Below are 72,089 nucleotides of genomic sequence, written 5' to 3' on the forward strand. Positions count from 1 at the left end.
TAAAGCTGACCTTACATTAGTCATCCATAATGACTGATTTCAACCACTTATTGTTGTCTGTCACCCTTATTATGTGACATAAACTGTGTTAGAATCTGACAGTAAAAAAAAGATCGAATCTGTGTTGTCAGATGCAGTCATTGGTAATACTGTACTTATAAAATAATAGAAGACCATCAAGGCAAAAGCTCACACAATTTTAATGTAAGGCTTTGTCATCCAGAACAACACTCTTCGCAGACATTTATCGCCGATGCTGTGGATAGGAGATAAACATTTTAAAGGGACTAGAACATTTGCGATTACGAAGATATAGCACTATATTCTAGATCTTCACAAATTCTCAAAGTGCCTATATTTGCGATAAAAAATTGTGATTAGAATATTCGCAATCAACACTACAGATGATCAGCACAGTTTGGGTAAAACAAAAACTAGTTGTTCTTTTACTGAATGGATAATGGGTAGTGGAGATGAGCGAAGTTTTGAAAAATTCAATTCGGACGATTCGCTGAACTTCATCAAGGATTCGCTGAACTTCGTCAAATTTGATTAGTTAATTTGTCATGAATCTCAATAAATCTGGTATACCAAGGCCCCTTTGTCTAAACATATACATCCCACTTGGTGGCCCAATGTCAGTGTGAAGGCCTGGAACTTAAACTGCAGAGAGAGTGCAGAGGGAATGTATTGACACGTGCATTACGCTCTAGTACACCAGCATTTATGCTTAATCTTTTCTGTAGGAACTGTGCTATCAGTATTACAAGGCAGTTGTAATTTATTGCCGTCTACATCACTGTGCAGGGCACCAAGATTTGTAGCTAATCGCTTCTGTTAGCTGTCAAATTACTGTGCGTCAGTATTACAGGTCAATAAAAGCGTCAGATGTGATTTATCGCCGTGGACTTAACCGTGCAGCGCACCAAAATTCTAATCATCAGCAGCAGTGGCAGTAACAGTGTGCACCAATATTCATAGCTACTCCCTTCTATTAAACAAAAGAATAAAGCATACAGCACTCATTTTCGCCATTAACTTAACAGTGCAATGCCTCAAGATTCAAGTAGAGGCCCCATGACAGAGTGGGCAGGGTGGCAGTAGTGGCCCCATGACAATGGGAATGGCGGTGGCAGCAGCAAAGGCAGTATTAGCCCCATGACAAAGTGGGGAAGGTGGCAGTGACAGTAGTGGCCCTATGACAAAGTAGAGATGGTGGTAGCAGCAGTAGTGATAATGTCCTCATGACAATGGGGACGGTGGTGGCAGCAGCAGTGGGGTCCCAATGACAGAGTGGGGAAGGTGACAGCAGCAGTAAAGGCCCTATGTCAGAGTGGGAACGGTGGTGGCAGCAATGGCAGTAGTGGCCCCGTGACAGAGTGGGGAAAGTGGCAGAGAAAGTGACAGTAGTGGCTTTATGACAGAGTGGGGAGGGAGGACAGCAGCAGTGGCAGTAATGCTGCATTAACATCACTGTGTATCTTTCCTTTCTTCTGATCCGTCAGAAGAATAGAAAACAAAAAAACAAAACAAAATAATTCATGTATTTTGAGCATCAGTCTATGGTCAGTGTTTTGCATCAGTATTTGATCAGTATGTGTAAGCCAAAAACAGGCATGGGTACAAAACAGAGATAAAATGTAATGAAATTATTTGCATTTCATCTTTGTTTTAGACCCACTCCTGATTTTGGCTTACCAATTCTGATAAAATACAGGGTGGGGTGGAATGGAGTGGGTCCAAAACACAGAAGAAATGAAAATAATTCCATTATATTTTATCTCTGTTTTGGACCAGTGCCCATTTTTGGCTTACACATACTGATCACATACATGTAAAAACTGCATGCAGGATTTTAATGGCCTCTTCTAGACTGTCAGTCGTTGGTCAGTGTTTTGCATCTGTATTTGATCAGCATGCGTAAGCCAAAAACAGGAGTGGGTCCAAAACAAAGATAAAATGTAATGGAATTATTTGTATTGCATCTGTGTTTTGGACTCACTCCTGCTTTTGGCTTACAAATTCTGATCAAATACTGACCGGGTGAAAGAGGCCATATGGATGCTCAAAACACAGGATCCTTTTTTTAGAGAAAAATAAAGGGAAAATTTAACTATGATGTTAACACAGACAAACAGGGACAATAGTAGCCCCATGACAGAGTGGGAAGGGGGAAGGGCAGCAGTAGTGGCATACAGGACAAGATGGTGGCAGATCACAGCAGAACCCAACAATAGCAGTGTGATAGCAAGGGCCATTGATATACATAATATAAAATATAACATGTACATATTAGTATACCAAGAATCCCATTTGTAGGAATGGCAGTAGAGGCCGCAGGTGGGTGGCATCAGGCAGGTTGCAGCATCACAATGGTGGCAGCAACATGTGTCTAGAAGTTACGACCCAGCACAACACAGTATGATCATTAGTGGCAGAATTATCTATTCTGTTGCATCAGGCACTGGTTTCTGGAAATCCTGGGTGATCCAGGAAGCCTGATTCATCTTAAATGAAAGTTAGTCTCAACATTTTGGGAGGAAAGGCAAGTTCACTTAGGGGTAACTATGCCCATGCAGCACTGTACACCCGCTCTGATGCCACACCACTGGCCGGCAGGAAAGCATGCCTATGGCAAACTCAGCCAGTTGCGGCCACAGTTAAATTTTTAAATGCCCAGTAGTCCAGGGGATCTTGGATCATGGGTGACAGGGTACAGTCCAAGTATGCCATCACCTACTGGTTGAGGCTCTGCTGCTGTTGTGTGGTTTCTTCAGAAACTGGCTGAAGAAATCTTCAAATCAGGACAGGCGATGGTGCTCATAGACAACAACGAACCGACTACACAGCAGTAGTGTTGATCGAGCACCATAGTTCTCAGGTGCTCGGGCCGAACACCTCGGGATACTTGGGTGCTTTACCGAGCGCAAGAGCACAATGGAACTCACGGGGAGAACCTGAGCATTAAACCAGGCACCCCCTACTCTGAAGAGAAGAGGGTGTCTGGTTCATACAACAAGTTCCTAAATTGATGGAAACATCACTGAAAAGGCACTCCGATACAACCTGTATATCACATAAAGGAGGGCATCATACAACCTAGAAAAATTATGATTGATGGCCTGCTGGTAAGCTGACCCTCTAAAAAATTGTATGTGAGGGCCTGCAGGTGAGCTGACCCTGTAAAAGTTTTTAGGTGCAGGCCTGATGGTGAGCTTACCCTGTAAAACATTATATGCGAGGGCCTGCAGGTGAGCTGACCCTGTAAAAGATTGTAGGTGAAGGCCTGCTGGTGAGCTGACCCTGTAAAACATTATATGCGAGGGAAAAATTACTATCAGCATTAAAGTTTTCTTAGAAGATACTTTGTCACAACCAGTTTTAGGAGTAAATAGCATATATGAAAAGAGTGACTTTTAAAATTACCTTTATTTAATATTTAAGCGGGTATAGGTATGTATATACCAACAGTGGTGTACTACAGTTACCAAAATTAATCAGTGGGGGAATAGTGGCCCCCAAAAAGAAAAGTATACATGGTGACGGGGTAGACACTCGGATACAGGTAAAGGGAAGTAAGTTCTAGCCCAAAAAGATTACAGGGCTGAAGGAAAAAACTTATCCTAGAGGCCCTAGAAGACTGCTAAGCCCAGGGCGACCCCCTGATGGTGGAGGTTCCCTGTCCCCGAACCTAATGCTACCCGGTCCCTAGCAAACCCTAAACAGGGAAGATATTAACAATAATACGGTAGAGACTGGCTGGTAATCCTAATGGATGGACATCACCATTACTCTCTTGAACCCAAAAACAATGAATTATATACACAAAGCCCCAACGTGTTTCGCCTAACATTTATCAGGCTCATCAGGGGGTGAAAGAATCAGGATAGATAAACACAGTGTGATACTATTGCGATACTTAGCTTTGCAGCCAGATTTTAAACCACAAGGTGTTTTTTTGCAGGTCACCAAAGGAAAGAAGAGAGAAATGAGACTCTTTATCCCGCTAAAGATGCAGGTGGGAAAAATGGTGAATTACCTACAGAAAACATCAGGTTGTCCGGGCCCAAAGCTAGCCCTGGCTGTGGTGAGCCAACTATTTAAAACCACGCTTGTCCAGATCCAATTTCTGGACGCCAGAAGACTCCTTCCGGCGTTTGAACTGCATACCGGAAAGCAAATCATCATAACCATGTCACTTCCGGTATCGTGACACGCATGGTGAAACGCGTAACGAAACCCCGAAGTGCTAGGACGTCAGTTCCTGGCACCAAGTGGAACGCAGGAATGGAACGAATTGTCAGACAAGGTACTCCCTCGATGCTTCCAAACATTTCAAGACCCTAAAAAAGAGCCCCCCAGTAATTGGGATCATCTAATTGGGTCTTTTAAAGAATATTCATAGTATATAGTGGCTCACCACCCTCCAGCCAAGGACACAAAGACAAAGGGGGGACCTCATACACACATAGACAGTTTATCTTAATAATAAAATATCAAAAAATAATAAGGGAAAGGAAAACGATCGCTTAGGTCATCCCCTTCAAGATGAATACAGTAAAAGGGGAATTGACACCAAACTTAGTAAGGATAAGGTGATCTGATCACCTATGCAGGAGGATGCTTTTCGCATCGATTAGTCCAGTTCAGGGGCTACATACCAAAGATAGATACAACGTATTCCTGTCTGAGAGTGCATATTGGACGGACAGGGGATTATTAGATGAAACATGTAAAATGTGGTCTTTCGTTCAGACCCAGTGGGGACTGGGACTGGAAACGATAAATCCAAGAGGCCTCTTTTCTAAGAATACTCTTGTCCCAGTCACCTTTTCTTTCAGGTAAGGAGAGTACCTTGAGTACTGAAAAATGAGCAGAGGCCACATCGCCCCTATGGCAATTATTAAAATGATGGGCCACTGGAGTATCTTTTAGTTTTTTTATGTCGTTTGTATGCTCGCAAATCCTTCTTCTGAATTCTCTCTTAGGTCTTGCCAATGTAGTCCATAGGACAATTACATTGGCAAATGTATACAACGCCTTTTGTCCTGCAATTGACGAAGTCCCGGATGGCATAGGAACGTTGTGTCACAGAACATATCGCTGTTTTAGAGGTATTAATAAAATTTCAAGCCTTGCACGATCCGCATCTAAAAATACCCAGGGGCTTATGATCTAGCCAGGTGCCTTCATTTTTGGGACCCTCATAGTGGCTGTGGACTAAACGGTCCCGCAGACTTCTCCCTTTTCGATAGGTCACTTGGGGATATCCCCTGATCGCCTGCGTTAGGTCTGGGTCCATTGTTAGTACTGGCCAATGTTTTTTCAAAATGGACATTATTTCCTTATTGCCAGAGTCGAAGGTGGATATAAGGCGAATCTGACCCTCATCCGAACTATCTTTATGCTTTGGCAACAGTAGGTCCTCCCTTCTCTTCGACTCTGCATATTGGAAGGACTCTCTCAGAAGGGGCAAAGGGTACCCTCTCTGTAGTAGTCTAGGGACCCCCCTCTTGTCAGCAGCTGGGTGATGGCTATCCCAGTGAAGGATGCTATTGGTTGCCGTCGGTTTACGATAAACCGATGTGCTAAGGGTCCCCTCAGTTTTTTTCACTACTACATCGAGGAACGTAATCTGCTCCATCTGGGTCTCATAGGTAAAGCTCAAACCAATATAGTTTTGATTGAGGGTATTGATGAGCTTGTGGAAAGCGGACGTGCTACCCTCCCAGATCAGGAACACATCGTCGATGTAGCGAGTCCAAAAGGTGATATTCTCGCTCCACCAACTGGTACTGATCTGGGAAGACATATTGGTTCTCCCACCAACCCAGGAGGAGATTGGCATACGTCGGGGCACAGGAATTCCCCATTGCCGTCCCCCTGAGTTGGTGGCAAAAGGAACCATTAGACAGGAAAAAATTATGTGTTAAGGTATATTCCAAGAGCCGTAAAACGAAATCATTGTGTTGGTTAAACTGAGTACCTCTGGTGTTGAGAAAGGAGGAAACAGACCCAATTCCTTGGTCGTGTGGAATGGACGTGTAAAGTGATTCCACGTCTATGCTTGCCAGAATACTATTGGGGTTAACAGATAACGTTTTAATTTTACGGAGAACATCCATAGAATCCCTAGTAAACGATGGTAGGGTCAGTACAAAGTCACAGAGTACCTTATCGAGGTAGATTCCAGTGTGGTGTGTTAGGGAATCAATACCTGATACAATAGGCCGTCCCCTAAGGGGGTGTACCCCCTTATGTATTTTTGGTAGGCAGTAGAACGTAGCCGTTTGGGGGGCTTTAAGAAGTAGGAAGTCAAATTCGGCTTTATTCGCAATACCCTGTTGCAAACCCTGGACCAAGATTCTGGTCAGGTCTGCAAGAAATCTCTCTGAAGGATCAGAAGAGATTTTTTTATAGCTTTTTTTATCATTTAATAGTGTGAGGCACATTTTTTTATACTTATCATAATCGAGCAGTACCAGATTGCCACCCTTATCAGATTGTTTGATATTCAGGTTTTTATTATCCTCCAAATTTCGTAATGCCTTGAATTCTGGCCCAGATAAATTGGAGTGATCAGGATCAATCGTTTGAAACTGTTCAATCTCAGAGGTCACCAGGCGCAAAAAAAATATCGATATGCTCGGTGTTGACCAATGGTGGCAACCTGGTACTCCGAGATCGTAATTCCATAAATGGACCTTTACCAGGTGTTTTTGTGCCCTCCGCCCAGAGTTCCATGAGATTTTGAAAATCAGGGAAGTCCTCTGGGTTGATCCCTAGGTCCAGGCACATTTTATTTAATTACAGTTTTGGAAAAATTTATGCCACTTGAGCTTTCTCCCAAAAAAGATTCAGATCTTTTATCCACGTGAAGGTATCATGTCTTGTCGTGGGCACAAATGATAATCCCTTCTATAGGAGGGTCGTCTTGGCAGGAGTCAAACTGTAGTCAGAAAGGTAAATTACCTGTAGTTTGTCACTCAATTGTTCCTGTTGCGGTCCCTTAACTGATAAGAGGCCGGGCCTTTGGCGTTTCGCAGGAACTGCTCCTCAGGAAGTAATTTTTATTCTGAATCACAAAAATAAAAAAACAGACTACTACAGAGAGGGTACCCTTTGCCCCTTCTGAGAGAGTCCTTCCAATATGCAGAGTCGAAGAGAAGGGAGGACCTACTGTTGCCAAAGCATAAAGATAGTTCGGATGAGGGTCAGATTCGCCTTATATTCCCCTTCGACTCTGGCAATAAGGAAATAATGTCCAGTTTCAAAAAACATTGGCCAGTACTAACAATAGACCCAGACCTAACGCAGGCGATCAGGGAATATCACCAAGTGACCTATCGAAAAGGGAGAAGTCTGCTGGGACCGTTTAGTCCACAGCCACTATGAGGGTTCCAAAAATGAAGGCACCTGGCTAGATCGTAAGCCCCTGGGTATTTTTAGATGTGGATCATGCAAGGCTTGTAATTGTATTAATACCTCTAAAACAGCGATATGTTCCGTGACACAACGTTCCTATGCCATCCGGGACTTCGTAAGTTGCAGGACAAAAGGCATTGTATACATTTGCCAATGTAATTGTCCTATGGACTACATTGGCAAGACCAAGAGAGAATTCAGAAGAAGGATTTGCAAGCATATAAACGACATAAAAAAACTAAAAGATACACCAGTGGCCCATCATTTTAATAATTGCCATAGGGGCGATGTGGCCTCTACTCATTTTTCAGTACTCAAGGTGCTCCCCTTACCTGAAAGAAAAGGTGACTGGGACAAGAGGATTCTTAGAAAAGAGGCCTCTTGGATTTATCGTTTCAGTCCCAGTCCCCACTGGGTCTGAACGAAAGACTAAATTCTACATGTTTCATCTAATAATCCCCTGTCCGTCCAATATGCACTCTCCGTCAGTAATAAGTTGTATCTATCTTTGGTATGTAGCCCCTGAACTGGACTAATCGATGCTGAAAAGCATCCTCCTGCATAGGTGATTTTTGTATCAGATCACCTTATCCTTACTAAGTTTGGTGTCAATTCCCCTTTTACTGTATTCATCTTGTAGGGGATGACCTAAGTGATCATTAATCCTTTCCCTTATTTTTTGATATTTTATTATTAAGAAAAACTGTCTATGTGTGTATGAGGTCCCCCCTTTGTCTTTGTGTCCTTGGCTGGAGGGTGGTGAGCCACTATATACTATGAATATTCTTTAAAAGACCCAATTAGATGATCCCAATTACTGGGGGGCTCTTTTTTAGGGTCTTGAAATGTTTGGAAGCATCGAGGGAGTACCTTGTCTGACAATGCGTTCCGTTGCTCACTCTTTTCATATATGCTATTTATTATATGTGAGGGCCTGCAGGTGAGTTGACCCTGTAAAAGATTGTAGGTGAGGGCCTGTTGGTGAGCTGACACTGTAAAACATTACATGCGAAGGGCATATATGTGACGGCATTATATGCGACAAATAAGCATGTTGATATGATGGAAGAAGAGGAGGATGAGAAAAAAAAGATTCAACCATATACCCTTGTTTGTGGTGGAAGGGGTGCATGGGAATTCAGTACATGATAAACAACACATTTAAAATTCCTTTATGTTCAGCCGCTTTCTTCTGGTGGAGTCGAGAAGTCTGGGGCAATCCAGGCCTTGTTCATTTTTAGAGTCAACCTGTCAACATTTTCAGTTGACAGGCGGATACACTTATCTGTTATAATGCCACCAGCAGCACTAAATACCCACTCAAGCAAAACTCTGACGGCAGGGCAGGCCAGCACCTCTAAGGCATAGAGCACCAGTTCGTGCCATGTGTCCAGCTTGGACAACCAGTAGTTGTATGGCACTGAGGGATCATTGAGGACTCTGACACGGTCTGCTATGTACTCCTTCACCTTCTTCCCAAATTTTTCCCTCCATGTCACAGTAGCCCACGCATCAGGGCGAGGGTGCTGGCTGGGTGTCATGAAACTGTCCCAGGCCTTGGAGAGTGTTGCCCTGCCTCTGTTGGAACTGCTGTGTGTTCCCCTTGTCTCCCCTCCTTGGTTGCCCAAGAAACTACGGACTCTGCCGCCAGCTTTGGAAATTTTTGGAACAATTGTTCACCAAGGACCTTCTGGTATTGCACCGTTTTACTCATTCTCTCCACCTGAGGAATGAGAGATGAGAAGTACTCTTTGTAGCGGGGGTCGAGAAAGATGAACAACCAGTAATCCGTGTTGTCTAAAATGCGTATAACGCTGACATGAAGTCAGCCATGTGTGCAAGAGTACCAACAGGCAAGACTTCAATGTTGTCATCAGGAGGATAACTCTCAATCTCCTCATCCTCCTTCTCTTCTTCTACTCATCCATGCAGAACAGATGGAATTAAACTGCCATGGGTACTACCCTCTGTAGCGGAGACAACCGTCTCCTGCTCCTCCTCCTCCTCCTCCTGAGGGTGGACTGGCTATCACCCTGTGTAATGTCTTCCCCCATTTCCACCTCTTCTACATGCAAAGCGTTGTCCTTAATTGTGAGCAGCAAGGGTTTGAGTAGACACAGAAGTGGGATAGTTACGCTGATATTAGCGCTATCGCCGCCCACCATCTGTGTTGATTCCTCAACGTTTCTTAAAACCTCACAGAGGTATGCCCACTCTTCGCCTGTGAATAGTGGAAGCTGACTGGAAAGGCAACGACCATGTTGCAGCTGGTATTCCACTACTGCCCTTTGCTGCTCACAAAGTCTGGCCAACATGTGGAACGTGGAGTCGCACAACGACCGGTGAGCTGGCAATTTCCAGCACTTCTGCAGCATTGACAGACCGGCTCAAGCTGTCGATGACTTGCGGAAATGTCCACACATACGGCGCACCTTATCCAGTAGCTCAGGCAAATTGGAGTAGGTTTTGAGAAACTGCTGAACCACTAAGTTTAAGACTTGGGCTAGGCATGGGATGTGTGTGAGCTTGCCGAGCTCCAAAGCCGCCACTAAGTTACAGCCATTATCAGACACAACCATGCCAGGTTCTAGGTTGAGTAGCGAGAGCCACAGCTCAGTCTGGTCTCTTATCCCCTGCCACAGCTCTGGGGCAGTGTGCTGTTTGTCACCTAAGCATATCAGCTTCAGCACGGCCTGTTGATGCTTCCCCACTGCAGTGCAACACTGCTTCCAGCTACCGAATGATTTCTGACTGGTGCTGCAAGAGGATAATTCTGAGGTGTAAGTGGAGGAGGAGAAGTGGGGGTTAGAGCCACTAATGTAGGTGCTGGCGGAAACTCTTATGGAAATAGGGCCCGTAATCCTTGGCGTTGGTAGCACCTGTTCAGGCCTCCACAACGTTCACCCAGTGTGCGCTCAGGGAAATGTAGCATCCGTGGCCAAATGCACTTGTCCATTAGAGATGTCGCAAACATAAAATTTTCCGTTCGCGGGCGGCGAACGCGAATTTCCTCAAATATTCGCGAACCGGGCGAACCGCCATAGACTTCAATAGGCAGGCGAATTTTAAAACCCACAGGGACTCTTTCTGGCCACAATAGTGATGGAAAAGTTGTTTCAAGGGGACTAACACCTGGACTGTGGCATGCCGGAGGGGGATCCATGGCAAAACTCCCATGGAAGATTACGTAGTTGACGCAGAGTCGGGTTTTAATCCATAAAGGCATAAATCACCTAACATTCCTAAATTGTTTGGAATAACGGGCTTTAAAACATCAGGTATTATGTTGTATCGATCAGGTATTGTAAGGGTTACGCCCGCTTCATAGTGACAGACCAAACTATGACAGACCAAACTCCCTGTTTAACGCACCGCAAACACCAGCAAACAGTCCATTTGCACAACCGCAAACTCCCCATTTGCACAAGGTTGGATACCAAGCTAGCCATGTCCCATTCCTTGCCCTCACTGATGTCATTGAAGGTCTCTTCCTCCAATCAGCCACGTACAACACCAAGGTTCCAAGAAAGGTGACAACAAGCCCCCTGGGACGCCTGCTGTGTTTGGTCTTCCACCTCCTCAAAGCCACCTTCCTCCTCTGACTCCTCTTCTTCAGACTCCTCTCTCTGCATTGCCTCTCTCTGCGTTATTATAAGGTGTGTTAAGTAGTACTATTCTTATCAGTTTAATCGTTATTACGTCCCCTTTCAGGGGACGTGTATATGGAATCGGTTTTAGGAACCGGGAGATGGAAAAAGATGCTTGGTCGGTCCTCCTACTTCCAATTTGGGGCACTGCTCGTGCAATCTACTGTGCCACCAGATAGGAGTGGTGTGTTAAGTAATACTATTCCTATCAGTTTAATCCCTGTTACGTCCACTAGTGTGTTAAGTAATACTATTCCTATGAGTTTAATCCCTGTGACGTCCCCTATCAGGAGACGTGTATGGAATAGATTTTAGACAACTGCAAAGAGTTGTCAATAGTTGACACACTCATGACATAAATTGTATTCCTCTATGCGTCAATCTTGGTGTAGTGATGACTGTGCTCGTGTGCACGTTTTGGGAGATTGCAGGCAATGTTTTTTTTTCAAAGCCTATGGTCGTGCTGAGGTAGTTCAGTGACCCAGAAAACAGTGATTCTGCAGTGTGGGCCCATTGTTGGCCTAGTAGGCTTTAATGATCACCTTAGATGATCACAAAGAAAATTAATGTTTTTTCTATGCAAAATTATCCAGCCAATCGCTTTTGGTCTGTTCACAATGAAGCAACGACCTTATCATCTGGGGTGTACCAATATTGCCATTGCCAACACACTCATAGAGGTGGTCGCTTCAATGTGATACGCAAGCCCCTTCACCACAACAAGGTAACGATCACAAAGGGGAATTGACACATGTATGTGCCATTTTTTTTGTTTGGTTTTTGAAGCCACAGTGCAGCACCAGAGGCCAGAAAAATTGAAGTTTCCCAGGCAGAAAGTGCCCTAAAACATTGCGGCTTGAACCCTAGTTCGTGGCGGATAAGTCACGCAAGTCATCCGGCATTCAGAGATAAAATACAGCAGAGTGAGGACCATTTTTAGCCCAAGGCAACTCATCTCATCAGGCCTTTTTTAGTCGAATGTATCGCCCACTGTCAGTTCCTTCGGGGATCCATCCCTCATTCATCTTAATAAAGGTGAGGTAATCTAGACTTTTTTGACATAGGTGACTTCTCTTATCAGTGACAATACCTCCTGCTGCACTGAAGATCCTTTCTGACAGGACACTTGAAGCGGGGCAGGCCAGAAGTTCTATCGCAAATTGGGATAGCTCAGGCCACAGGTCAAGCCTGCACACCTAGTAGTCAAGGGGTTCATCACTCCTCAGAGTGTCAATATCAGCAGTTAAGGCGAGGTAGTCTGCTACCTGTCGGTCGAGTCATTCTCTGAAGGTGGACCCCGAAGGGCTGTGGTGATGCGTAGGACTTAAAAAGCTCTGCATATCCTCCATCAACAACACTTCTGTAAAGCGTCCTGTCCTTGCCGGCGTGGTCGTGGGAGGAGGAGGATTACTTTCACCTCTTTCCCTGTTAGATTGCCTTTGTGCTGTGACATCACACTTATACGCTGTGTAAAGCATACTTTTTAATTTATTTTGGAACTGCTGCATCATTTCCGACTTCCGGTAATTCAGTAACATTTCAGGCACTTTCTGCTTATACCGGGGGTCTAGTAGCGTGGCCACCCAGTGCAGGTCGTTCTCCTTCAGCCTTTTTATACGAGGGTCCCTCAACAGGCACGACAGCATGAAAGACCCCATTTGCACAAGGTTGGATGCCAAGCTACTCATGTCCCGTTCCTCGTCCTCAATGATCTCACTGAAGGTCTGTTCTCCCCCCCCAGCCACGTACAACACCACGGGTACCAGGTAGGTGACAACGAGCACCCTGGGATGCCTGTTGTGGTTGGTCTTGCTCCTCCTCCTTAAAGCCACATTCCTCCTCTGACTCCTCTTCCTCACACTCCTCTTCCAGCGTTGCCGCAGGTCCAGCAAGCGATGCTGATAAGGCTGTTTCTGGTGGTGATGGTGACCACAACTCTTCCTCATCCTCTTCAAGCTCATCTATGGCCTGATCCAGCACTCTTCGCAGGGCACACTCCAGGAAGAAAACAAATGGGATGATGTCGCTGATGGTGCCTTCGGTGCGACTGACTGGGTTTGTCACCTCCTCAAAAGGACGCATGAGCCTACAGGCATTGCGCATGAGCGTCCAGTAACGTGGCAAAAAAATTCCCAGCTCTGCAGAGGCTGTCCAAGCACCCCGGTCATACAAATACTCGTTGATGGCTTTTTCTTGTTGGAGCAGGCGGTCGAACATTAGGAGTGTTGAATTCCAACGTGTCGGGCTGTCGCAAATCAAGCGCTTCACTGGCATGTTGTTTCGCCGCTGGATATCTGAAAAGTGTGCCATGGCCGTGTAGGAACGCCTGAAATGGCCACACACCTTCCTGGCCTGCTTCCGGACGTCCTGTAAGCCTGGGTACTTTTGCACAAAGCGTTGTACGATCAGATTACCCATGCACGGCACATGTGTCAACTTGCCCAAATTCAATGCCGCCAACAAATTGCTTCCGTTGTCACACACCACTTTGCCGATCTCCAGTTGGTGCAGAGTCAGCCACTGATCCACTTGTGCAGTTCAGGGCGGACAGGAGTGCTGGTAAGGTGTGAATCTCTGCTTTCAGGCAAGTTAACCCCAAGACGGCGTGACACTGTCGTATCCGGGATGTGGAATAGCCCCTGGGGAGCTAGGGGGATGCAGTTGAAGTGGAGCAAGACGCAGCAGCAGAAGAGGACTCAGCCGAGGAGGTTATGGAAGAGGATGGAGTAGGAGGAGTAGAGGAGGTGGCAGCAGGCCTGCCTGCAAGTCGTGGCGATGTCACCAACTCCTCTGCAGAGCCGCGCATTCCATGCTTGGCAGCCATCAGCAGGTTTACCCAATGCGCAGTGTAGGTGATATACCTGCCCTGACCATGCTTTGCAGACCAGGTATCAGTGGTCAGATGGACCATTGCCCCAACACTGTGTGCCAGACATGCCATGACTTCTTTTTGCACAATCGAGTACAGGTTGGGGATTGCCTTTTGTGCAAAGAAATTTCGGCCGGGTACCTTCCTCTGCGGTGTCCCAATAGCTACAAATTTTTTGAAGGCCTCAGACTCCACCAGCTTGTATGGTAAAAGCTTGCGGGCTAAGAGTTCAGACAAGCCAGCGTGTCCTTGACAGACACCTGACTGTGGGCAGATGAGCAGGAACTGCTCAGGGTGAGAGACGGAGTGGCAGATGGTTGAGAGGGGGCAAGGAGGACAGCAGTGGTTGACGTGGCTGAAGATGCTGGACCAGGAGGAGGATTGCGGCTTTGAGTTTGTGTGCTGCTTGTACTTATGTGTTGATCCCATAGGCGTTTGTGATGTGCGATCATGTGCCTTCACAAAGCAGTTGTACCTAGGTGGCTGTTGGACTTCCCACGACTCATTTTGTTTTGGCACAGGTTGCAAATGGCATCGCTGTTGTCAGAGGCAGACACACACAAAAAATGCCACTCTGCTGAGCTTTGCAATGACGGCATTCTGGTGGTGGCAACAGCATGCATTGATTGGTGTGCTGTCTGGCTGACCCCGGGTGCCGATGCATGCTGTCTGAATGTGCCACTAACTCCCTGCGACGACCTCCCGCTGCTCCTAACTCGTCTCCTCCTCCTCTCTGTCTCCCCATCTGAACTTTCCCCCTGTACTTCTTCTCTTCTAGCGGGCACCCACGTGACATCCATGGACAAATTGTCATCATCAACTGCTTCATTTGTATTGGACAACTCAGCAAAGGAAGCAGCAGCGGGTACATCATCATCATCACACCGTACGTCCATGTGTGTAATGCTGCCTGACTGAGACATATCCCTGTTATCTACATCCTCTGGAAATAATGGTTGCGCATCACTCATTTCTTCCAACTGATGTGTAAATAACTCCTCTGACAGATCAAGTGAAGCGGCTGTGGTGCTAGTGTTGGTGGTGGCGGCAGGCGGGCGAGTGGTAACTTGAGAGGTGCCTGAAGCTGAGCTGGAGGAGGATGGTGCGTCAAGGTTCTGAGCGGAAGCTGTAGAAGATTGGGTGTCCTGTGTTAGCCAGTCAACTATGTCCTCAGAACTTTTCGAGTGTAGGGTACGCGGCCTCTGAACACTGGGCATTATTCTAGGGCCAAATGGAATCACAGCACCACGACCACGACGGCCCCTGCGGGGTGGCCTGCCTCTGCCTGTCATTTTTTTTAGATTAGTTAGCTGTACTATGTGTGCAAGCTACTGTGACACCAGATATGAGTTGCGCTGAAGTGACACTATGCGCTTGCAGCTGGGCCTTAAGCACACAAACACGTGTGTGCAACTGACTGCTATTTAATGACAGTCAAAATTGTTGTTTTTCTTTAAATGGAATCGAATGTGACACCAGATATGAGTTGCGCTGAAGTGACACTATGGACTTGCAGCTGGGCCTTAAACACACAAACACGTGTGGGCAACTGACTGCTATTTATTCACAGTCAAATTTGTTGTTTTTCTTTAAATAGAATCTAATGTGACACCAGGTATGAGTTGCGCTGAAGTGACACTATGCACTTGCAGCAGGGCCTTAAACACACAAACACGTGCAGGCAACTGACTGCTATTTATTCACAGTCAAAATTGTTGTTTTTCTTTAAATGTGATCGAATGTGACACCAGATATGATTTGCACTGGTGACACTATGCACTTGCAGGGCATGAAACACACGCACGTGCCGGCAACTTACTGCTTAATAGCAGTCAAAAAGTAAAAAAAAAAATTTAAATGCAAGCTACTGTGACTCCAGATATGAGTGGTGGCACTGGGCAAGTGGGCACAGTTTACCCTGTGAGCCTGACACACACGCTGGCAGGCAACTGCAATTAGATTACACAGGAAAAAAAAAAAGAAGCAGACTGATGTTCTAGCCCTAAAAAGGGATTTTTGGGGTGCTGTCCTTACAGCAGAGATCAGATGAGTCTTTCAGGACTGTAGTGGACACTGAATACACTAGCCTAGCTATCGATTTCCCTATTAAATCAGCAGCAACTACACTGTCCCTCCTCTCACTAAGAATACAGCTTCCGAATAAATTTAAAATGGATGCTGTCCAGGAGGTGGGAGGGTCTATGTTCGCCGGGAACTATTCGCCGGCGAATAGTTCGGGACATCTCTATTGTCCATGTGTCCGTGGTTAAGTGGACCTTCCCAGTAACTGCGTTGGTCAGGGAACGTGTGATGTTACGGGACACATGTTGGTGTAAGGCGGCTGGGGGCTGCATAATGCGGGACGGCCGCCGACATTTTTGGATGCGCACAGTTTACACAGGAGATGTGGCGCAGCTAATATCACTGTCCGCAGCAGACACCGTCTATGAAAAAAAGTACACTGGATGTCGCAGATTTTTTGGGCATGCGCACACTTTAGGCCCCTTTCACACGAGCGTGAACGCATTGCACCCGCACTGAAAAGGTGTTAGAAAGTAACTTGTTCGGATAATAAAAATCAATAAAGTATATCTATATTTTGCTACAAAAACCTGTTTGGTTTAGTTTAGTTTATCTTTGGTTCGAGTATATGGATATATTTAAACAACAATTCTTCCTGTATTACATGATATATTAGCATTTATCATGTAAATCCGTCTCTAACCTGTCTTTGGCTCTGCAGCTGTACCCTGTAAAACTGGAGGGACAATAACTAGTAATATAGGGCAGACAGCGACTCATAGGATAAGGAGACAGTAACTAGTAAAATAGAGTGGACAAGAACATGAAAAATAGTGAAGAAAGTAACAGTAAAATAAGGACTGAAGTGACTAGTAAAAATAGAGTAGAGAGTGACCAGTAAGGTGGGGAAGGACAGGGACCCATAAAATAGAGGAGAAAATGAACAGTAAAATAGGGAAGATAGTGACTATTAAAAAATGGATGGAAGTAACCAGTAAAATAGAGTACAGAGTGACCTAGGGTAGGACAAAGACCAGTACAATAGTGGCACTGCGGGGCTCTCCTCCTTCTGAGAACTCACAGGTCTATGCAGCCCATTGCTGAAGGCATATGTGGTGCATAGACCTGTGAGTTCTCAGAAGGAGGAGAGCCTTGCAGGTAAGTAAATGCTGCTGAGTGAAACTGCCTGCTGCCACCAATGACGGGGAGGAGGAAGGGGGACCCTGTGGCCACTGTCAGGGGGGTAGGGGGACCCTGTGGCCCCTGCCACCAATGATTTTAATACTGGGGGGGAGGAGGGGTTTAGGGCGCACTGGCCACCAATTATTTTAATACTGGGGAGGGGTGGCGCACTGGCTGCTAATTATTTTAACACTGGGGAGGTGGGGGGAGGGCGCACAGGGCGCTGTGATCAGCGCAATTAACCCGCACCTGAGGGGTTAATTGCGCAGATCACAGCGCCCTGGCGGTATATTCTAACTTAAAGCGTCCCCGTCACTATTGTAATGTCTGTTGGTTAGAATATACCATCTCAGAAACTCAGATCCAATCGTATAGTCTAACCACCAGGTATTCCCATGGCGACAGGAACGCTTGTCGGGGAGGAGTATGCCGAAGGGCAATAACTGTACTAATTGGGGGGGAAAGAATATTCCATAAACGAATATATGTGATATAGTGCTATATATTCGTTTTTTAGAACATTTGTCTTTTTTTACCATCTAAACTCTTGATCCCTCCCTGCTTCTTGCTAGTGGGCCACTAAGTCATTGGCCCACAAGCATTTTAAGCAGGAAGGAATCATGTGTTCAGATGGAGAAAATGACGAATAGTCGATATAACGAATATATAGCACTATATTTACAATATTTGCGAATTATCGAAGTTGTGATATTTGCGATTAATATTCGCTATGCGAATATTCACGCTCAACACTACTATTCAGTGCCGATGAGTTTTTGAGCTGAAGAGAATAGTTGCTAGGGACATTCTGCTTGACAAATGCACACAAATAGCTAAAGATTAGTGAAGAAACTAGTCTGTCTCATATGACTCATCTGATTATACCAAAACTGTATTTGAAAACACATCTGTCACGCCTTGCCCTGTGAATGTGCGTAAATCTGTCAGACTGTCTGCACATGTCTGACTTCTTGGTTTGTTTTGATTTGGATTTGAGCTGGATCCACCTTCCCTCAGGTGTACTGGATTTCATTGTTAGTGAGGCTATTTATCCCTCCTTCACCCAGTGGCCTGTGCGGGTTATAGTTCTTTCCTGGGAGCTCTTGATTTGTGGTGGATCGTCTGCTCCAGCTCTGCTCAAGATAAGTCCTCTCCTTCATTTCCCTTTGTGTATTTTATCTAGGCCTCTAGGGAGATGCTTGCAGGTAGCCCCTTTTCCCTGCTGCTTAGGGTTTGCCCAGGGTGTTTAGGTTTTAGGCAAGAGGGCATGTGCATATCCACCCTTAGTGTATGCACATGGGCACAGTAGTTTAGGGAAAGCTTTTAAGGATCATTAGGAGGTGACCCTTTTATCCCTAGCTTTTGGGCCTAGTCGTTTGTTCTGTTTGTTTTCCCGTGTTTGGTTATTTCCCTGCTTACCTACCTGTTGTGACAACATCTTGGAGACAATGTATCAGATTTAGGAAAAGAGAGTCTGTCTTAGTTGTCCATAGCAACCAATCAGAGCACAGGTTTCAGTTTTCAAAAGCAGAATATGAAGTAAAAGCTGTGCTGTTATTGGTTCAGGGCACTCAATAAATCTAGGCCTACCCACTTCATGCCAGCAGACAACTGGACCCCAATCAGATTTTGAGTGATTTGCTAATCTCTACTAAATTTAGAAAAATAGTAATAAAGAAAACAACCCATAATGCAATATTTAATACAGTCCAGGACCTGGAAATGGATAAGATTCACATTGTGTATTGACACGTTGAGCCCCACGTAACAAAAACATACAGAGGGGCAGATATACTAAGACTGGCATTGCGAACACCAGTCTTAGTATAAAGTCTGTCAGCACAGAATGCACCAGGTTTATTTAGGGTGGGTAATAGCATTATGGCATTCTGTTATAGGTTCCGTTTATAATGGAATATAACGGACTGCCCAGATGGAATGCAAAACGGAAGCCTTTAAGAGGCATTCCATTTTGCTCCATCCTAATACATGTCTACGGGGGCACATAACGTTTCAGTTTCTTTCCGTTATGTATAAATGGAGCCTATAATGGAATGCCATAATGTTAGTGCGAACCCACCCAAAGAGGCACAGGCCACATTTCTAGGTAGTCTGTAGAACAGAGATTCAAATCTACATTAGCTATGAGCTATCATCTACTCCAGTTTCTGGCACAAATTAAAGCAAATTTGTTGGGCCCTAGACAGCCCACCCCTCCTAGTAAAGCCCCACACACTTTTTTGAACACTTTTGACAAATTGGTACAAATGTGGGGTGCGCCATAAGTGGCAACTTTTTGGCAACATAATGGTGTCATAAAAGGTTTGATAAATGTCCCTACTGTAAATATATTTCTACCTGTGACAAACCAAATAATGGATCATCAAAATTAGTCCGTAAAAAAGGAGACCCAGGTGCAAAAACATACTAAAAATGTAAAAAAAAAAGTTTATACACTCTACATCAATGAATAGAAAACACAAGAATTGATATATAGCAGATTAAGTGCACAGTGCAACAGTGGAAGGCATCCAGTTGAACCAAAGTGCAAAAAGTAAAGGCACACTTCATATAAAGTGAAATACACAGACTTTTATTTTCTTGCAATATAACATAACGTACATGATATTGCAAGAAAATAAGACTGCATTTCACCTTACATGAAGTACACCCTGCATTTTGTGCCTATAGTCATGTGGTTGAAGAACCCTTCCAGTGGCACTTTACCAGTACTGCGGTTTCACTTCTTCATAAAGTGTAAAAGTCACCATACAACTTGATTGGACAGTAATAATAATTAGAGATGAGTGAATTTTTTAAAAATTTGATTCGGCAGCTTCACCGAAGTTCGCCAAGAAATTCTATTTTTTCTGAATTAATTTGTCATAAATCGCTATAAATCTGGTGTACCCAGCCCATTCTGACTTATCATAATCTTTCCACTTGGTGTCCCAATCTCAGTGTGAAGGCTTGGAAGTTAAACTGGAGAGTGAAGAGGGAGCGTAGAAGACTGCTAAAATACAGACTCTGCTACAATTTATCGCCATGTACATAACTGTGGAGTGCACCAATATTCAAGTCGTGACCCCATGACAGAGAGAGGAGGGTGGCGGCAGCAGCAGTGGCAGTAACATTGAAAATAGTGGCAGCATGGCCCCAAACCCAAGAGTTTGCAGGGGGAATATCATTAAAATTCACAAAGTGGCCTCATGAAAGAGTGGGGAGGGTAGCAGCAGTAGTGGCAGTAACAGTGACAATAGTGGCCCCATGAAAGAATGAGGGGGGGCAGTGGCAGTAGCAGTGAGAATTGTGGGCTCATGACAGAGTGGTGAGGGTGACAGCAGTAACAGTGGCAATAGTGGCCCGATGACAGAATAGGGAGATGAGCGAATTTTTCAAACATTCGATTCGCCGGTTCTCCAATTTTTTGGGGAAAAATTTGATTTGAATCCAAATTAATTTGTGGCAAATTATGTTAAAAAACAGCTACAGAGAGCCTTTATAGTGGTGTAGAACACTGGCTTGCAGTAACATGCATAGGGAGTTTGCTGTGGTGGTGAAATAATACTGTGTTACTACAAGGCACAGTGTTCTACACCACTATAAAGGCTCTCAGCAGGCAGGAAATAACTGTTTTTTAACATAATTTGCTGAAAATACAGTACAGACCAAAAGTTTGGACACACCTTCTCATTCAAAGAGTTTTCTGTATTTTCATAACTATGAAAATTGTAGATTCACAGTGAAGGCATTAAAACTATGAATTAATACATGTGGAATTATATACTTATCAAAAAAGTATGAAACAACTGAAAATATGTCATATTCTAGGTTCTTCAAAGTAGCCACCGTTTGCTTTGGTTACTGCTTTGCACACTCTTGGCATTCTCTTGATGACCTTCAAGAGGTAGTCACCTGAAATGGTTTTCACTTCACAGGTGTGCCCTGTCAGGTTTAATAAGTGGGATTTCTTGCCTTATAAATGGGGTTGGGACCATCAGTTGCATTGTGGAGAAGTCAGGTGGATACACAGCTGATAGTCCTACTGAATAGACTGTTAGAATTTGTATTATGGCAAGAAAAAAGCAGCTAAGTAAAGAAAAATGAGTGGCCATCATTACTTTAAGAAATTAAGGTCAGTCAGTCAAAAATTTGAAAAACTTTGAAAGTGTCCCCAAGTGCAGTCACAAAAACCATCAAGCGCTACAAAGAAACTGGCTCACATGTGGACCGCCCCAGGAAAGGAAGACCAAGAGTCACCTCTGCTGTGGAGGATACGTTCATTCAAGTCACCAGACTCAGAAATCGCAGGTTAACAGCAGCTCAGATTAGAGACCAGGTCAATGCCACACAGAGTTCTAGCAGCAGACACATCTCTAGAACAACTGTTAAGAGGAGACTGTGTGAATCAGGCCTTCATGGTAGAATATCTGCTAGGAAACCACTGCTAAGGACAGGCAACAAGCAGAAGAGACTTGTTTGGGCTAAAGAACACAAGGAATGGACATTAGACCAGTGGAAATCTGTGCTTTGGTCTGATGAGTCCAAATTTGAGATCTTTGGTTTCAACCACCGTGTCTTTGTGTGACGCAGAAAAGGTGAACAGATGGACTCTACATGCCTGGTTCCCACCGTGAAGCATGGAGGAGGAGGTGTGATGGTGTGGGGGAGCTTTGCTGGTGACACTGTTGGGGATTTATTCAAAATTGAAGGCATACTGAACCAGCATGGCTACCACAGCATCTTGCAGTGGCATGCTATTCCATCCAGTTTGCTTTTAGTTGGACCATAATTTATTTTTCAACAGGACAATGACCCCAAACACACCTCCAGGCTGTGTAAGGGCTATTTGACCATGAAGGAGAGTGATGGGGTGCTGCGCCAGATGACCTGGCCTCCACAATCACCGGACCTGAACCCAATCGAGATGGTTTGGGGTGAGCTGGAGCGCAGAGTGAAGGCAAAAGGGCCAACAAGTGCTAAGCATCTCTGGGAACTCCTTCAAGACTGTTGGAAGACCATTTCAGGTGACTACCTCTTGAAGCTCATCAAGAGAATGCCAAGAGTGTGCCAAGCAGTAATCAAAGCAAAAGGTGGCTACTTTGAAGAATCTAGAATATGACATATTTTCAGTTGTTTCATACTTTTTTTTAAAGTATATAATTCCACATGTGTAAATTCATAGTTTTGAGAAGGTGTGTCCAAACTTTTGGTCTGTACTGTATTTTCGTATCAAACCAAATTTTTCCTGAAAATTTCGGCGAACCAGCAAATCGAATTTTTGAAAATTTCGCTCATCTCTACCCATAAAGTTATTATGAAAACCATGTTACACTGTGATGAGAAAACGCTTTCTCATTCTTTTTTCTCTCTTATTGACCATGGCCCATGAAAAATCGGACTGAGGATAAGAAATCAATAATCATTGGTATTTCAGAGTTATGAAGCTGGAGGAAAGGCAACTTTTTCTCACCATGCTTCCTGAAAACCCCAAATCGGAATGTTGCAGTGAAAATAGGAGTGTGTTTTAGCAGATACTGTACAGTACATAAGCTGAAATACTGCATGGAATAGAATGCTGGAAGACAAAGCTGTATCACAAAGCTGTTACATCTTTCATAGCCCCATATGTATTATTTGAACGAATAAATGGAATACATATTTGTGAGTAATAAGATGCATTGTGTAATATTGTGCTGCATTTCCAAGTTTTTTATACAAATCTTTCCATTTGATTCTAGTGTAAAAATCATTTCATTACAATATTAATCAGCACTTGGCATATAACAAAGCTTTGCTCTAGATGCCAAATGAAAATGAATAGATATTTTATGCAGCTTCTAAAATTTCACATTTTCCAATGAGAGTGATGCCTTGCCATAAAAATCTATGTACCATACTAGAAAAACCTGTGTCAGCCATCTGTGTCAGGGTAGTAGAAGCACACAGGTTATAAATGACAGTCCCAGTTAAAACAGGAGCTTGTTTTCTTTCTGTGTCAATTCTTTACACTGGGTTGTGTGGATTATCTGGATGTATGGATGTAGCAGGGTTGACATGTTATCTAAACTATATGCAACTAAATGTGTTAAACAATTGCCTTTCAATGGCGTTTGTTTCAAGATAACACAATGAGTTAAGAAATTTAAATTGAGCGTGTGAGTTACCCCTGCTACATCGTGTATTTCACTAATAGAATAGGATCAAAGAGGTACCCTCTTAATTAATAGGATGTCTGTAAGACCCTCTTATTATTCTGATGACATACTCTGAATGATACACTGAAAGACATTAGTAAAAAATCCAGAAATGAACATCTGTTGGTTCTTCTCATGTAAATGAAATTTTCTGTACGTCAGCTGCCTGCCATATTAAGAATTAATCTGTTAGATCTTACTAATTTATGAAAGATCAATGAGGCTCAACAGTTCAAACTAATATTCTATGAAAGATGGTCTATTATTAGAGAATGAGTATTAATAGCCTTTGTTTCTGGCATTGACAATAAGCACATGACAGTAATAAATTTTTCCTATTACCTACTAATGGCACAACCATTATATTTATAATAAGATGATTTCTTGCATGACATGGCCATGTGTGTTAGCACAATGGGGGTCATATATTATAGCTCTACACCAGTAGAAAAGTCGTACATTTTGTTGCACATTTTGAGACAAAATTTGTGACTGCTTAGCTTTTTCTAAAACCCATGCCACTTTTCCAAAAAGTGAGTAGGGTGTGGATGGGAGATGATCTCCACAGCCAATGTATTTAACAGCCTGGGTGTCAGAAAACTGGTGCACTTTACACTAGAAATCAACTCAAGTTCCTGCCTCGATTTTACTTCTGGTGCACAGACAGCAAAATATGTGACAAATTTAGCCCTTATGCACATGAACATATTTTCATTCTGTGTCGGTTCCGTTTCCGTATTTTCGCATTTCCTTTCCGCAAGAAAATAGAACATGTCCTATTTCTGCATTACGGACAAGGATAGGACTGTTCTATTAGGGGCCAGCTGTTTCGTTCCACAAAATACAGAATGCATACGGACATCATCTGAAGAAGTGCAGGTCTTTAGTAAAAGTTTATATTTTCTAACTCTTCTTTGTAGATGTGCGAAACCCAACTCCATATATTATATTTGAAATACAGATTGGGTACGATACACCTGTCTAAGTAACAATCTCTAAATAATTGCATAGTGTATGTTGTAAGTGTAGCTGCAAGATCCTTAACCTAGCTACTTTATTATCCCAGTCGGCTATTATTGGCAACCATCCTCAAGCACTTTCTGTAAAGTCTAACCACGGACTCCCTTTGTTATGTCCCTTTCAGCCCTGGTAATGCAATCTCAGGAGCTGACTGGGAAAGCAAAACTGCCCTGGAGACCAATAATGAAAACAAATTTCTTCTGTAGTGGCATCTATTAAGGCTTGCCTCAGAGCACAGTGAATATACAAATATTGTCATATAGGTGGCCCGCTGATATCCTGCTTCCTTGGACAGGAACAGATGCCTCTCCTCTTACTTCAATGCCGTCGCTGCTTTTAGTCCAGCACTCCAGACCCGCTGGAACATCTTGTGTCTGGCTGCTGGAATCCCGTGTTCTGTTACACGCTGCAGCCTGAGCTTGCCAGCTAGGCCTCTCTAGTCTCCCCATAGGGTATGTGTTCATAAACCCTGCCTCTTAAAGGGCCAGCACCCACCTTAATCTTGACCAGCCTATGGATGGCTACTTCTTTTTTTAAATCATATATTTTTTATTAAAGTTTTGTAGAAAACATTATAATATTACAATAACAATCCCCTTTACCCACCCACTCCCTCCCTCCCATCCCTTCTTCGGTCCTGCAACCATTTAAAGTCCAGAATTATCTCCATGGTGAATCTTGTAATACCATACATCAGTTACATGCCCTCTTCTGCATGTCTCATGCGACCGCGGGCCTCTAATTAGTCATTATCAGACCTCAGAATTAGAGTTGAGCGGACACCTGGATGTTCGCGCTCGGCAGGTTCGGCCGAACTTGAAAAAAAAGTTTGGGTTCGGGACCCGAACTTGACCCCGAACCCCATTGAAGTCAATGGGGACCCGAACTTTTGGGCACTAAAATGGCTCTAAAATAGTCCTGGAAAGGGCTAGAGGGCTGCAAAAGGCATCAAAATGTGCCTTTTGAGGAGCATGGCAATTGTTCTGCAAACAAATGTGGATAGGGAAATGACTGAAAATAACATAAAATACTGAAATTTTTAAATAACAATCTGGATCTAGGAGTAGGAGGTTGAGGAGGCGGTGGATGGGTGGATGTGGCGATGTAGGTGGAAGCAGCGGTGTAGGTGGAAGCGGCTGTGAAGGAGGAATAGGTAGCCAACACTGATTTGTGTTATTTTTAATTTTTTAATTAGGACTCTATTGGGACGTATAACAATATAAAACTAAAAAAAGTGCACTTGAGTACAAGAATGGATGGTTGAGGCTGGTATAAATGTCTATTCTGCACAAGGTACAGACAAGTCCTGTGGGATCCATGCCTGGTTCATTTTAATAAATGTAAGCTTGTCCACATTGGCTGCGGCCTGTGATAATGCTCTCTGCCGCGCTAAACACACGTTCACACTATACACTGGCTGCAGGGCAGGTCAGCACCTCCAAGGCTGACAAAGCTTTTCCACATTTTGGCCATGCTAACCCTGCCTTCTCAGGTGCTGGCGGTGCCCTAGCTGCGTTGGCGACCACTTCCTCCTCCTCTGCCTTCGCCTTGTGCTTCCACTGTGCCCCCGCTGTCAGGTGGGAATGCCATCAGCAGCGTGCGCTTATAGTCGCTCATCTTCCGATCAGTAACAGATGTTTTTCCTAAATTTAGTTCCCTGTCAGCAATGCAGAGCAGGGGTTCATTCATGGCAAAAGGGGGTTCATGTCACCCAGCAATAGAACAGAGGATTTTGAAAGATTTAGGCCCCTGTCAGCAATGCAGAGCAGGGGTTTATTCACGGCAAAAGGGGGTACATGTCACCCAGCAATAGAACAGAGGATTTTGAGAGATTTAGGCCCCTGTCACCCAGGCACAGCAGGGGATCATTTACGGCAAAAGGGGGTTCATGTCACCCAGCAATACAACAGAGGATTTTGAGAGATTTAGGCCCCTGTCAGCAATGAAGAGCAGGGGTTCATTCACAGCAAAAGGGGCTCATGTCACCCAGCAATACAACAGAGGATTTTGAGAGATTTAGGCCCCTGTCAGCAATGCAGAGCAGGTGTTCATTCACGGCAAAAGGGGGTTCATGTCACCCAGCAATACAACAGAGTGCAGTACGCAGCCTTGCAGGGTGAGGCAAATGGTGAGGTCACAGGGGTAGTTACTAACCGAGGGTGGTTATAGTACTCACAGTCTTTTATATACCCTGGGCAGACGTATAGCAGTGATGGAGAGGCTGGGACAGGGGAGGTCTGGGGAACTCTCTGTGTATAGGGACCAGGCCTGATGGTAGGTGAGGTGCCCTGGATGTTGCAGGTTTGTTTAATGTGCCGGTGGCAAGATTCCTTTAAATTTGTGACGCCAGTGCCGGTAACGGTGGCACACCGATTTATGGTAGGAATAATACAGGAACATGATGTTGTGGTAAATCAAAACTTCTGTTTACTGGAACAGTTAACTATTTACAGTCTTTGGTCAAAGTTCTATAGGTCAGTGATAGTAACATGCAGGCTTTACATCAATTGGGGTACAATGGTACAATGTTCTTGCAAGATACGCAGAGGGTTAAACACTTACAGATCAGGTGGCACTTTCCTCAGAATCCTGTCTGTCTGTATCCCAAGGCCCGTATGCCCTATTGCTGGCTTTATCCTTGGTTAGGGAAAACTTCCTCAGGTATATGTCTCCTTGCTTTAAATAGATCCTTCTGCCCTTCAGCTCTCTGGTTCGGCTGGAATCACTTTTGCTCTGCACTGTACTTTGTAGGAACTTAGTTTCTCTCAGGAGGAAAACACTTCTTCTGGTGGCAGCTTCTGAGCTTACTTTGCTCAGAACCCTCAGGCAGGCTAGACTGCACTGACTAGCCTCCTGGACTATACTGCACTGCACTGACTATTTCCTGTCTGGGCCTAACTATATATACTAGGGGTTCCCTAGCTCCCTCTACTGTCTAGGAGGAGGAACTACCCCTAACAGGCCTGATACACAGATAACAGGAAGAACACATAAAAACATCATAAAAAATACAATGACCATGTTCCACAGGAGGTGGACAATAACGTGGCCATATTGACCCTTGTGTAGTGCCCACATTTACCTAGTGGGACACTACAAGAGGATTTTTGAGAGATTTAGGCCCCTGTCACCCAGGCACAGCAGGGGTTCATTCACGGCAAAAGGGGGTTTGTGTCACCCAGCAATACAACAGAGGATTTTGAGAGATTTAGGCCCCTGTCACCCAGGCACAGCAGGAGTTTATTCACGGCAAAAGGGGGTACATGTCACCCAGTAATACAACAGAGGATTTTGATAGATTTAGGCCCCTGTCACCCAGGCACAGCAGGGGTTTGTATACGCCAAAAATCGTAAAATGTCACCCAACAATTGAAATTAAGATTTTTTTCAATTTAGGGCACTAAAATTGCCTTGAAAAGGCTAGAGGGATGTAAAAGGCAGTAAAATGTGCTTAAGAGCTTGGCAACTGCTCTGCAAAAAAATGTGGATAGGGAAATAACTTAAAATGAAATAAAATAACTAAAAATTACAAATTATTCAATATTCTGCACAAAATATATGTGACACCTATGTGGTTATATAGGAGAGGACTTAGAGCCTCCTCTGACTGCCCACGCTGTGGCGACTCCGAGGCAGATCATTTACATCTGTTTTGGGACTGCCCAATGGTGGGCAGCTATTGGAGATCGGTCCAAATTACCCTGGCTCGTAAACTTAATATTGTTGTTCCTTTGTCTCCCAGGATATGGGTTCTGGGAGACCTATCGGAGGTTAACTACCAGCCCATAAAACGCCAACTATTGATTAAGGTTATGTTCTTGGCCAGGCTTCTGGTCTCTAGGCTATGGTTTTGCTCTTCCGCTCCAGATTGTAGTAACTGGTTGGCCCTGGTCGAGAAAGTGAAAAGTTATGAGAGGATTTTGTATAAACAAAGAGGATCTTATTCAAAGTGGGGTAAACTCTGGGAAGATTGGGACATGGTTAATTAATCAATCTGGAACTGCCCTTTTTTATCACATATCCTTTTTATTTTTTTATTCATTTTATTTTTTTTTCATATTTTTATTTTTATATATATATACAGTCTACCACAGGAGCTGGCACCCATTGATGACTAAAGTATTTCTGGTCGAACTACGCTGTAAAGCAAGATGGATCCGCTATCACATCAGCTTTCACCCTCTATTTTCTCATACACCGAGGCTGACAAGGACAGGATTGTGCAATCATGTGGAGGCAATGTGGACTTCCTCTCGGTTCCCTCAATACTGAACATAAAAAAGAGGTATGAACGCGATGGCAAAAAATGTATAACATTGGAGTTACACTCCACAACTCTGGCAGAATACGTGAAAACTAACCGCATACCTAGAGGGATGCGCACACAGCCTAGATCATCTATGCACTCACATGATTTGGAATTTCGCGCTAAATATGAGCACATCTCCAACAAATATGCGTTGGATTTGATGCTACTCAATATTGAATTTATGCGCAAAGATCTGCTCTCCACATTAAATAGCAAAATGGAAGAGGAAACCACATTGAAAGCCATTTTGTCCACACAGGACTTTGACGATTACATCAAAAATCTACAGCCTCATTTAAATAAATTAAAAAATGAGATTCAAGAAACTAAAAGAACAAAGTGGCAACGTGACACATTGGATTATTCCACGGGACACGTGTATAACTGGACCGACGGTAACCGATTTAATCCCAATCAAGGTGCCAAAAGACCAAAGAAGAAGGATGAGTTTAATACCGGCAATGCTGCTACTTTTTTAGGACCTCCAACAGCCAACACAAGAAAGCCACCGATACCGTAAAAACAAGGAGCCAGAAATCCCTGCGAAAAACCAATGCCTGACTGAACGGACGGTGGTAAATATATCCTCACATATTCTGACACCAGCACAATTACAACTGTTGGAGAAGGGCTTAAGTTTTTGTCCCGCTGGTGCCATCAACTGGTTTGAGTTGGAGGCGGACTTATTATACTTTTTCAGGTTGATAAAACTTAAAATTCATTTTAAGGATGTACAAAGTTCGGTTTCTACACCTATGCATGAATTACGGTTATCAGATTGGGGGTTAAAATTAAAAAAGGATTTTTCCCCCCAAATATCTTCTAAAGCTTTTGATGTCTTTTCGGATGCAGTATTGCGAGATATACAGGAGCTCAAACAATCAGGGCTCTGTGATCGCATCCAGCATCCGAATATGACTAAACTAGAAATGCAGGCATTAAACCAGTTAGTCCATGACCACTCCCTCACCATCAAATCAGCCGATAAGGGTGGTGCGGTAGTGGTCATGGATACTTCTATGTACATGGCAGAAGCGATTCGTCAGTTGTCTGATCCTGCTGTATATATCAAACTCCAAAGGGACCCCAAATTTGATATTCAACGAGAATTAAAGCTATTGATTAATACATATACACAAATAGGTTTGATAGATGAACAACTCAACGAGTTCTTGCCGATAGATTTTCCGGTTACTCCTTTATTTTATTTGTTACCCAAGATCCACAAAAATTTACAGTGCCCACCCGGTAGACCCATTGTTTCCGGTCGTGGTTCTCTTCTAAGTAATGCATCCATTTTCTTAGACAAAATTCTTCAGGATTATGTGATTCAATCTAAGTCTTATATTAAAGACACCACAGACTTTCTTAGGAGGTTGGCAGACGTGACGATGCCGGAGGACACCATTTTGGCCTCCTTCGACATCGTCAGTCTGTATGCCTCCATACAGCATGATATTGGTTTAACAGTTGTAGAATCAGCCTTGGCGGGTTCCAGTTATTCTACTGAAGCTCAAACCTTTTTTCTAGCTTTACTTAAATTAATTTTGTATAATAATTATTTCCTTTTCGGGGATGACTATTATATGCAAATTAGGGGGACGGCCATGGGGACGAATGTGGCTCCCACGTACACCAACATGGTCGTCTCCTATTTGGAGGAACGATACGTCTATGTGTCCCACCACTTCAGCCAAGTGCTGAGGTGGTGGCGATACATAGACGATATTTTTGTCATTTGGACGGGCACGATTGCCGAGCTACATTTGTTTCACACATATCTGAACAGTTTGATTCCAGATATACAGTTCACTTTGGAATTTCCACCGAGTGAGTTGCATTTTCTGGATGTTAACGTTAAACACATTGGCACACAGTTGCAAACTGAGGTCTATACGAAACCCACTGACCGCAACACCGTCCTGAGGTATGACAGTGCTCATCCCCGGACGATGGTGCGGTCACTGCCGTATAGCCAGTTTACCAGAGTGAAGAGGATAGTCAGTGACACATCTACACTTGACAGTACTCTAAAAAAGATGACACAATCCTTTAAACAGAGATGTTATCCAGCATCCGTTTTACAACAACAACGGAACCGTATCAACCTGAGAGAGAGAAGTGATTTATTTCAGGGCACTAAGAGGGACCAATTGCAAAGAATACCCTTCGTATCAACCTTTTGTGAAGTTAGCACCCAAGTAGGTAAAATTATTAACAAACATTGGCCGATCTTAGGCACTGAACACAAGAATACTCCTGAACTTTGCAATAGACCTATATTGTCGTACAAAAGAGCTAGTAATCTTAAGGATAAACTGGTTAAGAACGACATAGGCACACAAAAGGGTACACATCAGTCATTTCTAGCTCCTAAAAAGTGTGGCAGCTACCCGTGCCTTCACTGTGTAAATTGCAAGTACATGGTGAAGGGGCGTGATTTTATCCATCCAAAAACTGGGATTGCATATTCTCTTAAGTTTTATTTAACTTGCGACTCCAGTTTTGTTATATATGTCTTGTGGTGTCCTTGTAAGCTTTTGTACGTGGGGGAGACTACATGCGATTTTAAATCCCGCTTTAATCAACACCGTTTTTCAATATGGAAAAAACTGAAGGACCTGCCAGTCTCACACCACTTCGTGGACATGGGCCATGGAGAAAGTGATCTAAAATTTATGATCATAGACCATGTCCCATTGCCCCGTACAGGAGGAAATCGTATAAAGATCCTAAAAAAACGCGAGTCAGAGTGGATCTATAAATTACAAACTATTAAACCGAGCGGCTTAAACGTGGAATATAAACCATGGTTGTTCATATGATTGCGCATATTTTCCTGTCCTTGTCAGTTTCAGTGATGGGAAATTTGATATGCTTTTAACTGAATATATTTGGATAATATATTCACTTCTTTTTTAATTCACTTCTTTTTCACACACAGGACCTATGGATGGAAAGGTCTAGCTCAGCAGGAGATCAGATGCTCAGGATACGTGCGGTTTATCCCGAACTCAATTATTTCTGTATTCACATTGATGCGCTTCTGTATGCGTTTTTTTCTCCACTAATTATAACTAACATTGGATGTATTCAGTTGTCCAGTGGGCTGGGGATGATCTTATTAGTCCGGTTTTTCTGTATGCATTGTAATTGGCGAAGGATGTGAAGTTACTCCAGGAACGCTGGAGGATAGCGGGACTCGCCGGCACTGAACAATGGCCAAAGTTTTTTGTTAAATCAGGGCACTGTGCGCTCTGTGGGCGGGGACCCAGGGCTCGGGACCCTGGGCGGCCCGAGGGCGGGTGCGACCCGAAATCCGGTTCTCTCTGTTGATATGCAGTTTGACTGTAGGCAGTGATACGATACATGTTGTATGGGTGCTATTAGGGGACAGGGCCGGTCTCTGGTGGTGTTTCTGTCCACATTCCTTTTAAAATGCCAGTGATTGCCGAGTGATACTCGACCTGAGTCCCCTTGCACCTGAGATACTGGTGTGATTGTATGCGAGGTACGGTTAAGCTGGGCATTAACTTTCAATCTTAACTATCTGGGGATGAGGCACCAAAATATGCATGTGTTTTTTTTTTCTTTCTCCACTGCGGTAGAAGACTGCTGGACCCCCTAGGTTGCCTCAAGAAATGTTTTCGATCAAAGATCGTTGTAAGCCCGCTATGCATGGTTAATGTGAGCACCAGGTGAATGGATCTAAGATTGTTAATCCTGTCCTTCTTCACCCATATTTGGGAGAGGACGCGTGGGGTGTGCGCTCGTTCCCTGGTGGCCGCCCGGGCCGCGGGCCCCCGATCTCTGCCCTTTATAGACACTAACATGCTAAGTTAGATGCTGTATGTGTTTGCCCGATTGGGCTGCCGATGTCGGGGGAGCCCCGCTCTCCTCTTAGCAAGTGAGATCTCTATTTGACCTGTATTATCCCCATAAGTATGGGTAATTGAATGAAATTATTATTAACTATGTTTATAAATCAGAAACTTACGGACTTCAGGATCTTATAATAGCATAAATGTTATATGGATATGTATTTTTGTACTACAAATAAAATATTTAAAAATTTTTTAAAAAAATTACAAATTATTAACTTGCAACTCAGAGAAGGAGTTGGAGGTTGAGGAGGCGGTGAATGTGGTGTTGTAGGTGGAGGCAGCAATGGAGGAGGAACAGGTAGCCAACAGTTTATTTTAATTTTTTTTATTGGGTAGGTAGCCCCCGAAATATTGGGCCAAATAAAAAATAAATAAAACAAATAATTATTGCACTTGACTTGAGTAAATGAATGTATGTTTGATGGTGGTATAAATGTCTATTCTGCACAAGGTACAGACAAGTCTTGTGGGATCTAAGCCTGGTTCATTTTTAATGAACGTGAGCTTGTCCACGTTGGCTGTGGACAGGCAGCTGCGTCTGTCTGTAATGACGCCTCCTGCCGTGATAAATACACATTCAGAGAGTACACTGGCTGCAGGGCAGGCCAGCACCTCCAGGTCAAGCTCTGGCCATGTGGACAATTTGGAGACCCAGAAGTTGAATGGGGCAGAACCATCAGTCATTATGTGTAGTCGTGTGCACAGGTACTATTCCACCATGTTGTTCATATGCTGCCTCCTGCTAACACGCTCCATATCAGCAGTTGTGGCCGGTTGTTGCGGTGAGGTGACAAAGCTTTTCCACATGTCGGCCATGCTAACCCTGCCTTCTGAGGTGCTGGCACTGACACAGCTGCATTGGCGACCTCTTCCTCCTCCTCTGCCTTCGCCCTGTGCTTCCACTTGTTCCCCGGCGTCAGTCGGGAATGCTCTCATGAGCGCGTCTACCAGCATGCGCCTGTAGTCGCGCATCTTCCGATCACGCTCCAGTGAGGGAATTAAGGCCGGCACGTTGTCTTTGTAACGGGGATCCAGCAGGGTGGCCACCCAGTTGTCAGCACATGTTAAAATGTGGGCATCTCTGCAGTCATTGCGCAGGCACTGCAGCATGTAGTCGCTCATGTGTGCCAGGCTGCCCAGAGGTAAGGACAAGCTGTCCTCTTTGGGAGCCCTAGCCACGCACCAGTGATGGGCCCGAGCTGCGTTGGATGCCACCCCACTGTGAACATGTTCATCCCCATCCTCCTCCTCATCCTCCTCCTCCTCGTCCTCCAGTAGTGGGCCCTGGCTGGCCAAATTTGTACCTGGCCTCTGCTGTTGCAAAAATCCTCTTTCTGAGCCACAAAAAAAAAACTGGCCTGAAAGTGTTAGAGATGACCCCTCCTCCTCCTCGTTCTGGGCCGCATCCTCTTGAATCATCGCCTCAAGGAGACATAGAAGTGGTATTGTAACGGCGTCATCGCCACTGGCCATGTTGGTGGAGTACTCGAAACAGCGCAACAGGGCACACAGGTTTCGCATGGAGGCCCAGTCATTGGTGGTGAAGTGGTGCTGTTCCGCAGTGCGACTCACCCGTGCGTGCTGCAGCTGAAACTCCACTATGGCCTGCTGCTGCTCGCACAGTCTCTCCAGCATGTGCAAGGTGGAGTTCCACCTGGTGGGCACGTCGCATATGAGGCGGTGGATGGGAAGGCGGAAGTTACGCTACAGCGATGACAGGCGAGCAGCAGCAGGGTGAGAACGCCGGAAGCGCGCACAGATGGCCCGCAATTTATGCAGCAGCTCAGACATATCAGGGTAGTTGTGAATGGATTTCTGCACCACCAAATTCAGCACATGCACCAGGCAAGGGATGTGAGTCAAACCGGCTAGTCCCAGAGCTGCAACGAGATTTAGCCCATTATCGCACACCACCAGGCCGGGCTTGAGGCTCACTGGCAGCAACTACTCGTCGGTCTGTTGTTCTATACCCCGCCACAACTCCTTCGCGGTGTGGGGCCTGTCCCCCAAACACATGAGTTTCAGAATGGCCTGCTGATGTTTACCCCTGGCTGTGCTGAAGTTGGTGGTGAAGGTGTGTGGCTGACGAGATGAGCTGGTGGTAGAAGAGGAGGAGGAAGCCGAGTAGGAAGAGGAGGCAACAGGAGGCAAAGAATGATGCCCTGTGATCCTCGGCAGCAGAAAGGACGTGCGCTAAACAGCTCTCCGCATGGGGCCCAGCCGCCACTACATGTACCCAGTGTGCAGTTAGGGAGATATAGTGTCCATGGCCGTGCTTACTGGTCCACGTATCTGTGGTTAGGTGGACCTTGCCACAGATGGCGTTGCACAGTGCACACTTGATTTTATCCGATACTTGGTTGTGCAGGGAGGGCACGGCTCTCCTTGAGAAGTAGTGGCGGCTGGGAACGACGTACTGTGGGACAGCAAGCGACATGAGCTGTTTGAAGCTGTCCATCTCTACTAGCCTTAATGACAGCATTTCAAAGGCCAGCAGTTTAGAAATGCTGACATTCAGGGCCAGGGATCAAGGGTGGCTAGGTGAGAATTTACACTTTCTCTCCAAGGTTTGTGAAATGGAGAGCTGAACGCTTCCATGTGACATGGTGGAGATGCTTGGTGACGGAGGTGGTGTTGTTGGTGGCACATCCTCTGTTTGCTGGGCGGCAGGTGCCAACGTTCCTCCAGAGGTGGAGGAAGAGGCCCGAGGCAGCAGCAGAAGAGGGAGCAGGAGGGTCCTGGGCCCTTTCTTGGTTTTGAAGGTGCTTACTCCACTGCAGCCCGTGTCTCGCATGTAGATGCCTGGTCATGCAGGTTGTGCTTAGGTTCAGAACGTTAATGCCTTACTTTAGGCTCTGATGGCACAGTGTGCAAACCACCCGGGTCTTGTCGTCAGCACATTGTGTGAAGAAGTGCCATGTCAGGGAACTCCTTGAAGCTGCCTTTGGTGTGCTTGGTCCCTTCGCGACGACTGCTCTGCTTTTGCACCCTGCTCCCGCTTTTGCTACACTGTTGGCTCGGTCTCACCACTGCCTCTTCCTCCGAACTCTGAAAGTCAGTGGCACGACCTTCATTCCATGTGGGTTCTAGGACCTCATCGTCCCCTGCATCGTCTTCCACCCAGTCTTCCTCCCTGACATCCTTTTCGGTCTGCACACTGCAGAAAGACGCAGCAGTTGGCACCTGTGTTTCGTAATCGTAAGAGACGTGCTGAGGTGGTATTCCCATGTCCTCATCAGGAAACATAAGTGGTTGTGCGTCAGTGCATTCTATGTCTTCCACCCCTGGGGAAGGGCTAGGTGGATGCCCTTGGGAAACTCTGCCAGCAGAGTCTTCAAACAGCATAAGAGACTGCTGCATGACTTGAGGCTCAGACAGGTTCCCCGATATGCACTGGGGTGATATGACAGACTGATGGGCATGGGTTTCAGGTGCCACTCGTGCACTTTCTGCAGAAGACTGGGTGGGAGATAATGTAAACGTGGTGGATCCACTGTAGGCCACCCAATTGACTAGCGCCTGTACTTGCTCAGGCCTTACCATCTTCAGAACGGTATTAGGCCTGACCAAATATCGCTGTAGATTCTGGCGGCTACTGGGACCTGAGGTAGCAGGTTCAGTAGGACATGTAGCTGTGGCAGAACGCCCACGTCCTCTCCCTGCACCCGAGGCTCCACCAACACCACCACCACGACCATTACCGCGTCCCATATTAGATATTTGCCTCATAGTTAGTGTTTACAAAGCAAAGTAAAAAGTGGTTAAGTCTGTTAAAAAAATTAACTGCCAATAAAAACCCTGATGTAGGGTATTGCACTAAAAAAATTTTTTAACTCTATATGACAGCGGTATTTGTGGCATAAATGTGCAGTATATCAGAGGGTTTTTTCACCCCAGTAACCAAAAAGGCGTATTTCTGGCCTTTATGTGACAATCACTTATGCATGTGTAATCACAGATATGCAGTATATTAGAGGGTTTTTTCACCCTAGTAAGAAAAAAGCTGTATTTCTGGCCTTAATGTGACACTCACTTATGCATGTGTAATCACAGATGTACACTATATCAGAGGGTTTTTTCACCCCAGTAACCAAAAAGCTGTATTTCTGGCCTTAATGTGACAATCACTTATGCATGTGTAATCACAGATGTGCAGTGTATTAGAGGGTTGATTCACCCCAGTTAGAAAAAAGCTGTATTTCTGTCCTAAATGTGACAGTCACTTATGCACGTGTAATCCCAGATGTGCAGTATAAGAGAGGCTTTTTTCACCCCAGTATGCCAAAGCCGTATTTATGGCCTAAATGTGACACTCACTTATGCAAGTGTAATCCCAGATGTGCAGTATGTAGCGAAAAAGCTGTAGTTCTATCCTAAAAATGACAGTCACTTATGCACGTCTAATCACAGATGTGCAGTATATTACAGGCTTTTTTCGCCCTAACCAAAAATCTGTATTTCTGTCCTAAATGTGACAGTCACTTATGCTTGTCTAATCCCAGATGTGCAGTATATTAGAGGGTTTTTTCACCCGAGTATGCCAAAGCTGTATTTCTGGACTTGCAGATAGCCTATGCTGGTGCACTATCGTTGCATAAAATGGCTGCTGATCAGGTATTCATATTGATGAAATGAAGAAAAAATGTTTGTTTTCAGCAGTAGTTGGCTCAGGGCAGGGTTAAAAAAATTGTGCACTGCACCCACAAAACAATTATTCTGTAGATCGCTGAGTACATAAACCAATTCTTGATAAGATTTCTCCCTGAACTCTCCCTCACAGCAGCTGCAGCCTCTCCCTACACTAATCCCAGCAGAGTGACGGGCGGCGCTACGTGACTCCAGCTTAAATAAAGGCTGGGTCACATGCTGCAGTTGGCCAATCACAACCATGCCAATAGTAGGCATGGCTGTGATGGCCTTTTGGGGCAAGTAGTATGACGCTTGTTGATAGGCTGCTGAGCAGCCTTTCAAAAAGCGCCATATAAATTGCTGAACACCAAACCCGAACCCAAAATTTTGCGTAAAGTTCGGGTTCAGGTCCGGGTGCCGAAAAACCTAAAGTTCGGTACGAACCCGAACTTTACAGTTCGGGTTCGCTGAACTCTACTCAGAATCACATTTCACACACCAGTCATATAGTTAACATCCATACCTCCCAGCATGCAGTGATTGATTTAGCTTACAATAGTATTGGTTCACCTTTACCATTATACTCTTAAATAGTGTTGTAGTATTTTAACCACGAGAACCATATTATCTCAAACTTTTTAATCGATCCTCTCTTCTGATAGACATATCTTTCTAACCTTATTAAAGTATGTACCCTATTTACTAGCTCTTGCAGTGTTGGCAACTGTGGGTCAATCCAGTGTTGTGCAATACTTTTTCTAGCTTGGCATAAAATATGCATAATAGCAGTTGACCTTGACACATCCTAAAACACACGTTAGTGGTGTAACATCTATATTTGTTTGAAACACAGTATTTATCAATTCCATAATTTCTATCCAGCATCTCCTAAGTTTTGGACAATTTCACATTAGATGAATTAGGTCTAAATTATGCCGATTACATCTTGGGCAACAGTCATCAGTTCTGTATCCCATCTTTTTTAACAGTACCGGGGTTCTGTATACCCTGTGCATCAAGTACAATTGTGACACCCTCTGCGCTTCACTCACCGCTATTATTGCCTGTTTTTGTGTTGCATTTCCATAAGAGTTTTGTAGTGGAGGGATATCACCCCATTTGTGCTCCCCTGTGTTGTGGTGAGGTCTATAATACTATGTTTTGGTGCCTGAACAATACTTTCTTGTTTTTCTTGTGATTGTATTGCATGTCTGAGTAATGATGTCCCGAATAGTTTGCCGGCGAATAGTTCCCAGTTCCAGCTGATTGGCTGGAAAGTGTCTGCTGACTGTGAGGTAGAGGGTCAAAGTTTACTCAATGATGATGTATAGGGGGCGCCCGCTGCGGGCGAACATATGCGATGTTCGGTCCGCCCCCTATACATCATCATTGAGTAAACTTTGACCCTCTACCTCACAGTCAGCAGACACATTCCAGCCAATCAGCAGCAGACCCTCCCTCCCAGACCCTCTAACTTCCTGGACAGCATCCATTTTAGATTCATTCGGAAACTGCATTCACAGAAAGAGGAGAGACAGTACTGCTGCTGCTGATTCAATAGGGAAAGCGTTAGCTAGGGCATTGTTCTGTGTCCACAGACTCATCTGCTGTAAGGACAGTGTCCTAACCGCACCCAAAAAAGCCCTTTTCAGGGCTGGTACATCAGTGTGCTTTTTTTCTCTTCATATATATATATTGCAGTTGCCTGGCTGCCCGTGTGTAAGAGGCTGGAGGCTCAGTCATAGACAGCACTGTGTGCACAGTGCACACCATTCATAAAGGGTGTGACAGAAAATACCTTGCAGATAAAAAAAATTATATTTAATATTTTTCTGTGATCTAATCACATTTGCAAGCCCGTGTGTGTCAGGCCCACACAGACTGTATTGTGGCCACTGGCTAGTGGCTGGCTAGGCCTGCACTCATACCGTTACAGGGTGTCATTCACTCAAATACCATGCAGAAAAAAAAAATTATATTTAAAATGTAACTGTGATCTAATCACATTTGCAAGCCCGTGTGTGTTAGGCCCACACAGACTGTACTGTGCCCACTGCCCACCACTTATATAGGGTGGCACAGTACCTTGCACGCATAGTAAAACTTATCTAATAAAAAATGACAGGCAGAGGCAGGCCACGCCGCAGGGGCCTTCGTGTTCGTGGTGCTGTGATTTCCACTGGCCCTGAAATAATGCCCAGTGTTCAGAGGCCACGTACCCTGAACCCAATAAATTCGGAGAAAATAGTTGACTGGCTTACACAGGACACCCAATCTTCAACAGCTTCCGCTAGGAACCTTGACGCACCATCCTCCTCCAGCTCAGCTTTGGTCACCTGCTCTCAAGTTACCACTCTCCCGCCCGCCGCCACCACCACCACTACCACCACAGCCACCACAGCCGCTTCACTTGATCCCTCAGAGGAGTTATTTACACATCAGTTGGATGAAATTAGTGATGCGCAACCATTATTGCCAGGGGATGTATATAACAGGGATATGTCTTAGTCAGGCAGCATTACACACATGAATGTACAGTGTGATGATGATGATGATGTTGTACCCGCTGCTGCTTCCTTTGCTGAGGTGTCAGATACAAGTGAAGTGGTTGATGATGATGATGTGTCCGTGGATGCCCCGTGGGTGCCTGCTTGAAGAGAAGAAGAAGAGGGGGAAATTTCAGAAGGGGAGACAAAGAGAAGGAGGAGACGAGTTGGCAGCAGGGGGAGGTCGTCGCATGGAGCTAGTGGCACAGTCAGACAGCATGTATCGGCACCCGGGGTCAGCCAGACAGCACGCCAATCAACGCATGCTGTTGCCACCACCAGAATGCCGCCATTGCAAAGCTCAGCAGTGTGGCATTTTTTTTGTGTGTCTGCCTCTGACAACAGCGATGTCATTTGCAACCTGTGCCAAAAGGAACTGAGTTGTGGGAAATCCAACACCCACCTAGGTACAACTGCTTTGCGAAGGCACATGATCGCACATCACAAACGCCTATGGGATCAACACATGATGACGAGTAGGAGCAGCACACAAGCTCAAAGCCACCATCCTCCTCCTGGTCCAGCATCTTCAGCCACGTCAACCACTGCCGTCCTCCTTGCCCCCTCTCAACCACCCACCACTCCGCCTCTCACCTTTAGCAGTTCCATCTCATCTGCCCACAGTCAGGTGTCTGTAAAGGAAATGTTTGAGCGTAAGAAGCTAATGTCACAGAGTCACCCCCTTGCCCGGCGTCTGACAGCTGGCTTGACGGAACTCTTAGCCCGCCAGCTTTTACCATACCAGCTGGTGGAGTCTGCTGACGGCTGCCAAGCATGGAATGCGTGGCTCTGCAGCGGAGTTGGTGACACCGCCACGACTTTCAGGCAGGCCTACTGCCACCTCCTCTACTCCTCCTACTCCATCCTCTTCCATAACCTCCTCGGCTGAGTCCTCTTCTGCTGCGGCGTCTGGCTGTACATCAACTGAATCCCCCCAGCTCCCCAGGGGCTATTCCACATCCCGGATACAACAGTGTCACGCTGTCTTGGGGTTGACTTGCCTGAAAGCAGAGAGCCACACCGGACCAGCACTCCTGTCCGCCCTGAACGCACAGGTGGATCAGTGGCTGACCCCGCACAAACTGGAGATCGGCAAAGTGGTGTGTGACAATGGAAGCAATTTGTTGGCGGCATTGAATTTGGGCAAGTTGTCACATGTGCCGTGCATGGCACATGTGTTGAATCTCATCGTACAACGCTTTGTGTCTAAGTACCCAGGCTTACAGGACGTCCTCAAGCAGGCCAGGAAGGTGTGTGGCCATTTCAGGCGTTTCTACACGGCCATTGCGCACTTTTCAGACATTCAGCGCCGAAACAACATGCCAGTGAGGCGCTTGATTTGCGACAGCCCGACACATAGGACAGCCTCTGCGGAGCTGGGAATTTTTTTGCCACGTTACTGGACGCTCATGCGCAATGCCTGTAGGCTCATGCGTCCTTTTGAGGAGGTGACAAACCTAGTCAGTCGCACCGAAGGCACCATCAGCGACCTCATCCCATTTGTTTTCTTCCTGGAGCGTGCCCTACGAAGAGTGCTGGATCAGGCTGTAGATGAGCGCGAAGAGGAAGAGTTGTGGTCACCATCACCACTAGAAACAGCCTTGTCATCATCGCTTGCCGGACCTGCGGCAACGCTGCAAGAGGAGTATGAGGAAGAGGAGTCAGAGGAGGAATGTGGCTTTGAGGAGGAGGAAGACCAACCACAGAAGGCATCCCAGGGTGCTCGTTGTTGTCACCTATCTGGGACCCGTGGTCTTGTACGTGGCTGGGGGGAAGAACAGACTGTCAATGACATCAGTTAGGAGGAGGAACGGGAAATGAGTAGCTCGGCATCCAACCTTTTGCAAATGGGGTCTTGTCATGTCTGTTGAGGGACCCTCGTATAAAAAAGATGAAGGAGAATGACCTGTACTGGGTGGCCACGCTACTAAACCCCCGGTATAAGCAGAAAGTGGCGGAAATGTTACCAAATTACCGGAAGTCAGAAAGAATGCAGCAGTTCAAAACCAAACTAAAAAATATGCTTTACACAGCTTATAAGGGGGATGTCACAGCACAACGGGAATCTAACTGGGGAAGAGGTCAAAGAAATCCTCCTCCTACCACGACCATGGCGGCAAGGACAGGACGCTTTACAGATGTGTTGTTGATGGAGGACATGCAGAGCTTTTTCAGTCCTACAAATCACCACAGCCCTTCAGGATCCAGCCTTAGAGAACGACTCGACCGACAGGTGGCAGACTACCTCGCCTTAACTGCAGATATCGACACTCTGAGGAGCGATGAACCCCTTGACTACTGGGTGTGCAGGCTTGACCTGTGGCCAGAGCTATCCCAGTTTGCGATAGAACTTCTGGCCTGCCCCGCTTCAAGTGTCCAGTCAGAAAGGACCTTCAGTACAGCAAGAGGCTCTGTCACTGACAAAAGAAGTCGCCTCGGTAAAAAAAAGTGTTGATTACCTCACCTTCATAAAGATGAATGAGGCATGGATCCCGAAGGGACTGACAGTAGGGGATACGTTTAACTAACAAAAGGCCTGATGACATGCCTTGGCCTCAAAATGGTCCCCACGCTGCTGTATTTAATGTCTGCATACCGGATGACTTTCGTGAATTCTCCGCCACCAACTAGGGTTCAAGCCGCAATGTTTTAGTCACCTTTCTGCCTTGAAAACATAAATTTTTCCGGCACTGCTACAACAGCGGCTGCAACAATTAGGCTACTTTCACACTTGCGCTTGATCGGATCCGTTCTGAACGGATCCGATCATATTAATGCAGACGGAGGCTCTGTTCAGTACGGATCCGTCTGCATTAATAACTTAGAAAAATTTCGCAAGTGCGCAAGTGCGCAAGTAGCCTGAGCGGATCCGTTCAGACTTTCAATGTAAAGTCAATGGGGGACGGATCCGCTTGAAGATTGAGCCATATGGGCTCATCTTCAAGCGGATCCGTTCCCATTGACTTACATTGTAAGTCTGAACGGATCCGCTCGCCTCCGCACGGCCAGGCGGACAGCTGAACGCTGCAAGCAGCGTTCAGCTGTCCGCCTGGCTGTGCGGAGGCGAGCGGAGCGGAGGCTGAACGCCGCCAGACTGATGCAGTCTGAGCGGATCCGCATCCATTCAGACTGCATCAGGGCTGGACGGAGGCGTTTGGGTTCGCTCGTGAGCTCCTTCAAACGGAGCTCACGAACGGACCCATGAACGCTAGTGTGAAAGTAGCCTTACATTGTTTTTCAGGCATGTATACATGCCTAATTTTTCAGGCCTCTGGTGCTGCACTGTGGCTGCAAAAACAAAACAAAAAAAAAGGCACATACAAGTGTCAATTCCCCTTTCGTGATCGTTACCTTGTTGTGGTGAAGGGGCTTGCGTATCACAATGAAGCGATCATCACCTCTATGAGTGTGTTGGCAATGTTGCCACACCCCAGATTATAAGGCCGTTGCTTCATTATCATCAGACCAAAAGTGATCGGGACGGCTGGATGTTTTTTCATAGAAAAAATGTAAAATTTTTTATTTTATTTTTTTAAGTTGTATGGGTGGGTTTTTAATACATAAAATAAAAAAATCATAATTAAGTCTCTTAATAGTTTATTAGAAATAATGCAGACAATTTAAAAAAAATCCCCAACAATTCCAATACAAATCAAGTACAAAGCTCAGAACTAAATTATTCCAGGATGTCGTAATGGTTCGTTAATTCGACAATGGTTAATCAATTCGACACACGTCCCCGGATAGGGGACATAACAGGGATTAAACTGATAGGAATAGTACTAGTTAAGACACCACTCATATAGGGTGTCACAGCACATTGCTCCGTGCATGCGCAGTCCCAACTTGGGAGTAAGAGGACCGACCAAGCTGCTTTTTCCATCTCCCGGTTCCTAAAATCAATTCAGTTTGGTGTATCAGAGTTTGGTCTGTCACTGTGAAGGCAGTCAAAGGTACCCGGCCTAAATTTTTTTTCACAAAAGGCAATCCCACCCTGATATGGGACGTAACAGGGATTAAATTGATGAGAATAGTACTACAGAAAATAACACTCATATCGGGTGTGACAGTAAATTGCACGGCGCAGATGCAGTGACCATGGCGTGGATTCAAACAAAGGGGAGGGAGCCAGCGTTTTTTTAACCATCTCCCGATTCGAAAAATCAATTTAATAAATGGACCCCAGATTGGGGATGTCACGTAACAGGGATTAAACTGATGAGAATAGTACTACTGTAAATAGCACTCATATCGGGTGTGACAGTAAATTGCACGGTGCAGACGCAGTGACCGTGGCGTGGATTCAAACAAAGGGGAGGGAGCCAGCAATTTTTTAACCATCTCCCCGTTCGAAAAATCCATTTAATAAATGGACCCCAGATTGGGGACATAACAGGGATTAAATTGATGAGAAGAGAGAACTACAGGAAATAGCACTCACATCGGGTGGGACAGTAAATTGCTCGGAGCAGACGCAGTGACCGTGGCGTGGATTCAAACAAAGGGGAGGGAGCCAGCGTTTTTTTAACCATCTCCCCGTTTGAAAAATCCATTTACTAAATGGACCCCAGATTGGGGACGTAACAGGGATTAAACTGATGAGAAGAGAGAACTATAGAAAATAGCACTGATATCGGGTGGGACAGTAAATTGCACGGCACAGACGCAGTGACCGTGGATTCAAACAAAGGGCAGGGAGCCAGCGTTTTTTTAACCATCTCCCCATTCGAAAAATCAATTCAATTCACCTTTGGTGTTGTACGTGGCTGGGTGGAGGAAGAAACCTTTAATGACATCAACGGGACATGGCTAGCTTGGTATCCAACCTTGTGCAAATGGGAAGTTTGCAGTTGGGCAAATGGACTGTTTGCGGTGCATTAAAAGGTGAGTTTGGTCTGTCAATGTCTGTGAATCGGGCGTAACCCTTACACTACCTGATCGATACAACATCATACCTGATCGTATACACACACTGGATGTTTTAAACAACGTTGTTCAAAAAAAAATTGGATTGTTAGGTGATTTATGCCCTTTATGGATTAAAATCCAACTCTGCATCAACTATGTAATTTTCCATGGGAGTTTTGCCATGGATCCCCCTCCGGCATGCCACAGTCCAGGTGTTAGTCCCCTTGAAACAACTTTTCCATCGCTATTGTGGCCAGAAAGAGTCCCTGTGGGTTTTAAAATTCACCTGCCTATAGAAGTCAATGGTGGTTCGCCTGGTTCGCACGTTCGCGAACATTTGTAGAAATTCGCGTTCGACGTTCGCGAACGGAAAATTTTATGTTCGCGACATCTCTATGTCTGAACTGTAAATATAAATAAAAGGATTTATGTGGTATATTAAATTCTTGTTGTAGTTGTGCAAATTCCTTTAGGGTATTATTAGAAAATAAATGAGCCATCCTATTAAGACCATATCGCTCCCACATCTTCATTTCTGATACTTTGCCTATTTCTTTATACATATAGTTTGGCTATATTGGCGTATATAATGTATATCCAGTTATTTTAGCCATTGACCTGGCTTTCCACCATATTTTGTGTATCACACCTAGTATCTGGTATTGCGCACTTCTATTATAGAAGGTACCATCCTCTAAGGCTGATAGTAGACATTGTTTTCCTATAAGATGCTTCACAATCCTCCCCATCTTGTTTAGGTTTTCACTGTCTCCCCAGCCCCTGATATGTAGTAGCTGGGCCACGACATAATATACCCATGGGTCTGGTAAAGCTAATCCCCCATGTATTTTAGGTCTCTGTAATGTAGCTAATTTTATGCGTGGGACACCTCGTTTCCTTATGAAGATCGCATTGACCTTATAGAAGAACCAGAGTGGGATCCATGTTGGTGCATTGTGGATAAGATACAACAATTGGGGCATGAGAATCATTTTAATAAGGTTGGCTCTACCAATCAGCGTAAGAGGTAACTTAGTCCACGCTTGCATTTTACTTCTGAACCTTTTAAGTAAAGGTACCAGGTTTAGATCTCCAAATTCTTGTGTATCAGCAGATATTTTCACACCTAAGTATTTAAAAGATGTAACGACTTTGAGGTCCAGTACATCTAGCGGGGTCGAATTCTCATTGTTAGATAAGGGCATTATGACAGATTTTGACGAATTTATGGTTAATCCAGATAGTTGGCCAAAGTCATTTATAAGCTTAATAGCCTCCGGGAGGGATGTCTCCCAATCCTCCAAAAATAGCAGTAAGTCATCCGCATACAGTGCGACTTTTTCAGTTATATTTCCATATTGAAAGCCTTTCACTAGGCCTGCAGTTCTCAGGGCTTCAGCTAGTGGCTCTATTGCCACTGCAAATAATAGTGGTGACAACGGGCACCCTTGCCTAGTCCCTCTATAAATTTGGAATGGATCTGAAAGACTGCTATTTACTCACACTGATGCTCTAGGACTAGCATATAATAATTGCATCCACTTTATGAACTCAGGGCTAAAGTCCATTTTCTTAAGTACAGACCACAGATACCGCCATTCCACACAATCAAATGCCTTGGCCGCATCAAGAGATGCGACCGCCGCATTCGAGGCGTGGACCTGGCCCGCTTTGATATTTAAGTATAGACGCCTAATATTCACAGCTGTGGACATATTTTACATAAAGTCAGCTTGGTCAGTATGTATGAGAGACGTTATTACCGTATTTAGACGATTCGTCAATAATTTTGCCAATATCTTCACGTCTACTGGAAGCTAAGATATAGGTCTATAGGAGTCTGCTTCTAAAATGTCTTTACCTGGTCTTGGTAGTAATATAATTATGGCTTCATTCATGGATGGTGGTAATCTGCCTGAATCACTAGCCTCCTCACATACTTCCAACAACTGAGGCAGAAGTGTTAAAGCATAAGATTTATATATTTCTGCCGGTATCCCATCTTTGCCTGGGGCTTTATTATTGGACATATCACTTAGGGCTAATTCAATTTCTTTTATTGTTATAGGCCCATCGAGCGTGTTTCTTTGTTCTTCAGAGAGGGTATTCAAATGTAGCGGGTGTAGGAACCCCTGCAATTCCTCATCTGATGCATACATCTTGACCTCATATAGAGAAGAGTAAAATGAGTGCATGATTCTGAGTATATGCTCTGGTGATGTGTGTATGTTCCCTTTCCTATCTCTAAGGGCCGCTATGTATGTTGTTTGTTGTTGGGCTTTAGAGATTATCGCTAACAATCTGCCTGCCTTTTCTATTGCTTCATAGTAGGATTGTTTCTGAAAAAAAACTTTTATTTTGTGCAGTTAGTAATAGATTGTCATTCAGTTTTTGCTGTGCCTCTCGCCATCTCTTTTCCATTGTCACATCCGGAGTAACGATGTACTCCGCTTCTGTTGCTTCTACCTCCGCTATTAATTTATGTACAGTGAACTTGGATTCATTTTTTTATTTGTTTATGTCAGCTATCAGTAATCCTCTTAATAAAGCTTTCATCATATCCCATACTATCAATTTGGGGGCTGATGGATTATTAAGTATACATTTTTTTTGAATTTCTCCCCAATTCATGGCTGGCTACTTCAGGATACTTAATGCACCTTCCCCTAGGGAAGGGGGCCTGAGCAATATGTGTATGGGTAGCTTGCTAGTTCCTGCGAGAGTATGTTGTTCCATTTGAGTTCCTGTGTACCGACCACTGCCTGATTTCTGATTCTTTGCGGCCTGACCTGACCAATGCCTTGTTTACTGTACTGACCCTTCTTTGCCTGCACTGACTCTTGACCTCTTTCACGGTTTGGCACGTACTCTGTCTGCTCTGACTTTGGCTTGTTACTATGAGTTTTGTATGAAATGATGTCTCTTGATCCCCATGAAACAGCATCCAACCACAAAGAGGCTACTTCAAGAGGTAGCAGCCTAGTGCATTTCCTGCAGCAAAGTCCAGATTCATGTATAGGGGTTAAAGAGTAAAATCCAGGGAACTGCCAGGATAGCAGGTTTAGCCGAAAGTCGAATTTTCTGACTGGGACAGTGGTTCTACTCCCACTGCTGTAACAAACATATAATCTTGGACATATTTATGCATATACTATGTCAACCCAGCATACTGTAGGATACTGATTTGGTAAAACTCCAATGTGTCACAGTATGAATGAGGATTTTGACATCCTGGTTATTAACATATGTGAAATCACCTTTGGCAAATGGTGAAATGGGAAAAAAAAAGTCAAAATGTCCGATTTGTTGATTTTGGTCTCTTCATTTCCCACAAAGAATTAAATAAAAAGTGATCAAAATGTCATACACACCACAGAATTATATTAATAAAAAGGACAGATCACCCCACAAGAAATGAGCCCTGACACAGCTCCATACACTTAATTACAAAAAAGTTATAGGGGTCAGAATATGGCGATGAAGATATAAAACTGATATTTTTCAAGGTTTTTATTCTTTTATCAGTATCAAAACAAAGAAAAACTGCACATATAAGGTATCACCGGATTTGTACTGACCTGGAGAATGAAATTAACTGGTCAGTTTTATTGTGTATTGAACGTCGTAAATAAAAGACCTGTAAAACTGTGTCGGAATTGCTTTTTTTCCAAACCCACCCCTAGGTCGACATAGGCTGCAGGTGCCAACTCTGATCTTTCAGCAGGAGACTGGGTGGGAGACAATGTAAAGGAACTGGAGGCACTGTCAGCAACCCAATCTACTATCGGCTGTACTTTTTCTGGCCTCACCATTCGTAGAGCCGCATTAGGCCCGACCAAATACCGCTGAAGGTTCTGTCGCCTACTCGCACCTGAGGAAGGTGTTTCACTTGTGCGTGTAGCTGGCACAGATCGACCACATCCTCTCCCTGGAACAGGAGCTCCACCAGCAGCACCACGACTGGGGCCACGTCCTTTATTCAACGCTCTCCTCATTCTCCACAAAATTAGGATCTTGGCCAAAATGGGTGTTTTTTTAATAACAGAGTAGGACAACAGTATCTAACGCGTGTATTTCACACTGACAGATGCAGCCAAGGCTGCAAATTTTGTATTTTGCCTAAAATCTGTGTTTTTCTAATAACAGAATAGAACAACAGTAACTAACGCGTGCATTTCACACAGACAGATGCAGCAAAGGCTGCAAATGTAGTATTTTGCCAAAAATTTGTGTTTTTTTAAACCCAGAATATTGTTTCAGTATTTCTAGCTTGTATGTCACACTAACAAATGCAGCATAGGCCCCCGATGTAGGATATTGATAAAAATGGGTGTCTTTTTAAACCCAAAAAATTATTGAAGTATTTAAAGCTTGTCTTTCACACTGACAAATGCTGCAAAGGCACCAGATGTAGGATATTGCCAAAAATGATTTTTTTTTTTTAAACCCAGAATATTATTGCAGTATTTCAAGCTTGTATCTCACACTGACAGATTCAGCCAAGACCGCAAATTTAGTATTTGTCTCAAAGTGTTTTTTTTTTTTACCCAGGATATTATTGCAGTATGTCTAGCTTGTATGCCAAACTAACAAATGCAGCATAGGCCCCAGATGTAGGGTATTGCCCAAAATGGGTGTTTTTTTAAACCCAGAAAATTATTGAAATATTTCAAGCTTGTCTTTCACACTGACAAATGCTGCAAAGTCACCAGATGTAGGATATTGCCAAAAATCTGTGTTTTTCTAAACCCAGAAATTTATTGAAGCATTTCAAGCTTGTCTTTCACACTTACAGATGCTGCAAAGGCACCAGATGTAGGATATTGGCAAAAATGGTTGCTTTTTTTAAACCAAGAAAATTTATTTCAAGCTTGTCGTTCACATTGGCATATGCAGCATAGGCCCCAAGGCTGCACATTTAGTATTTGGTCCAAAATTGGTGTTTTTTTTTTATAACAGAATAGAACACCAGTATCTAATGTGTATATTTCACACTGACAGATGCAGCAAAGGCTGCAAATTTAGTATTTTGCCCAAAATGGGTGTTTTATTAATATCAGAATAGAACACCAGTATCTAACGCGTATATTTCACACTGACAAATGCTGCAAAGGCACTAGATGTAGGATATTGCCAAAAATGGGTGATTTTTAAACCCAGATTATTATTGCAGTATTTCAAGCTTTTATTTGAATGTCACTAATGCATATATGCTTTGCTGGTGCACTGAGCTTGCATAAAATGGCTGCCACCGCCCACCTGACTAACAGACGGATAAAAGTTCTTTTTCTGTGTCACTGGGCTCAGGGCAGGGTAAAAAGGTTGTGCACTGCACCCACAAAACTAAATCTATGTAGATCGCTGAGTTAACAAGCACTTCAGATTAAATATTCTTTCCTATTCTCTCCCTCACAGCATCAGCATCCTATCACTACACTAATCAGAGCAGAGTTCGATCACATGCTGCACTGGCCAATCACAGCCATGCCATCAGTAGGCATGGCTGTGATGGCTTATGAGGGCACAAGAGTAAAATGCTTGTTGATTGTCTGCTTTGCAGCCTTTCAAAAAGCACCATTAAATCAAACTCAAACCCAAAGTTTTACTGAAAAGTTCGGGTTCGGGTTCGGGGTCTAAAAATCCTAAAGTTCGGGTTTGCTCAATCCTAATTGGCACCCTTTCTAGTCAGAGCAGAAATTGGAGCTATCAAAGAAGAAAAATTATGGATGAACTGTCGATAATAGTCTGCATTGGCTTCAGACCGGAGAGAGAGGGCCAGTCGAGCACTGCAGCCACCTTTCATGGATCCTTTTTGAGACCCTGATCCAAGATGATATATCCCAGGAAGGGCAGGGATGACTTTTCGAAGACACACTTCTCCAATTTAGCGTATAAACGATTTTCTTTTAACCGTTGTAAGACCAACTGAATATGCCTGCGGTGAGTTCTGATGTCCCTAGAGAAAATAAGAATATCATCCAAATAGACAACTACACAAGAATAGAGCAGATCACGATAAATATTGTTGACAACTTCCTGGAAGACAGCAGGGGCATTACTGAGAGCGAAGGGTATAACAAGGTATTCATAATGTCTATCCCTGGTATTAAAGGCTGTCTTCCATTTGTCACCTTCACGAATAGATATGGCCTCGTGGTTTGCGCAAACTTTGCTCATTCGCGCTTCGCCGAACATGCGAACATATGGCGATATTCGCGCCCGCCATTTTCTTTTACATTGTGAAGAACTTTGACCCATGACACATCAATCAGGAGATACAGGACAGCCAATTAAAAAGTTTCAGCACATGGACACAACCCCTACCTTTAAAATAGACCTGATCTATCTGCTATTTTACATTCAGTCTTTTGCCAGTGTAGGTAGAGTTTGCTGTGTGGAGCAGGGACAGACTGTTAGGGACACAAATCGCTAGCTAATAGGTCCACAAAAGTCCTTTTAAGGACTGGTATAGGTGTACTATTAATAGGTGTGCAGTACATAGGGGTGTAATACACTTATAATATACTTTCTAACATAGAAAGCATATTATAGTGGATTTGTATTGTGCAGCATTGTGACTGGTGAGCGGTTCTGCAGCGATACTACAACTACAAAGACTGACAAACGCAATTAGAAAAAATAATTATAACTGGTGTGATATACCAGTCGCCCCCCAAAACGACAGATTGAAGCGGGGTGTTATATACCTTCTTCCACAAACACTGCGCTTCTCTAGAGACTTTTGTCACAGGGTCATTTAAAAAAATAACAGGCAGAGGAAGAGGCAGGCCCTTCCGCAGGGGTGGTAGGGGTTAGGCAGTAGCACCAGGCCGGACCCAAAGTGGGAAATTGCAGAAGGTGCGTGCGATTACAAAGGACGCACCAGACTTGGTTGAGGGGCTCGCTCAGCCTTCTGCTTCTGCACCCTCCTCATTCTCTCTATCTGCACCCTCTTCACTCTCTGCTGTGTGCACCCCCAAAGACACCACCACCATTTACCCTCCGCCTGAGTCACAGGAATTATTTTTCGATCCATTACAAGACATTTCCGATGCGCAGCCATTCTTGGCATCGGATCAGGAATAGGAGGTAGCAACGGCCACCACTCAGCAGTCTGACGACAGTACCCAGATCAGCCAAAGGAGGTTGGTCCCCGCTGTTGCTGCCTACTCTGAGACCTCTAATGTTAGTGGTGGGGAAGGTGACGTCGATGATGACGTGTTTATAGACGTCACGTGGGTGCCCACAAGAGAGGAAGAGGAGGGGAGTTCACAGGAAGAGATGGACCAGCAGATAGGGAGGAGAAGCAGGCAGAACTTACATTGCATAGGAAGCAAAAAGCAGACTGCTAATGTATCAGGAGCGCGTCATCTACCATGCACTGTCACATCTGGCACTCCCAGGATGCTGGCACATGGCTCCGCTTTTTTTAACGTGTCCGCTGCTGACAATAGTGTTGCCATCTGCAGTCTTTGCTGTCAACGCATAAGTCGCGGTAAGCCCAACACTCACCTAGGGACGACCACATTAAGAAGGCACCTGGCCTCCTATCATAGAGCCCAATGGGAGCAACGCCGTTAGAACCCACAAAGCCACACTCCAGGCGCTCACCGTCCAGCCTCTTCTCCTTCTCCTCTCTCCTCCCAATTGTCCTCCACTCCACCTTCCATCGTTCCGTCCTCACGTTTATCTGGCAAAAGGCAGGCTTTCATGGCCCAAATGTTAGAGCGTAAAAAGATGATGACGCCTGATAACCCTCTTGCCCAACGGTTGACCGCTGGCTTGTCGGAACTGCCAGCCTGCCAACTACCATATAAACTGGTGGACTCAGAGGCCTTTAGAAAATTTGTGGCCATTGGAACACCGCAATGGAAGGTCCCAGGAAGGAAATATTTCTCCCAGAAGGGCATCCTAGAGCTATATGGTCTAGCAAACACTGGCAGGGAAGGTACATAAATTTTACTGCCCACTGGGTAAACCTTCTGACTGCCGTCAAGCATGCAACCCATGGCAATCGTGTAGATTTGGTGTTACCGCCACAGATTGCATGCAGGCCTGCCTCTTCTTCTCCTACTCCATCCTCCCTTTCCTCCTCGGCTGACTCCTCCTTTTCTGCTGCTACTGTCTCTTCCGCTACGCCCCCCAAGATCCCCAGAACCTATTCGACATGCCAGGTGAGACGTTGCCATGCTGTGCTGCGTCTGTTGTGCCTGGAGGCCAAGAGCAACACCGGTCCTGCACTCCTTTCAGCTTTGTGGTCACAGGCAGATCAGTGGCTAACCTGCTCAATTTGACAGTTGGTAAAGTGGTGTGTGACAACGGTGCCAATCTGCTGAGCGCACTGAAACAGGGCAAAATGGCACACGTCCTGAACTTAGTCATGCAGCGATTCGTTGCCAAATACCCCAAGATCCAGGACTTCTTTTGGCAGGCCAGCAAAATCTCTGGCCATTTCAGAAGATCTTACACAGCCATGGCTCGTGACATCGTACCTTACACCTTCTTTCTGGATCGTGCATTGCATCGTGTCATTGATCAAGCCGTCGAGGAGCAGGAGCTGGAAGATGAAGAAGTCGCAATGCTGGATGAATTCCCAGGGGGGGCTACTCCATCTGAGACAAGTCAACAACAGGAGTCTGAAGAGGAGTTAGAGGAGGATGGTGGCAGGGAGGATGAGGAGGAGCAAGAAGAGCATGCTTTAAACCTTTCTGGGATCCCTGGTATTGTCCGTGGATGGGAGGACGACAACGAGGACGACATTATCCTGGATGATGAGCAGGAGCCAGGCCACTCCACTGCTTCCAGTTTAGTGCAAATGGGGGCCTTCATGCTCCAGTGTTTTAAGAGAGACCCCCGTATAAAAAGCATAAAGGGCAAGGACCAGTACTGGGTGGCAACGTACTTAGACCCCCGGTACAAACAAAAAATGGCAGAAATGTTACCACCATCACAGAGGGCTGTCAGAATGCAGCATTTCCAGGCCTTGCTTTGAGAAATGCTTCATTCTACTTTTGTGGGCGCTGGCAGAGGAATTTCCACTCACAGAGAAACAGTTGCGGGTACCAATCCAACAGCACCTACAAAAAGAGGGCAGTTTGAAGATGTGTTGGTCACTTCTGATTTGAGATCATTCTTTCAGCTGACCCATCGACAGCTGTCCTCCAGATCCAGCCTCAGGGAACGCCTAGAGTGACATGTGTCCGACTACATCAGGTTAGCGGTCGATGTGGACGCTCTGAGAAGCGATGAACCCCTGGACTACTGGGTGGGCAGGCTTGACCTCTGGTCAGTGCCAACACAATTTGCCATGGAACTGTTGGCTTGCCCATCGTCTAGTGTCCTGTCCGAAAGGACGTTCAGCGCAGCAGGGGGGATCGTGACCGATAAGCACACTCGCCTAGCTCACGACAGTGTTGACTACCTCACATTTCAAAAAATGAATGAGGCATGGATCTCGGAGGAATTCAACACATGTGACCAGTAGGCCATGTTTGATTAAAATTCCTCATGACAGCCCAAAAATATCCGCCACCACCCATAACAATTCATAGTCCCTTATACAGCAGTATAAAAGGCCTTTTATGTCTGTTGAATGCCTAATTTTTGGGGCCTGTACTGGCCGACACTTACTTATTTATCCTGTGAATGCCTAATGTGCCTCCAGCCACAGAATACAAACTTCTTTGCTGTCAGGTGAACTGCCTGTTGTCTAATTTTTGGGGCCTGTACTGGCCGACACTTACTTATTTATCCTGTGAATGCCTAATTTTGCTGACTAGAATTGAAAATCAATGTTTTGTAACCATTCTGCTAAATTGCAGAACGGATGCAGACCCATTTTACAGACGTGTGAATGGACCCTATATGTATTTGACATGTATTTACCGGCTGCTGTCAGTTCTTGCTGATTTAAGCCAAGCTATTACACTAAAACAGAGCAATATTAGAAAAAACTAAATGCACGTTCTAACTGTATGAATGATTTTCCAGTATTTTTCGCCCTATAAGACGCACCGGCCTATAAGACGCACCTAGGTTTTTGAGGAGGAAAATAAGGAAAACATTTTTTTAACCAAAAGGTGTGCTTTTGGTGGGTTTTGAATTAATGGTGGTCTGTGCATTACACTATTATGGGGGATCTGTGGATGACACTGTTATGGGCAATTTGCGGATGGCACTTTTATGGGGGATCTGTGGATGGCACTGTTATGGGGGATCTGTGGATGGTACTGCTATGGGGGATCTGTGGATGGCATTGTTATGGGATGGGGGGATCTGTGGATGGCATTGTTATGGGGTGGGGAATCTGTCATGTGGGGGATCTGTGGATGGCACTGTTATGGGGGATCTGTGGATGGCACTGTTATGGGCGATTTGCGGATGGCACTTTTATGGGGGATCTGTGGATGGCACTGTTATGGGGGATCTGTGGATGGTACTGCTATGGGGGATCTGTGGATGGCATTGTTATGGGATGGGGGGATCTGTGGATGGCATTGTTATGGGGTGGGGAATCTGTGGATGGAACTGTTATGGGGGGGGGATCTGTGGATGACACTGCTATATGTCATCCACAGATCCCCCTCATAACAGCTTCCCCCAATACACCGGCCCTCTGCTCACCGAAGTATTTATAAACCTGAATCCTTATCCTGTTTTTAAGTTTATCTAATGCTGCGCTCTCCCATGTTCCCATGTTTCCCTGTATCCCCACAGCACTTATGAACAAGCTTCCATAGCAGGCAGAACGGACGGCAGCAGTAACGTCACGTGCCTGCTCCGCCTGCTTCATTCATAAAGTGGGCGGAGCAGGTGCTCTATATCAGTGAGTAACGTTACTGCTGCCGTCCGCTCTTCCTGCTATTGAAGCTTGTTCGTAAGTGCTGTGGGGATACAAGGGAACATGGGAGAGCGCAGCGTTAGTTAAACTTAATAACAGGATAAGGATTCATGTTTATAAATACTTCGGTCAGCGGCAGGGCCCGGTGTAAGAATACAGTGACTGCACCGGGCCCCGCCCTAGTTCCGGACTCCAGCCCCTCCTCTCTCCCGCTGCAGCATCGCAGACTGCGATGTAAAATGGAAGTATTTGCCCCATAAGACGCAGGGGCATTTTCCCCCCACTTTGGGGGGGGGGGGGGGAGTGCGTCTTATGGGGCGAAAAATACGGTATATAATTTATTAGACAATAAAATAAAAAATTTAAGGCAACTTTTCCAATAGCAGGAGCATATCCTGCACCCCCTTCATGGCCTGCTGGTGCCTCTCCTCCATGGCCTTCATCTGCTCCTAAATGGCCCGCATATCCTGGCGGTGCTCCTTCTGCATTTTTGCCACTTTGGCCTTCAATGTCTTCAGTACTGTTGGAAAAAAGCATATATGAACATTATTTGCAATTCTTATTAAACCATTAAACCTTTATTTTGTGGTGCATATGACTTTTTGATCACTTGCTATTGCAACTTTTTGTGATAAAAGTTGTAGAAAAAATGCCTTTTTGGAGAGAGTTTATTTTTTGTTTTGAAAGGTGTCCACCTGAAGGGTTACTTGGTATGATATTTTTATACAGCTGGTTGTTACAGATGCGGCAAGACATAATATGTTTCCTTATTTTTTTGTTATTTCTGTTTTACACAATAAAAGCATTGTTAAACCAAAAACAATTCATGTTTTAATGTCTCCATAGTTTGAGAGCCATATTATTATTTTTATTCGGCGATTGTCTAATGGTAGGGTCTCATTTTTGGCCAAATGAAATGACAGATTGGTACTATTTTGGGGGGCATATGATAGCTTGGTGTTGCACTTTTAGTGATGTTAGGTGAAACATTTTTTTAAAATTGTTTCTATTTTTTTATTTTTACAGTATTCACCTGAGGGGTTAGGTCATAGGATATTTTTTTAGAGACGGTCGATATGTACATGGCGGTACAAAATGTCTGTCTATTTTTTACCTTTATTTTATACACATTGACTATTTAAATCTCAATACGTTAGTTAGTGAAATTTATGATGATTATATAGTTTATTAGTTTGTGATATTTCAGTACAGTATAATTTAGGAATTAGGAATACTTAGTGCAACAATCACTAATAGATAGTGAGACCTTATAAAATGTGAAGTTGAGTGCACTTAAGAAAAATTTGAATCACAGAAGTTCGCACTGGCGATTTTTTATTTTATAACACTCTATATGCATATAAAGCGATTGTTCAGACATGCAGGTGAAATGTAATCAAATACACTTCTTCGTTGCTAAACTTGGTTCCAACCAACAAATCCATTTAATTTCTAGTCTGTGCAAACCAGTTGCTGTAGGCCACGTCTTCCTAGCGCATGTGCTCTTGCGAGAAATGTTGCATATAAAAAAATAATGCTTGTAGATCGCAGATTCGCTTAATACTTCTGGTATGTAAGTGTCCATGTTGTGGGACTATGTGTGCACATCTAGTAAGTATTTTGTGGCTGTAAATATGACCTGGAGGTTTTTCAGGTTCACCTGCCATTAAATGAATGGAACCTGCCACGAACCTGAGGTTCGCGAACATTTGATCGCGTTCGCGAACCGTCCCAGCAGATGTTCGTCCATCATTATTCACGAATACATATTAAATTGTATGGCCCCCATAAGTTCAGCTTAGAGATGATCCTGGCCCCACGAAGTCTATCAAATAACTCAGAAATTAAAGGTAAAATATATTTATTCTTTATGGTGATCTTATTCAGACCACGGTAGTCAATACAGGGGCGAAGAGACCTATTTTTCGCTTTCCGGAAAAATAATCCTGCCCCCGCTGATGAAGAAGACTTTCTGATGAAACCCCTCTCTAGATTCTCCTTTATATAATCTGCTGTAGCCTGCGATTCAGTGGGAGACAGAGGATAACTACAACCCAGAGGAGGAGATGTTCCCGGCAGATGTTCAATTGGGCAATCATAGGGACCATGGGGTGGTAGTATCTCTGCCTCCTTTTTATCAAACACATCTGCAAAAGAACGATAGGCCACTTCTCAACATGTAACACTCCTACCTGCAGTTCCAACGGCTCAATGACGAACAGCACTGGCTCTGTCAACACTTGTCCGCTGACAGCTGTCACCAGCAAGGGATTCTTCAGCAGGCGTACAGAAATGCGATATTGATTCACCATTGCTTGGTGTATGAAGTTCCCTGCAGATCCAGAATCCAAGGAAGCGGATATGGATACTTTGGTACCTCCAAGAAGCAGGGTCACAGGTATTTGGAGAGAAGAACAGTTATCATCTAGAGCCACTTCCCCCAATGACCCTAATTGCTGGAGTCCCGACCTCTGGGGACAGCTGCAGACACAGTGACCCGGATCACAGCAGTAGAGACAGAGCTCAGAAGACATATATCAAGATGACGTTCCTTATCCGAAAGCCGAGTATAATTTATCTGCATAGGTTCAGGATCCAGAAAGGAGGAGTGTAATGGAGGCTGATACATATATGACCTAAACATCCATTGTGAAAGTCTTTTCTTCTGTCTGACCTCTCAAGCCCGCTCCTAAAACGTTATATCAATTTTTATTGCCAGAGAGACCAGCGACTCAAGGGAGATAGGCACATCACGTCTCGCGAGTTCGACCTTAATATGTCTGGACAGGCCGTCCTAAAAGGCCTCTGCCAAAGCCTCCTCTTTCCACAACACTTCAGATGCTAAGGTGCAGAACTGAATCACATACTGACCCCCAGACCGGCTCCCCTAATGAACATGCAGTAGGGAGGAGGCTGCAGAAGACGCTCGACCTGGCTCTTTAAACACCTTCTTGAAAGAGTCCATAAATAGAGCCACATTACTGGTGATGGGTAGAGACACCCCGAACTATTCGCCGGCGAACAGTTCCCGGCGAACATCACTTATGCAATGTTCGGTCCGCCCCCTAAACGTCATCATTCAGCAAATTTTGACCCTGTACCTCACAGTTAGCAGACACATTCCAGCCAATCAGCATACCCTCGCTCCCAGACCCTCCCACCTCCTATCAAAAAGCAAGGACAGCATCCATCTTAGATTCATTCTGAAGCTGCCGGGTTTTAGTTAGAGCAGGGAGAGTGCTGCTGCTGCTAAGTTAATAGGGAAATCGTTAGCTAGGCTAGTGTTCTGTGTCCACCCCAGTCCTCAAAGACTCATCTGCTGTAAGGACAGCATCCTGACAGCACCCCAAAAAGCCCTTTTTAGGGCTGGTACATCAGTCTGCTTTTTTATATATATATATATATATATATATATATATATTGCAGTTGCCTGCCCGTGTGTGAGAAGCCATAGGCCCACAGACTGTACTCATATCGGGTGGCACAGTACCTTGCAGATAAAAAAGTCAATTTTTTCTCTGCAATATAATTGCAGTTGCCTCCCAGTGTGTGTCAGGCCCATTGACCGTACTGTGCCCACTGCAAGTGCCCACCACTCATATTGGATGGCACAGTACCTTGCAGATAAAAAAGTCATTTAATTTTTACCCTTTAATATCATTGCAGTTGCCTGCCAGTGTGTGTCAGGCCCACAGACTGTACTGTGCCCACTGCCCACCACTCATATCGGATGGCACAGTACCTTGCAGATAAAAAAGTCATTTAATTTTTACCCTTTAATATAATTGCAGTTGCCTGCCAGTGTGTGTCAGGCCCACTGACTGTACTGTGCCCACTGGCAGTGCCCACCACTCATATTGGGTGGCACAGTACCTTGCAGATAAAAAAGTTATGAATTTTTTTTTCTGTAATATAATTGCAGTTGCCTGCAAGTGTATGTCAGGCCCACAGACTGTACTGTGCCCACTGCCCACCACTCATATAGGGTGGCACAGTACCTTGCACGCATAGTACAACTAATCTAAAAAAATATTACAGGCAGAGGCAGGCCACCCCGCAGGGGCCGTTGTGGTCATGGTGCCCTGAACTCGAAAAATTCTGAGGACATAGTTGACTGGCTTACACAGGACACCCAATTTTCTACAGCTTCCGCTTGGAACCTTGACGCACCATCCTCCTCCAGCTCAGCTTCGGGCACCTCTCACGTTACCACTCGTCCGCCCGCCGCCACCACCAACACTAGCACCACAGCCGCTTCACTTGATCTGTCGGAGGACTTATTTACACATCAGTTGGAAGAAATGAGTGAATAGCAACCATTATTGCCAGAGGATGTAGACAACAGGGATATGTCTCAGTCAGGCAGCATTACACACATGGACGTACGGTGTGATGATGATGATGTTGTACCCGCTGCTGCTTTCTTTGCTGAGTTGTCAGATATCAGTGAAGCGGTTGATGATGACGATATGTGCGTGGATGTCATGTGGGTGCCCGCTTGAAGAGAAGAAGAACAGGGGGAAAGTTCAGATGAGGAGACAGAGAGGAGGAGGAGATGAGTTGGAAACAGGGGGAGGTCGTTGCAAGGAGCTAGTGGCACAGTCAGGCAGCATGTATCGGCACCCGGGGTCAGCCAGACAGCACGCCAATCAACGCATGCTGTTGCCACCACCAGAATGCTGTCATTGCAAAGCTCAGCAGTGTGGCATTTTTTTTGTGTGTCTGCTTCTGATAACAGTGATGCAATTTGCAACCTGTGCCAAAAGAAACTGAGTCGTAGGAAGTCCAACACCCACCTAGGTACAACTGCTTTGCGAAGGCACATGATCACACATCACAAACGCCTATGGGATCAACACATGATGAGTACAAGCAGCACACAAACTCAAAGCCACCATCCTCCTCCTGGTCCAGCATCTTCAGCCATGTCAACCACTGCTGTCCTCCTTGCCCCCTCTTAACCACCCACCACTCCGCCTCTCACCTTTAGCAGTTCCTGCTCATCTGCCCACAGTCAGGTGTCTGTCAAGGAAATGTTTGAGCGTAAGAAGCCAATGTCACAGAGTCACCCCCTTGCCCGGTGTCTGACAGCTGGCTTGTCGGAACTCTTAGCCCACCAACTTTTACCATACAAGCTGGTGGAGGCTGAGGCCTTCAAAAAATTTGTAGCTATTGGGACACCGCAGTGGAAGGTACCCGGCCGAATTTTTATTTTTCACAAAAGGCAATCCCCAACCTGTACTCTATTGTGGAAAAGGAAGTCATGGCATGTCTGGCACACAGTGTTGGGGAAAGGGTCCATCTGACCACTGATACCTGGTCTGCAAAGCACGGTCAGGGCAGGTATATCACGGACACTGTGCATTGGGTAAACCTGCAGACGGCTGCCAGGCATGGAATGCGTGGCTCTGCAGAGGAGTTGGTGACACCGCCACGACTTGCAGGCAGGCCTGCTGCCACTTCCTCTACTCCTCCTACTCCATCCTCTTCGCTAACCTCCTCGGCTGAGTCCTCTTCTGCTGCTGCGTCTTGCTCCACATCAACTGCATACCCCCAGCTCCCCAGGGTCTATTCCACATGACCCATACGACAGTGTCACGCTGTCTTGGGGTTGACTTGCCTGAAAGCAGAGAGTCACACCGGACCAGCACTCCTGTCCGCTCTGAACGCACAGGTGGATCAGTGGCTGCTGACCCCGCACCAACTGGAGAACAGCAAAGTGGTGTGTGACAAAGGAAGCAATTTGTTGGCGGCATTGAATGTGGGCAAGTTGACACATGTGCCGTGCATGGCACATGTGTTGAATCTGATCGTACAACGCTTTGTGCATAAGTACCCAGGCTTACAGGACGTCCTCAAGCAGGCCAGGAAGGTGTGTGGCTATTTCAGGCGTTCCTACGCGGCCATGGCACACTTTTTCGATATTCAGCGGCGAAACAACATGCCAGTGAGGCGCTTGATTTGCAACAGCCCGACACGTTGGAATTCAACACTCCTAATTTTCGACCGCCTGCTCCAACAAGAAAAAGCCATCAACGAGTATTTGTATGACCGGGGTGCTAGGACAGCCTCTGCGGAGCTGGGTATTTTTTTGCCACGTTACTGGACGCTCATGCGCAATGCCTGTAGGCTCATGCGTCCATTTGAGGAGGTGACAAACCTAGTCAGTCGCACCGAAGGCACCATCAGCGACATGATCCCATATGTTTTCTTACTGGAGCGTGCCCTGCAAAGAGTGCTGGATAAGGCCGTAGATGAGCATGAAGAGAAAGAGGAAATGTTGTGGTCACCATTAGGGATGAGCGAACCCGAACTGTATAGTTCGGGTTCGTACCGAATTTTGGGGTGTCCGTGACACGGACCCGGACATTTTCGTAAAAGTCCGGGTTCGGGTTCGATGTTCATCGCTTTCTTGGCGCTTTTTGAAAGGCTGCAAAGCAGCCAATCAACAAGCGTCATACTACTTGCCCCAAGAGGCCGTCACAGCCATGCCTACTATTGCCATGGCTGTGATTGGCCAGAGCACCATGTGAACCAGCCTCTATTTAAGCTGGAGTCACGTAGCGCCGCACGTCACTCTGCTCTAAACAGCATAGGGAGAGGTTGCAGCCGCGACGTTAGGGCGAGATTAGGCAGTGATTAACTCCTCCAAAGGACTTCATTCAGAGATCGATCTGCAGCTGTGGATGATTGAACTGCTGCTATTAATTTGCTCACTGTTTTTAGGCTGCCCAGAGCATTTTTCAGTCACTTTTTTCTGGGGTGATCGGTGGCCATTTTGTCTTGTGGTGTGCCAGCACAAGCTGCCACCAAGTGCATTTAACCCGCAATAGTCTGGTTATTTTTTGGCCATATACTACATCAGGGGCAAGCTGAGCCTGTCACCAAGTGCATTTAACCCTCAATGGTGTGGTTGTTTTTTGGCAAAATCCTACATCAGGGTAAAGCTGTCACACCAAGTGCATTTAACCAGCAATAGTCTGTTTATTTTTTGGCCATATACTACATCAGGGGCAAGCTGTCACCAAGTGCATTTAACCCTCAATGGTGTGGTTGTTTTTTGGCTAAATCCTACATCAGGGTGAAGCTGTCACACCAAGTGCATTTAACCAGCAATAGTCTGTTTATTTTTTGGCCATATACTACATCAGGGGCAAGCTGCGCCTGTCACCAAGTGCATTTAACCTTCAGTAGTGTGGTTGGTCAAGCTGTCACACCAATTGCATTTAACCATCAATAGTGTGGTTATTTTTTGGCCATATCCCAGTCTAATTCTGTCAGTAAACGTATACCTGTCAGCCAGCGCCTAAATACTAGGCCTCAAATTTATATCCAGCTAAATCTGTCGTTACTGGTGTGGCTGGTCAAGTTATTTAGTGTACGTCAAAGCACAGTTTTTGCTCTGGGTTGAAATACAATTCCCAATTTATCAATTTCCCAATTTAGTGGTTTCTGCTGTATCAGAGCTATTTTAAATCTATCCCTAAAAGGGTATATAAGATTCAAGGTGCACATAGGGTCATTCTGAATAACTTCACACACACGCTACTGTGCATTTCCAAGTCGAATTCTGTCAGTAAACCTATACCTGTCACCCAGCGCCTAAATACTAGGCCTCAAATTTATATCCAGCTAAATCTGTCGTTACTGCTGTACTGTTGTGGCTGGTCAAGTTATTTAGTGTCCGTCAAAGCACAGTTTTTGTTCTGGGTTGAAATACAATTCCCAATTTAGCAATTTCCTAATTTAGTGGTTTCTGCTGTATCAGAGCTATTTAAATCTATCCCTAAAAGGGTATATAAGATTCAAGGTGCACATAGGGTCATTCTGAATAACTTGCACACACACGCTACTGTGCATTTCCAAGTCTAATTCTGTCAGTAAACCTATACCTGTCACCCAGCGCCTAAATACTAGGCCTCAAATTTATATCCAGCTAAATCTGTCGTTACTGCTGTACTGTTGTGGCTGGTCAAGTTATTTAGTGTCCGTCAAAGCACAGTTTTTGTTCTGGGTTGAAATACAATTCCCAATTTAGCAATGTCCTAATTTAGTGGTTTCTGCTGTATCAGAGCTATTTTAAATCTATCCCTAAAAGGGTATATAAGATTCAAGGTGCACATAGGGTCATTCTGAATAACTTCACACACACGCTACTGTGCATTTCCAAGTCTAATTCTGTCAGTAATCCTATACCTGTCACCCAGCGCCTAAATACTAGGCCTCAAATTTATATCCAGCTAAATCTGTCGTTACTGCTGTACTGTTGTGGCTGGTCAAGTTATTTAGTGTCCGTCAAAGCACAGTTTTTGTTCTGGGTTGAAATACAATTCCCAATTTAGCAATTTCCTAATTTAGTGGTTTCTGCTGTATCAGGCCTACTTTAAATTTATCCCTAAAAGGGTATATCAGATTCAAGGTGCACATAGGGTCATTCTAAATAACTTCACACACACGCTACTGTGCATTTCCAAGTCTAATTCTGTCAGTAAACCTATACCTGTCACCCAGCGCCTAAATACTAGGCCTCAAATTTATATCCAGCTAAATCTGTCGTTACTGCTGTACTGTTGTGGCTGGTCAAGTTATTTAGTGTCCGTCAAAGCACATTTTTTTGTTCTGGGTTGAAATACAATTCCCAATTTAGCAATTTCTAATTTAGTGGTTTCTGCTGTATCAGAGCTACTTTAAATTTATCCCTAAAAGGGTATATCAGATTCAAGGTGCACATAGGGTCATTCTGAATAACTTCACACACACGCTACTGTGCATTTCCAAGTCGAATTCTGTCTGTAAACCTATACCTGTCACCCAGCGCCTAAATACTAGGCCTCAAATTTATATCCAGCTAAATCTGTCATTACTGCTGTACTGTTGTGGCTGGTCAAGTTATTTAGTGTCCGTCAAAGCACAGTTTTTGTTCTGGGTTGAAATACAATTCCCAATTTATCAATTTCCCAATTTAGTGGTTTCTGCTGTATCAGAGCTATTTTAAATCTATCCCTAAAAGGGTATATAAGATTCAAGGTGCACATAGGGTCATTCTGAATAACTTCACACACACGCTACTGTGCATTTCCAAGTCTAATTCTGTCAGTAAACCTATACCTGTCACCCAGCGCCTAAATAATAGGCCTCAAATTTATAGTCAGCTAAATCTGTCGTTACTGGTGTGGCTGGTCAAGTTATTTAGTGTCCGTCAAAGCACATTTTTTGTTCTGGGTTGAAATACAATTCCCAATTTAGCAATTTCCTAATTTAGTGGTTTCTGCTGTATCAGGCCTACTTTAAATTTATCCCTAAAAGGGTATATAATATTCAAGGTGCACATAGGGTCATTCTGAATAACTTCACACACACACTACTGTGCATTTCCAAGTCTAATTCTGTCAGTAAACCTATACCTGTCACCCAGCGCCTAAATACTAGGCCTCAAATTTATATCCAGCTAAATCTGTCGTTACTGCTGTACTGTTGTGGCTGGTCAATTTATTTAGTGTCCGTCAAAGCACAGTTTTTGTTCTGGGTTGAAATACAATTCCCAATTTATCAATTTCCTAATTTAGTGGTTTCTGCTGTATCAGAGCTATTTTAAATCTATCCCTAAAAGGGTATATAAGATTCAAGATGCACATAGGGTCATTCTGAATAACTTCACACACACGCTACTGTGCATTTCCAAGTCGAATTCTGTCAGTAAACCTATTCCTGTCACCCAGCGCCTAAATACTAGGCCTCAAATTTATATCCAGCTAAATCTGTCGTTACTGCTGTACTGTTGTGGCTGGTCAATTTATTTAGTGTCCGTCAAAGCACAGTTTTTGTTCTGGGTTGAAATACAATTCCCAATTTAGCAATTTCCTAATTTAGTGGTTTCTGCTGTATCAGAGTTATTTAAATCTATCCCTAAAAGGGTATATCAGATTCAAGGTGCACATAGGGTCATTCTGAATAACTTCACACACACGCTACTGTGCATTTCCAAGTCGAATTCTGTCAGTAAACCTATACCTGTCACCCAGCGCCTAAATACTAGGCCTCAAATTTATATTCAGCTAAATCTGTGGTTACTGCTGTGCCTGTATTAGTGTAATACGGTACTTAAATAGATAGCCAGAAAGTGTTAGGTGTCTGTAAAAAAAGGCCTGAATTTGAATTCAATACATTGGGCCAAATAATATTTTTGTTGTTGTGGTGATCGATAACAATGAGGAAAACATCTAGTAAGGGACGTGGACGTGGACATGGTCGTGGTGGTGTTAGTGGACCCTCTGGTGCTGGGAGAGGACGTGGCCGTTCTGCAACATCCACACGTCCTAGTGTACCAACTACCTCAGGTCCCAGTAGCTGCCAGAATTTACAGCGATATATGGTGGGGCCCAATGCCGTTCTAAGGATGGTAAGGCCTGAGCAGGTACAGGCATTAGTCAATTGGGTGGCCGACAGTGGATCCAGCACGTTCACATTATCTCCCACCCAGTCTTCTGCAGAAAGCGCACAGATGGCGCCTGAAAACCAAGCCCATCAGTCTGTCACATCACCCCCATGCATACCAGGGAAACTGTCTGAGCCTCAAGTTATACAGCAGTCTCTTATGCTGTTTGAAGACTCCGCTGGCAGGGTTTCCCAAGGGCATCCACCTAGCCCTTCCCCAGCGGTGGAAGACATAGAATGCACTGACGCACAACCACTTATGTTTCCTGATTATGAGGACATGGGAATACCACCTCAGCACATCTCTGATGATGACAAAACACAGGTGCCAACTGCTGCGTCTTTCTGCAGTGTGCAGACTGAACAGGAGGTCAGGGAGGAAGACTGGGTGGAAGACGATGCAGGGGACGATGAGGTCCTAGACCCCACATGGAATGAAGGTCGTGCCACTGACTTTCACAGTTCGGAGGAAGAGGCAGTGGTGAGACCGAGCCAACAGCGTAGCAAAAGAGGGAGCAGTGGGCAAAAGCAGAACACCCGCCGCCAAGAGACTCCGCCTGCTACTGACCGCCGCCATCTGGGACCGAGCACCCCAAAGGCAGCTTCAAGGAGTTCCCTGGCATGGCACTTCTTCAAACAATGTGCTGACGAGAAGACCCGAGTGGTTTGCACGCTGTGCCATCAGAGCCTGAAGCGAGGCATTAACGTTCTGAACCTTAGCACAACCTGCATGACCTGTTGTGGCTGGTCACCTGGTGTGGCTGGCACCTGCATGCAAAGCATGAACTGCAGTGGAGTAAACACCTTAAAAACAAGGAAGTCACTCAGGCTCCCCCTGCTACCTCTTCTGCTGCTGCCGCCTCGGCCTCTTCTGCTGCTGCCGCCTCGGCCTCTTCTGCTGCTGCTGCCGCCTCGGCCTCTTCCTCCGCCTCTGGAGGAACGTTGGCACCTGCCGCCCAGCAAACAGGGGATGTACCACCAACACCACCACCGCCGTCACCAAGCATCTCAACCATGTCAGACGGCAGCGTTCAGCTCTCCATCTCACAAACATTTGAGAGAAAGCGTAAATTCCCACCTAGCCACCCTCGATCCCTGGCCCTGAATGCCAGCATTTCTAAACTACTGGCCTATGAAATGCTGTCATTTAGGCTGGTGGACACAGACAGCTTCAAACAGCTCATGTCGCTTGCTGTCCCACACTATGTTGTTCCCAGCCGCCACTACTTCTCCAAGAGAGCCGTGCCTTTCCTGCACAACCAAGTATCCGATAAAATCAAGTGTGCACTGCGCAACGCCATCTGTAGCAAGGTCCACCTAACCACAGATACGTGGACCAGTAAGCACGGCCAGGGACGCTATATCTCCCTAACTGCACACTGGCTAAATGTAGTGGCAGCTGGGCCCCAGGCGGAGAGCTGTTTGGCGCACGTCCTTCCGCCGGCAAGGATCGCAGGGCAACATTCTTTGCCTCCTGTTGCCACCTCCTCCTTCTCGGCTTCCTCCTCCTCTTCTTCCACCTGCTCATCCAGTCAGCCACACACCTTCACCACGAACTTTAGCACAGCCCGGGGTAAACATCAGCAGGCCATTCTGAAACTCATATGTTTGGGGGACAGGCCCCACACCGCACAGGAGTTGTGGCGTGGTATAGAACAACAGACCGTCGAGTGGTTGCTGCCGGTGAGCCTCAAGCCCGGCCTGGTGGTGTGCGATAATGGGCGAAATCTGGTTGCAGCTCTGGGACTAGCCGGTTTGACGCACATCCCTTGCCTGGCGCATGTGCTGAATTTGGTGGTGCAGAAGTTCATTCACAACTACCCCGACATGTCAGAGCTGCTGCATAAAGTGCGGGCCGTCTGTTCGCGCTTCCGGCGTTCACATCCTGCCGCTGCTCGCCTGTCTGCGCTACAGCGTAACTTCGGCCTTCCCGCTCACCGCCTCATATGCGACATGCCCACCAGGTGGAACTCCACCTTGCACATGCTAGACAGACTGTGCGAGCAGCAGCAGGCCATAGTGGAGTTTCAGCTGCAGCACGCACGGGTCAGTCGCACTGTGGAACAGCACCACTTCACCACTAATGACTGGGCCTCCATGCGAGACCTGTGTGCCCTGTTGCGCTGTTTCAAGTACTCCACCAACATGGCCAGTGGCGATGACGCCGTTATCAGCGTTACAATACCACTTCTATGTCTCCTTGAGAAAACACTTAGGGCGATGATGGAAGAGGAGGTGGCCCAGGAGGAGGAGGAGGAGGAGGAAGAGGGGTAATTTTTAGCACTTTCAGGCCAGTCTCTTCGAAGTGATTCAGAGGGAGTTTTTTTGCAACAGCAGAGGCCAGGTACAAATGTGGCCAGCCAGGGCCCACTACTGGAGGATGAGGAGGACGAGGATGAGGAGGAGGTGGAGGAGGATGAGGATGAAGCATGGTCACAGCGGGGTGGCACCCAACGCAGCTCGGGCCCATCACTGGTGCGTGGCTGGGGGGAAAGGCACGACGATGACGATACGCCTCCCACAGAGGACAGCTTGTCCTTACCCCTGGGGAGCCTGGCACACATGAGCGACTACATGCTGCAGTGCCTGCGCAACGACAGCAGAGTTGCCCACATTTTAACGTGTGCGGACTACTGGGTTGCCACCCTGCTGGATCCACGGTACAAAGACAATGTGCCCACCTTACTTCCTGCACTGGAGCGTGATAGGAAGATGCGCGAGTACAAGCGCACGTTGGTAGACGCGCTACTGAGAGCATTCCCAAATGTCACAGGGGAACAAGTGGAAGCCCAAGGCCAAGGCAGAGGAGGAGCAAGAGGTCGCCAAGGCAGCTGTGTCACGGCCAGCTCCTCTGAGGGCAGGGTTAGCATGGCAGAGATGTGGAAAAGTTTTGTCAACACGCCACAGCTAACTGCACCACCACCTGATACGCAACGTGTTAGCAGGAGGCAACATTTCACTAACATGGTGGAACAGTACGTGTGCACACCCCTCCACGTACTGACTGATGGTTCGGCCCCATTCAACCTCTGGGTCTCCAAATTGTCCGCGTGGCCATAGCTAGACTTTTATGCCTTGGAGGTGCTGGCCTGCCCGGCGGCCAGCGTTTTGTCTGAACGTGTATTCAGCACGGCAGGGGGCGTCATTACAGACAAACGCAGCCGCCTGTCTACAGCCAATGTGGACAAGCTGACGTTCATAAAAATGAACCAGGCATGGATCCCACAGGACCTGTCCATCCCTTGTGCAGATTAGACATTAACTACCTCCCCTTAACCATATATTATTGTACTCCAGGGCACTTCCTCATTCAATCCTCTTTTTATTTTCATTTTACCATTATATTCCAGGGCAACCAAAAGTTGAATGAACATCTCCTCTGTCTGGATGCCGGGGCCTAAATATATGCCAATGGACTGTTCCAATGTTGGCTGACGTGAAGCCTGATTCTCTGCTATGACATGCAGACTGATTCTCTGCTGACATGAAGCCAGATTCTCTGTTACGGGACCTCTCTCCTCTGCCTGGGTGCCTGGGCCTAAATATATGCCAATGGACTGTTGCAGTTGTGGCTGAGGTGAAGCCTGATTCTCTTCTATGACATGCAGACTGATTCTCTGCTGACATGAAGACAGATTCTCTGTTACATGACCTCTCTCCTCTGCCTGGGTGCCTGGGCCTAAATATATGCCAATGGACTGTTGCAGTGGTGGCTGACGTGAAGCCTGATTCTCTGCTATGACATGCAGACTGATTCTCTGCTGACATGAAGCCAGATTCTCTGTTACGGGACCTCTCTCCTCTGGCTGGGTACCTGGGCCTAAATATATGCCAATGGACTGTTGCAGTGGTGGCTGACGTGAAGCCTGATTCTCTTCTATGACATGCAGACTGATTCTCTGCTGACATGAATCCAGATTCTCTGTTACTGGACCTCTCTCCTCTGGCTGGGTGCCTTGGCCTAAATATATGACAATGGACTGTTGCAGTGGTGGCTGACGTGAAGCCTGATTCTCTGCTATGACATGCAGACTGATTCTCTGCTGACATGAAGCCAGATTCTCTGTTACGGGACCTCTCTCCTCTGGCTGGGTGCCTGAGCCTAAATATATGACAATGGACTGTTGCAGTGGTGGCTGACGTGAAGCCTGATTCTCTGCTATGACATGCAGACTGATTCTCTGCTGACATGAAGCCAGATTCTCTGTTACGGGACCTCTCTCCTCTGGCTGGGTACCTGGGCCTAAATATATGCCAATGGACTGTTGCAGTGGTGGTAGACGTGAAGCCTGATTCTCTGCTATGACATGCAGACTGATTCTCTGCTGACATGAAGCCAGATTCTCTGTTACGGGACCTCTCTCCTCTACCTGGGTGCCTGGGCCTAAATATATGACAATGGACTGTTACAGTGGTGGCTGAAGTGAAGCCTGATTCTCTGCTATGACATGCAGACTGATTCTCTGCTGACATGAAGCCAGATTCTCTGTTACAGGACCTCTCTCCTCTGCCTGGGTGCCTGGGCCTAAATATATGACAATGGACTGTTACAGTGGTGGCTGACGTGAAGCCTGATTCTCTGCTATGACATGCAGACTGATTCTCTGCTGACATGAAGCCAGATTCTCTGTTACGGGACCTCTCTCCTCTGCCTGGGTGCCTGGGCCTAAATATATGCCAATGGACTGTTGCAGTTGTGGCTGACGTGAAGCCTGATTCTCTTCTATGACATGCAGACTGATTCTCTGCTGACATGAAGCCAGATTCTCTGTTACAGGACCTCTCTCCTCTGCCTGGGTGCCTGGGCCTAAATATATGCCAATGGACTGTTGCAGTGGTGGCTGACGTGAAGCCTGATTCTCTGCTATGACATGCAGACTGATTCTCTGCTGACATGAAGCCAGATTCTCTGTTACGGGACCTCTCTCCTCTGGCTGGGTACCTGGGCCTAAATATATGCCAATGGACTGTTGCAGTGGTGGCTGACGTGAAGCCTGATTCTCTTCTATGACATGCAGACTGATTCTCTGCTGACATGAATCCAGATTCTCTGTTACGGGACCTCTCTCCTCTGGCTGGGTGCCTTGGCCTAAATTTATGACAATGGACTGTTGCAGTGGTGGCTGACGTGAAGCCTGATTCTCTGCTATGACATGCAGACTGATTCTCTGCTGACATGAAGCCAGATTCTCTGTTACGGGACCTCTCTCCTCTGGCTGGGTGCCTGAGCCTAAATATATGACAATTGACTGTTGCAGTGGTGGCTGACGTGAAGCCTGATTCTCTGCTATGACATGCAGACTGATTCTCTGCTGACATGAAGCCAGATTCTCTGTTACGGGACCTCTCTCCTCTGGCTGGGTACCTGGGCCTAAATATATGCCAATGGACTGTTGCAGTGGTGGAAGACGTGAAGCCTGATTCTCTGCTATGACATGCAGACTGATTCTCTGCTGACATGAAGCCAGATTCTCTGTTACGGGACCTCTCTCCTCTACCTGGGTGCCTGGGCCTAAATATATGACAATGGGCTGTTACAGTGGTGGCTGAAGTGAAGCCTGATTCTCTGCTATGACATGCAGACTGATTCTCTGCTGACATGAAGCCAGATTCTCTGTTACAGGACCTCTCTCCTCTGCCTGGGTGCCTGGGCCTAAATATATGACAATGGACTGTTACAGTGGTGGCTGACGTGAAGCCTGATTCTCTGCTATGACATGCAGACTGATTCTCTGCTGACATGAAGCCAGATTCTCTGTTACGGGGCCTCTCTCCTCTGCCTGGGTGCTGGGCCTAAATATATGCCAATGGACTGTTGCCGTGGTGGCTGACGTGAAGCCTGATTCTCTGCTATGACATGCAGACTGATTCTCTGCTGACATGAAGCCAGATTCTCTGTTACGGGACCTCTCTCCTCTGCCTGGGTGCTGGGCCTAAATATATGACAATGGACTGTTGCAGTGGTGGCTGACGTGAAGCCTGATTCTCTGCTATGACATGCAGACTGATTCTCTGCTGACATGAAGCCAGATTCTCTGTTACGGGACCTCTCTCCTCTGCCTGGGTGCCGGGGCCTAAATATCTGAGAATGGACTGTTCCAGTGGTGGGTGACGTGAAGCCAGATTCTCTGCTATGGGACCTCTCTCCAATTGATATTGGTTAATTTTTATTTATTG

The sequence above is a fragment of the Bufo gargarizans genome, chromosome 3 (genome assembly GCF_014858855.1).
Source record: "Bufo gargarizans isolate SCDJY-AF-19 chromosome 3, ASM1485885v1, whole genome shotgun sequence".
Classification (NCBI taxonomy): Eukaryota; Metazoa; Chordata; class Amphibia; order Anura; family Bufonidae; genus Bufo; species Bufo gargarizans.